The sequence below is a fragment of the Triticum dicoccoides genome, chromosome 7A, assembly GCF_002162155.2.
Source record: "Triticum dicoccoides isolate Atlit2015 ecotype Zavitan chromosome 7A, WEW_v2.0, whole genome shotgun sequence".
Classification (NCBI taxonomy): Eukaryota; Viridiplantae; Streptophyta; class Magnoliopsida; order Poales; family Poaceae; genus Triticum; species Triticum dicoccoides.
Genome location: NC_041392.1, coordinates 682,951,983 through 683,004,388, shown reverse-complemented (window position 1 = coordinate 683,004,388; position 52,406 = coordinate 682,951,983). Strand labels below are relative to the sequence as shown.

Genomic DNA, 52,406 nt, shown 5'->3' with positions numbered 1-52,406 from the left:
GGAGGCCATCATGGCTAGCTTTATTGAACTTAAACAGTAGTTACATCGTTCAATAGTCACAACATCTGCTGCCAGTGATATATATTTACAAAACCCTGCAATGAAATTCCCTCTATCATCTCGTAGCACACCTGCAACAGAGCTTGCTCCCTCATCCGCATGAAATGAAGCATCAACATTAAGTTTTATGAACCTTGGCTCTGGTCTCTTCCACCTATGCTCCATTAAAGTCGCTTTCTGCATCACAGAGTTTGTACAGTTTTTCACTATTGCGAGAATAGACATGTGCCACCTGAAGATAGGAGGAATAGAGTCATGATGAGTGTGTCGTTGACGCAGCCACCAGAGGTACCAGCATCCGGTCGCTATCACCTCCGTTTTCTTCACATTTGACATCATTATCAGAGGTTGGTCTGACTCCAACAGCAGAAACTCCAGGATCGCCGACCCCGATCTGTCTACTTGTAAAGCGAAGTCAATATGCTCTGATAGACCCAGCCCGGCCCATAGGCTCTTTGCTAAATCGCATTGGAACAGCATGTGACGCAGATCTTCCGCCCCCTGATGACACACTGGGCATGCACCATCAACAGGTATGTCTATTAGCGAGAATGGATTTAACTGGAACAATTCCTCTCAATGCCCGCCAACAGAAGATTTGAATTTTCCATGGCACTTGAAGCTCCCATAGCTTCTTCCAGATCGCAGCTTGCATGGTACTACTAGACGATGAGCTTGGGAGATATTGACCTCTATACTTATGCGACCATTGTTCATGGTATGCACTCTTAACCGTAAATCTCCCGTGCTTTGTTAGATGCCATGCAATAAAGTCCTCAAAAGCTTAGAAATTGAGCGGTATTTGCAGAATTCTAGTAGCGTCCACAGGATAAAAAATATCCCGTATCAATTGTTCATCCCACTGCAATGTAACTGGATCAATTAGCTCTACCACTCGTGAGATTAGGATCTGTCCCCGAGGAGTTATAACTCTCCTGTCCGGGCTGGAGGGAATCCATGGATCATTCCATATGCTTACATTCTCACCCGATCCGATTCGCCAAATATACCCTCTTTTAAAAGTAGTTAGACCTGCTACCAGGCTCTGCCATGTGAATGAAGACCCAGGTTTTGGCTCAGCATGCAGCAAATCTGCATCGGGGTAATATTTCGCCTTCAAAATTCAAGCACAAAAAGACTCCGGATTTATAATCAATCTCCAACACTGTTTTGCAAGGAGCGCCAAGTTGAAAGAGTGTAGGTCACAAAAACCCAAACCCCCATCACACTTTGGTATACAAAGTTTCCACCAAGAGAACCAATGCATTTTTTTATTTTCCTCATCATCTCCCCACCAATATTGAGCAATGACATCCATGATATCTTTGCAAACTCCTTTTGGTAGGCAAAAAACTGACATGGCAAACACAGGGATGGATTGAGCTACTGCTTTTAATAAAATTTCCTTACCCCCTGTAGAGAGTTGCTTCTCCATCCACCCTTTCAAGAGTTTCTTAATCTTCTCACAAAAGTGTTCAAAACAATCAATCAGGTCTGCACCTACCATAGCAGGTAGACCAAGATATTTATCTGTGAGAGCCTGGTTTGTAATATTTAGCTCCTGGCATATTTCATCTTTTGTTTGCAACAGAGTATTTGGACTAAAGAAAATACTTGATTTCCCAACACTTACCAACTGTCCCGAATTTGCACAATAAGTCTCCAACACTTGCCGTAAGGAAGTTGCATTTAACATATCTGCCCGCATGAGAATTAGAGAATCGTCAGCAAATAAAAGGTATGAAACTGACGGTGCATTCCTGCACACTCTTATCCCATCAATGCCACCAACTTCTTCTTCATACTGCAAAATGCTAGAAATACCCTCAGCACAAATCAGAAAGAGGTAAGGTGATAAAGGGTCACCTTGCCGAATTCCCCTCCACGGAATAAACATCTATGTTTCTTGTGAATTAAAACGAACCCTGTATCTTACTGAGCTCACACATTCCATTATAAGATCTATCCACCGATCATCAAAACCCAACCTTTTCATCATGTTCCTCAGGAAAACCCACTCAACTCTGTCATAAGCTTTATGCATGTCCAATTTGACTGCACACAGACCAGCCTGAGTATTCCTAGTGTTCTTAATTTTATGAATGCACTCATAAGCCACTAGAATATTGTCAGTTATCATTCTACCAGGAACAAATGCACTTTGGGTTGGAGATATTATATCTGGCAGAATACTTTTCAAACGACTAGAAAGCATCTTAGATATTATCTTGTACAGAACATTGCAAAGGCTGATTGGACGGTATTGAGTGATCACATCTGGGGAATCCACCTTAGGGATTAATACTATAGATGTATCGTTCCACTCTTGTGGAATATGTTTTGAGTTGATAGCATGTAGTACAACAGCAGTAATATCCTCCCCAATAATGTGCCAATACTTTTTAAAAAATATCGCATGTAGTCCGTCAGGACCCGGTGCCTTCAAATCCCCAATACTATACACCGCTTTACGAACATCATCAGAAGTAAACGGGGCCATCAACATGTCATTCATCTGAGTTGTCACCTTAGGCTGTACCTTTTGCAACAACGTCGGGTCCGTGTCAAATACCTCCGAGGTGAACAGCCCCTCAAAGTAGCTCTGGATATGAGAATTCAACTCATCCACATTCTCTATTATATTGCCACTGGCATCTTTCAATTTTTTAATAAAATTCTTTTTACGCCTCGCTGCTGCAAACGCTTGAAAAAAAGTTGTGTTTCTGTCACCAAACTTAAGCCAATCCACTCGTGATCTTTGCATACTCTGAATTTCCTCCAACTCCAGTAAATACTCCACCAATTCTGCAAGCTCCTTCCTCTTCGTCTCATTTTCATCAGTCATAGGCCCTGAAATGATCCTCTCTAACTCACGTTGGGATTTTCTTAACCTTTTCTTTGGTTTTTTCAGAACACGCTGGTCCCAATCATGAAAGACCGAATGCATTTTTGTAAGCTTCTCGAACACCCCCGGTGACGCTGGGTCGTTCTTCAAACTTTCCCATGTTTTTGTTACCAAGTCCGGGAACTGCGCTTCTCTCAACCATCACGCTACAAACCTCTTAGGTCCACCATTTGCAACTCCTTTGTTAACATAAAATTCTGTATTCAGCAACAAGGGTCGATGGTCTGAATGATTGAAGTTACAATGCTCTACACCAGCATTAGGGAACAGGCTAGCCCATTCATTGTTGATTAGGCCTCTATCCAGTCTTTCTCTAATTCTCCCTCTTCTCCATGTAAAAGTATCTCCAATATACCCCATATCATGTAACCTGCAGTCATCGATTGCCTGTTGAAAAGCTACCATATATTGTGGGGGCCGTGGGTTACCCCCCTCCTTCTCATGCAAGAAAAGGATCTCATTGAGGTCTCCCATCATCAACCATGGAAGATTATTATTGCTCTGATATAGATCTCGCATTCGACCCCATATCAAGTGCTTGTTTGCCCAGCGGAATTCTTCATACATACCAATAAATCGCCACGCATTATTATCACACGTGATCTGAACATCTATGAACATTGGGTCTAGTCCAAGTCTTTGGACCGTTATTCCATTACGCCACAACAGAATCAGACCTCCACTTCTCCCATTGCTAGTACACACCATTTTCTGATCCATCTTTAAACGTCTCCTCAAGCATTCAGCTGGAAAACTATCCATGTGAGTCTCCGATAGAAACATCACGTCGGGACATGTGCTTCGCTGGACGTCCAGCAAAGCTCGAACTGCCGGTTCGTCCCCAAGCCCCCGGCAGTTCCAAGATAGTAGTTTCATTGCGCCCGGCGATCATCCTCGCGGGACGTCGCCGATGTATTTTCTTGGTGTTTATTACTGTCCACCGCTAGCCCATCCTTGTCCTTAAACTTTTTCATGTTCGAGTTTTTCTGAGGTGTGTTTGATGGCTCCATCTCCCTCTCTTCGTCTTGTGCATCTCCCCCAAATAGATTTATTTTTTGTGCAATGGTGGCCATCTCCGGGGCCTTCTCTGAACTACTCCCAGCAAAGGGAATTATAGCAGATTTTGGGTCTGAAACCATATTTGTTTTACCTCCAGATAAGGCTACAGAATTGCTATCTGCTGCTAGTCTCTTTCCCAGGACGTTATCAGACTCCACATTAACTCTTGCATCCTGAGTCGATGCTTGAACAATCTCATCACCTATCCTCCCTCCTTCTTCCGCCCCTTCCATGTGATTATAATTATATCTCCATGGCCTGTCATAGTTACCTCCATTACTTGGATCAGGTGGGTTGAATTGGCTGTTTGTGCCCCGGCCTCTTCCAAACCCATGTCCAGATCCTCGGCCCCGCCCACCTTGATTTTCTTCTCCCTCTTTCTGTCTATCCGCAGGGCCTCGACCACCTCGGCCACCACCTCTTCCTCTTCTTCCTGCCAACAGGAAGCTCCCCCATTCAAATTTAGATTGATCATGTTCCCCAGAACCACATTCTTCATGCCAGTGGCCCATAAAACCACAAGCGTGGCAAAACGTTGGAAGTTTCTCAAACTTCACTAGGTACTTCTCTGTCTCACCTCCCTTTGTGATTCCAACTGCCCTAGTCAACTTTTTGTTTACATCCAAACTCACTCTTGCCCTAATGAATTCACCAATGAAACCATTCGGTAATGTAACCTGAACTTCCTCCACCAAGCCAACTCTGCTAGCTAGATTATGTAAAGCACTCTTACTCTTCAGAACTCCATCCGGCAACCTGTGAATCTGGCACCAAGTTTCCAACATGTCTAACTTTATTCTCTCTGGTTTTGTAAATCCATCATACTCGGCCATGAGCAAAGCCATACCGTGAAAATCCCAAGGCCCCTGATGCATGGCCTTATTCCAGTCCGCCAGACAGCTGAATTGAATAGAAAAGAGGTTTGCTTTGATCCTTCTCCAAACCACCGGTTGGGCAGGATTCCACGCCGCCTTCATCTCCGCGATCAGGGCACTCTGGCTAAAACTTTTCATCGTCAGAACCCGCCCTAGGGCAAGCCACTTCGGTTTAATCTCATCCGCATCAATTTCATCTTCCCAGACTAGGTCATCCGCTTCATCTTCCTCTAGGTTCAATCTCTCAAGCAGCCTGCTGGTATCGTCTTCCTGCTCCTGGGTGCCCGATCCGCTCCCTTGCCCCTCCGCCATGATCGCTCAAGGTCTCCCTGGTAGACCAAATTGACTTGGGGGGCGAAAACGATAGAGAGGAGGAGCGGGTAGGTGCTCGAGCAGAAAGGAAGCCAATCGACGGAGTGCCGATCGGGTCTCGAAGGAACTCACGGCGGTCGCGCCGCCGGAGGACTAGAGAACCCTAGGTTCGCGACCTAGGGGAAGGTTCGCAAGCCCCTTGGAAGCTCCTATTCAACGCTGAAACCATGAAATTCCTGTATAACATTCACATGAGCCGCCCCACGAAATTCCCGCTAGCTCAACTCGGCTCCCTGGTCCACTCGCTCGCTTAGTATATTTTTTTCACTTAGCTCCACTGCTATCTTATAAATAGCAAGGAAGTGAAAGAGGGACCACCAAACATAGGTGTGTACCATTGGCCGGCTATCTTTTCTTTTAAAGTTCGTTAAATCAAAAGATGCTCACTGATTTTTAAAATATTACAAACTAAAAACCATGAGTATAAAAATATGTTCAATGCTTTTTTTAAATCTTGGATTTCAAAAATATTCACAAATTCGAAATAAAGTTTGCAAAATTAAGAAATGTTCAAAGGATGTTTTTAAAACTTAAAAAATATTCATGAATTTTTAAAAATGTTCAAGGATTGTAAGAAAATGTTTACAATTATTTTTAATGTTTACATTTATTTTTAATGTTCACAATTTGTAGTGTGAAAATAAAATAAATGTTCGGCGGCTGTCGATCCCGTTTCATAACTTAAATAAAAAAACAGAATCTAGAAATGGTGATTCTGTTTGGTACGCTTCTAGAACAAAACAACATCCTCCAAGATAACAATTGGTGGAGACCATTCGTCTGGTTAGAAACAAGCATAGGGAAGTGTTCAAAAAAAAAGAAACAAGCATAGGGAAACAAGAGGAAAACGAAAGGAAAAAAAAGGCGTGGTCGGCAGGATTCGAACCTGCGCGGGCAAAGCCCACATGATTTCTAGTCATGCCCGATAACCACTCCGGCACGACCACTTGCATGCCTAATGTTTGGCAGTAGGCTTAATGTAGTTTCTTTCCTCATACACTTTGGAGTACATAAACCGTTTGAACCAGAACACTAGCAATTAAGCCATATTTCCATATTCGCTGCGATCAATCAACCACATTATATATACTCTCAGGCACAAATGTACAGTGGCCGAACAACATCAACTCCTAATTTCACCGTTAGACACTCATCACTCACAAGTAAGATCAGCCCCTAGTTCCCTATTTATTCTTGACGACCAGCCTTTCCTGGTACTCGAGGACCGGGCTTGATTATTAACCAAGATAAAAATCCTGATACTGATGCTTAATGGTTGTATGCATCCTTAGTTGTTGCAAAGGTTGGAAGTGAAATCCACCCCGCACGCCACCGGGCACCTCCATCCCCATCCTCCCCTCTGTCGCCGCTGGAGGAAGCCGCCGGGCGGCTGAGGCGACGGCAGAGGACCTCTTCCCTCTATGTAATGACTTTGTCAGGCTTCTCTATGACCCCAATCGGTAATCAAGCACTTCTTCTTCGACCTAGAGCTATAGAGGTGTTAATTTCTTCTGATTCACTTTGTTTATTGGAACCCTGTACTGTACTGTACACTATGTGATGACTTTGTCAAGCTTCAAGATTTCCTGGGAGCAATTCTTGATTTTTGCCAGGCTTCAAGATTCACTTCACAAGCACTCGTGAGATTTGGGGGGCATTCAACTTACTAATAAGGTGTCTTACTTGTGAGAGTTCAATTCACAGTTCAACATGTATCACGACAGCCCCTTGTGTTGATACAGCTACTAGTATGTCTCTGGAATGAATGATCCCTCTTTATTATACACTTATTAGAACTTGGTTTCTTCTTTCCAGATGCAGAGGCCGGGGGTTGTCCGCCTTTTCTAAAAAAATTTAAAAAAAAAACTACAGAGACATGGCCTTGACTGAGTGTGTTTTACTTACTACTCCCTCTGTCCCAAATTTCTTGTGTTTTACTTACTACTCCCTCTGTCCCAAATTTCTTGACAAGAATTTTGGGACGGAGGGAGTACTTACACATGTAGAGGTTTTATTCAGTCAAATCCCACCAATCCAATTAATCATGGCCTTGTCTCTTATCAAAAAGGAAAACACAAGAGACCTTTCCTTAGTTGTGCATTAATAGCACCTCTATACTGCTACATTATACGTATGATGTTGTACATTGTCAGTACATACTAAGTTACTAGATAGGCAAGTTCCTCTTCAGACGTGCTAAAAAACAGAGTTATTCCGCATGATATTATAAAGTTTCTCTTCGCGTCCAATCTTCCCCTTTCCGCTTCCCAGCCCTTCTTCGACCTAGAGCAGTTATAGAGGTGTTAATTTCTTCTGAATCGGTTTGATTTCTTGGCACACTATCCATGTGTGTGGCGTTAACCAACCGTTAATATATATGGGGACGCTGTCCTAGATTAAATTCATGTGTTTACCAGTGTGAGTTTATTCTTTCTGTCAGGCTTCAAGTTCAAGCAAGGGTTTGTTTGGACTTTGCAAGATTCAGTTCACCACTACTCCACTTGTGAGATTTTGCATTCAGCCTACAGGTGTATTACTCGTGAGACTTCAGTTGGCAGTACAATATGTTATGTTAGATGCTACTCCTATGTCTCTCGAATGAATCATCACCCTTTATACACTTAGAACTCGGTTTATTTCATCTGAGTAAGACCTGTCTGTCTTGAGGTTCAGCTGCTTCTTCTGCGGCTGCTGCCCTGCACTGATCCTTGCTTCTCCAACGTTCACACTCTCACACACATCATGCAAATGCATTTTTTTTGTCAGGCTTGACGAAAGAAAAGAGTTTGGTTTTGCAAGCTTCAGTTCAGAGTGTGTGCTAATTACGGCGTGTTTATGCTTAGATATAACAACCCCACATCATGCAGGAGTAGGATGAAATGAATCCATGTGTTTTACCCTAATTGTGAGATTTGATTCTGTCAAATCTCACAAGTAGACCAGTTAATCATTGCCCTGTCTCTGCTCAAAACATAAGAGAACTTTCCGTAGTTGTGTATTAATAGCACGTATATATATTACTAGTACAAATGCCCGTGCGTTGCAACGGGCATGGAATCTTGCAAAATCTACTCAATGTGTCAATAGGTACAACTTTTGGGTTGGAATCATTGTGACTTATTGAAGTTATCACGTTGGTAGGCTCGAAAATAAAATATGGGCAACTTTATTCGCCGAACGTCGCACCCAGCAAACCTTGGACTCCATGAAGTCCTGAAGTTCTTTATCATTACGCACCATTTCTTATAGTTCTAATAAACATGATTATTGTTTCTCGGCTGAATATTGGTCGTTAAGAAGCCACCTCGACATTCTTCGGCTAATTGAAGAATAATTCATGGAATAGTCTCTAAATCTTTTTCTTTTCTTTTCGGCAAACATGAACTTTTTTAATAAAACAAAATGGTTTATAAAAAAAGCATTTTTCTGAACATTTCTAAATGCATTTTTTAAATGTAACAACTCTTGGGAATTTTGACCAGTTTTTAAAAAGTGTGAATATATACATATAACTGTGTGCTTATTATAAAACGATTTTTACTATGTTGGGTATTTTTAGATATATACGTTTGTTGTACTTTTCATTTTTATTTTATGTTAAAATAATTTGTGATTACAAAAAGGTTCTAAAATTGCAAAAAACATTGTTCGTTTTGACTTCTCAAAAACAGTTCTTTAATTCAAAAAACGTCCATGATTTCAAAAAATATGAGCAATTTTTTATTTTTTGGAAAAAATTATAAGCATTCTTTAATAATGATGAACGTTTTTTAAACTTGAATAAAAACTTTTAATTCGGTAAAAAATGAATTTGTTGAACATTTTTCGAAAATGATGAACACAATTTTAATTTAATGAATTTTTTTGAGGTCGGTGAACAAATTTTGATGAACGTTTTTTAAATCCGATGAAAAAATTGAATTCGATTAACCCTTTTTTTACATCGATGAACATTTTTTGAAATTCGATGAACAAAAAAATCTTTGCGAATTTGAAAAGAAATTTCACAAAAAAAGTGAAAAATAAAGATGAGAAAAGAAGAGAGAAAAAGGAAAACAGAAAAGAAAATGAAAGGAAAAAAGAAAGAAAAAGAAATTACGAATATAAAAACAAAAAATGGGCTTGCGCATGAGAACGCCCAGCGCGCGGAAGCGCCGTATAGGCTTCCCCCATAGAGAACACTTTGGTATTAAAAAAAGGAGTGTCTATATTACAATCGACTGAAATTGAATTGGCCTTCAATCAAATATACCAACCAGTAAAAATCTGACACCAACTGAAAAAAAAACTTGACTGAAAATAAAGGGGCATTCAACCAATTTTTTCAGGCATTACAAACATGACACGTGTATGACCTATGCGCTCTATGATCCATGAGCAAGCAATGAAAGGGCCCAAAAAGCAACACTGCCAGGACAGTACTCTCACGAGCTTCTCCAGGTTATTGACAGTTTTGTTTTCTTCATAATACTATTGGAAGAAAACCTGAAATTCTCATGGCATTCTCAAGGATCTGAAGTTGATACTTGTGGAAGAAACTCCTGAACACAAACATAGTATAAATTCATAATTAGGCTGCCGTAAAGTCATCATCAACCTGCTGTACAATGACCAACACAAGATGAACTAATCACATACTAAACATTTCGTCGTCATGAAGCTTTAAATACAGTGACTTCAATTGAAATTTACAGTCATCTCACTACGAATAAAGAGTAACTTTTAAAGTGTATCACATATTCAGCTTTGATGAATTTTACAGTGTTTCATTTTACTAAAATTCCAGTCAGTAACAACCAGATCACAACAAAGATACTGGAACTTCAGTAAAAATAAGGAGAAACAACCAGTAACAATGTGTGCTTTATGATCAGATAAGAACGAGAAAGAGGATGGAGGAAGAAGGGGACAGAATAGCTACACAATCAGGAAACTACAGTCACACCAAGAAGACAAACTGTAGGTCAGTACTCTCACAATATCCTTCAAATAGTTCTTCCAATAAAAAGTGTAGCACTATAAATTCAGGTAACTGTATAGTGTAAAATCTATCACTGTAAAATACAAAAATCACAACCTTTAGGCTACTACTATAGATTACAGAAGTTACAGGGTAGTGTAAATTCAAACATAAGGTCGCTGTAAATTCAAACAATCAAAAAAATTATAGTGCAGTAAATTATAGAAGCTATAGGACAGTAAATCCTTCATCAGGTTAGTCATCAATTAACTATAATTTACTACGAATACAAACAAAAAAGTAGACTTCTATGAATACTACAGTACTGTAAAATCCGAAGGTTGAGGTCGGTCGTGGCGTCCATGCATTGCATCGGAAAAAAAATCACACGCCCTTATGGTTGTCCGGATCTTCTACTTGAAGACGGCTAATCATTACGCCGTCGTCCCGAGCTCTTCCTTGCTTCCCTCATTGTTTGATAATCTATCCAGCCCTTTTCTAATGGACCACTTGGCCTGCTGTTTACAAAGCACATATCAGCACACTGTAACACTGCCAGTAGTATTCATACATGGAAAGCCCACACAACGTTCAATCCTTCTTTACCGGGTCTTTCTCTTATTGCCACGTTGTAACCACACCCCTTAACCCTCTGCACAACTGTCATTCCTTCTTCACCGGGTCTATCATTTGCCATGTTATACGCACACCTCACCCTCCTGCTATTCTATATCTGTAAGCATCTTGTTGATCCGCTAAGCATCTTGTTTCAGTAGATAAGTCGAGTTGTATAGCCGTCTAACTCATATTATCATTGGTGCTTCCTGAACCACATAAGAATTGGACTCTTGTGATCCTGAATAATGAACTGAATCTGTAAAAAAAATGCTCAACATTAAGAATATTTAATTTAAAAAATCAGGACCTGAACGATTATATGCATAAGCCTGATGGTTGCATATAATACAAAGATTGTTGAACCGGTGATTGCTAAGAGGTCAATTTCATGCATCAAATGTAAACTGTAGTAGAATTTGATAATTCTAAGCTTGAAAGGAAACCTGGGTACAAAAATGATCTATTTGGTGTCGCCTTCTAGGAAATCTACCCTGTTCTGAAGGCTTGTGTAGATGAATTATTTTCTATGTGGAAAGATATACTTGTACACGCTGCGCCTTCGCCCGCTAATAGCGGCTAAGAAGCATGATCACCTAGAGCGCCATCACTGGATTTAACCAGAACAAAAGGCAAACAATTTTATACATGAATATCTATATGACTGCAGTCAGAACTAAAAGTACCCGATTTTAAATATGGGTTGGGTGGCCTGCTGGAGTGCAGTACTTGAGAGACTATGCTAGTGTAGTAAACATAAATTTGGCCGGTCAGCTTCTATAGAGAATGCAAAACACTTATGAAATAAGAAACAAAGAACATCTAAGCAGAAATAAGGTACATGTTTGCTTACGAATGGTACTAACATGATATATTTTCTGCCCGCCGGTAAGTTATCAAGCAAGATCATCAAATGTTTCTTTGTAGATCACATTGTGAGTATTGCCAACAGTTTTCAGGAGAGTTATTTTCAGTCAAAGCTGGAAGATGAAGACTGACTAAGAAATACTCACATCAGTCAAAATAAAAATCCTGGGCTAAAAATTTGAGATGTACATAACTACTACAATGTAGCAACGAACCCATACACTTTTTTCATTATCCCTGTTGCCTTTTGACACTCAAGCGGACATTTGTATTGGCGACTATAAGAAAACTGGAAAATATATTAGATAGAGCGGGCGGTGAGGTCCCAGGTGGGGGGAGTGGGGGAGGCGGCGGGGTGGCACTCGGTAGGCAGAGCGACCGACGGCGGTGTGATCGCATGCGAAATCATAGTCAGAACTTTGCATTTGAAGGTACACGCTCAGAGGAATTTTTTTTGCTCAGTGCCAAAAGTATCAAATGCCTAAAACTGAAAATCACATCCTGAACTGAGCATTTTATTGAGAATCGGCAAAATAAGTTAAAGACAACAGTACGAGAACAGGTGAACGGTGATCTGATTTCAACACAAAATACTCATGAAGAAATAAAATGGGTGGACAGTGGTTTGGTTTCTAAGCATAAAACTGATCATGTTTATGCCACACATTAAGCACATAATGTGTGCGTATTTGGAGCCTGAAACATCTGCCGACTAAAACTACTCCCAAAAGCAATCTTCAAGTTCAATCTTAAGACGTAACACATAAAGCTACAGACTACAATTTTGATGCACATATTTAGCTCACTCAATCCAGTTTAGAGAGTACCCACACCCAATTCTGGAAAAAATAATGCGAGGCCCAATCCTCCGCTGCATCAAGCATCAACCATCATGAGATTGATTCCTTAATTGATCTGAAAACAGTTGTTTGGATTAATGTACTGTTACAATTTGATGTCACAGGAAAGGAGGGATAAAACCTTGAGGAGCTGCATGTCCATGGCGTCCTTGACATCTCCTTGAAGAATCCCTTGACAACGGCGACCGTGATGGATGGGGAACTCCCATGGCGTGCCCCAACTGCATCTCCAGCAGAGAATATGAAGAGAAGGTGAGGTATATGGGCAGCGAATCTCGGCCAAGAAGGAAGGAAGGACGAACCTGGGACCACCGGAGGCACGCCGGCGAAGACATGCCCGAAACCCTAGCCATGGGTGTGTGGTTGCGAGCGGGCTGTAGAGGCCGGGAGCAGAGAGTCTGGGTGGAGGGGAGGGAGGCGCGGACCGTCGGCAGCTTGGGGCGTGTCGCGCTTCGCCGGAGGCGCCGGAAGCAGCCGGCATGGGCGGCGGCGGCGGCGATGACTTCATAGGCGAGAGGGAGAGGAGGCGAGCCCGTGTGCTCTGTGTGTGGTTGTGTTTCCTTTTTTCTTTACAGAACTGCTTGGACCGCGCGTTGAATAGTCCAAACGACAGGGGGTTTTACGCAAAAATGAATCGTTTTTTCTGAGTACCACTTAAACAAGGACCGCGGGTTGATTTCAAAGAAACAGCGGGTTTTTTTCGAAAAACCACCAGCGACGTACGACCAGAAGCGATGCGTGGTTTATTAGTAGGTAGAGATAGAGATAGAGATAGAGATAGAGACTAGCACATTATTTTATTTTGCACTTGTCAGTACTTGCTAAGTTACTAGATAGGCAGTTTACTCGTACTCAGAGAGTCAGAGGTACTAAGAAAATCAGAGTTATTCTGCAGGACCCTCCTCTGCGTCTTTCTTGAGGCTTATACAACAGCTGCGGAGATATCACCCACATCTCATCTCACATGGAGTGTGCTTTCTTTCCCCATTGCCATTGCCCACTCCATCCTTTCAAACTGAGTTTCAGAGACAGCCAAGCCAGGTTTGCCCCCCAACCTGCTCAGCTTACTAGATTATACTCCCTCCATTTCTTTTTAGTATGCATATAAAGTTTGGTCAAAGTCAAGCTTTGTAAAATTTGACTAAATTTATATTAAAAAATATCAACACTCACAATATGAAATCAATCAGATGAACCATGAAATGTATATTCATACTATATAGTTTTAGTATTGTAGATGTTCATATTTTTTGATATAAATTTGGTCAAACATTGTGTAGTTTGACTTTGACCAAACTTTATACGCGGAGTAAAAAACGGAGGGAGTATTATTTATTATTATGTGTTGTCAGTTTGATTTTGTTCTTCTTGCGCTGTGAGCATTCTTTTTTTTTGGGTCATGCTTCATGGAAGGGTTTGGACTATCCACATGCTTACTAAGAGTATCTACAGTTGGACTTGACAAATCTGACCCCTCAAACGTTCACGGACGCGTCCGGGCGCATCCACGGACAATGATCGATCACCCCTTGAAAATGCATTTCACATCCGAATACCTCAAATTAGTGATCTTTGACCGGAGCTCGTCTGTTTCCGCTCGCCTGGCTCCGCCCTGGCCATGTCCGGCGGGCAGAGTGTTGGATCGGTCGCCGGCAAGGTAGGGTAGAGCGTAGGACACGAACTGGCTCACGGGACTCAAGGCCCTGCCGTCTCTCATGCCCTACTCTTCCTCGCCGGAGACCGGAATCCGAACGGTGCTGGTGGACGTCAGATCGATGATGGATCCATCCGAGGACGAGCCGCCGATGTCCACCACGATATGGTTGCGGCGCTCGGACGGATGCGTCATACAGGGCGCCGGCGAATGCGACTCCGCCTCGCCGACATCCGCCGGCGCGAGGGCTGCCACCGCCTCCTGCTCCCGGTGCCTTGCACGGCGGGCACGCCCTGCCATGACCTTGTCAGACGAGGCCCATGGTGCGCCCCGATGCTCAGCGCGCCACCGGAGGGGTTCGCGTCTGCCAGCCCGTTCGGACGCCAGATGGACCGCACGGCCTCCAGCGAGGCAGCTATTGCCGGCCTAGCGCCGGATCCATGCCCCATTTGAGCGGAAGCAACGGATTCCCGACGGATGGAGTCCGAGCGCAACCGTCCACGGGCCTCCTCCCGGGCGCGGCGGAGCGCAAGGCGGACGACCATCTCCTCCTCGGGGCCGCGCGGTATGAGCTCGGGGTCGACGGATCTGGAGGTGAAAGACTCAGATCCGCTGCCCGCCATGCCGGAGAGGACCGAAAGGAGCCGAAGACGAGTTTGGGTGGCGGAGGAGAGTGAAGTGGGTAGGGTTTGGTCCGACGAACAGATGAAAAGGATTTTATGTGGGGTCGGTTGGGCCAGCGTGGGCCGGGTCTGACGTGCGTGCCCGGACGCCCCATATCTGCCGCATATTTGAGGGGTCCGTCCGGGTGTAAATTTTGTGATCGGACGGCCTGCCCCGGACATTTGAGACGAGTTTGAGGGGTCCCGTTGTAGATGCTCTAACGCGTCTTACTTTTGAAAGTTAAAATGACAGTACAATATGTTACTCCCTCTGTAACATTTTGAGCAGTGAGCGAGTCCCGGTCGATCTCCTAGGACGGGTACATGTTGAGCATGAAACTCTCCGACTCGTCCCCCCAAGTTGAGCTGTTCCATCGCCGCCAGTGGATAGGAGACGCGGAAGCGGAAGCCGACAACGTGTCAACGTACGTAGCCGAGCCACCAGAGTTCCCGAAGGGCGGGGCAGTTTATTGGCGTGGCCTTGGAGTATGATTCTTGGACGCGGCGATGGTGCGGGAGATGACCTGGAGCTTGGCATCAACGGCAGCGTTGAGGGGGGGCCGCGACGAGGCGGCCTTGTCCGGGAAGTTGAGCCGCGCGGCGTCCCCGTGGAGGCGGCAGGCGGCCTGGTCGTAAGCATGAGCAGCCTCCTCGGCGGTGTCGAAGGTTCCGAGCCAGAGCCTGGTCCGGTTGCGCGGCAGCCGGATCTCCGCCACCCACTTGCACCCGTGCCGCTGCCGCACGCCGCGGTACAGCTTCACCGCCGCAGGCGCGGCTGCTGCGGTCTTCATTGGCTGGGCACGAGGAGGCAGCCCGGCCTGCGGGCGAAGAAGACGCGGGCGCGCCTGGACATGCTGAGTATGGGTCGGCGCCATGCGGGCTCCGGCGGGGAAAGACGGGGGCAAGAAGAAGGGGTGAGAGGCCGGCCTCTGGGGCGGCGGAGCATCTCCGGTAAAAGGCTCGAGCGCTCCCGCCATGAAATCTACGTACTTGGAAATTGCTTTGGGGATTTCTATGGTTGGTGTTCTTGGTGGCGCGGAGTCGTGGCCTAGGGAGCTTCTCGTATTTTATAATCGCCTCTGTTGTCCAAGTGGTCCATTGGCGTGGCGGCACGTAAGCCCATGTGTGGAGCCGCAACCGGCTGCTGTCGGTGGGCTGCGGATGAGCTCAGGCGGTTGGCAGTTAATTGCGTGACGCGCTGGTTGGCTCGGAGGGGCTCCAGGTGGCCTGGGCGGTGCCGTCCCAGAGTTCACTTGGGCGGCGGACGGTGCTGCTCGGCGCCGGGGGACGGGGACGGGCTCCGGAGCGGAGAAGGCTGCAGCCGGTGCGGGTGGTGGCCCAGGCACGCGAGGGAGCCAGGGGAGGCGATGCCGGGGACGTGCGGGTGCGGGCGGTGTCCTGGTCCTGGCGTGCAACACGCGCGCTCTGGGCACGCACACGGGGCGTTCGACGAAATGCTAGGGGATCTAGGAAGCTCTACTGGTTACGAGTTTTGGAAGGATGGCTACTCTTGCTCTGGTAGAGATGATGGACATGTTTGTTTGGCCAAATGACCAGGTGTCGATTGCAAGTTCATGAGCTCGCAGGTTTCTGCCATGCACATGAGGTGCTTGACGAAATGAAACAGTGGCCTAGGGAATTTTTTTGGTCATGAAACCAGGCAGAATGATGTCTCCTTACATGATAGTGATGACAGCAGGGTTGTTTAGGCAGAATAACAAAGTTTCTAGTACAAGTTTTCATCGAATTCAGTTCTGACCCAAAACTCCAGGGAATTATTTGGTGAACTTGCAAGATGCATATGGAGCTGATCTTCAGGACTTCAGGGTTTCTTTGGAAGGACTGCAAGATGGAAAATTTTCAGAATTGTTTGAGCAAAAGAAAATAGGGTTGTAGGTCTTTTAATAAATTCCAGTCATTTTTGTTTCCCATTTTCCAAATTCCTCTCCTCCATACACAAAACTTTTTGAAAAAATTATTGGTATTGATAATATTCCTTCATTACTTGTGAAATTTAGTAGGAAATATTTTCATCATAATATTTCCCCAAAATTATTCTTTAATGGCATTTTGAAAACCCTAAATTGCTCCTGTTGCACTAAAACTATGTCAGAAAAAATCTAGAAATGCAAAAAAATTATGTGAGATCCTGTGATGCCTATAGATCATTTTTGTGCAAAAACCCGTCTTGGCCATTAAATTCTTTTTATCACGACATCCACTTTCCAATTCCGGACCAGTTTGAGCATATTACTATTATACAAGAAAATTTTATTTCTATCAAAATTTTATTATTATTTTGTAAAAACTTGGGTTAAATATTTGGCGTGTTACAGTAGTGCACTTGGATCTGGAGATAGATGTACCATACTACCAAAACTGTAGCTAGAATTGGCAACTGGATCTAGAGCTAATTCTTCAAAAATATGAAACGAAGCTTCTCCACAAAATGTTACTACTGCATGAGGGTTCGTTTTAGAACCAAATAGACATTTGTTTAAGGATAGCCCCCACTTATCACCTATTTAGAACGGATTTTTTCACTTGAGCTGCTTCTGTTACTCAAGATTCTGCTACTAGTTGGAGGAACAGTCAGATGATTTTCTCTCAATTTGAGATCTTGAATTCCATTGTAACTCAGGGTGTGTGCCTAAAAAATGGTTGCATAAATAAGTAGCTCTTAGAAATGAACTGGATTAATAAAAGATAACTAGTAGTGATACCAACTTTTATACATGTAAGCAGGTCACCAATCTTTTTTAAAAAATTGACCCATACACAATTTAACATAAGTAGGTGTCAAATACAATAAGGAGATACAATAGGAGTTTCGAAGTCGAAGTTGTTCTATGAGAATTTCTGTTGTAGTTTTGAGAAGGTGCTTTGTCCTTTTGAGAACAACTGGTCATACAATTCTTTTTGTAACTGATGAACAAAGTTAGTTGAACTAGTAAAAAAGGGAGAGCTAGTAAAATGATGACAAACAGAGTAACTTGTACCTTTTGTGATACCAATGTCTCCAATATACTTGTACTCCTGATCATTGTGATTTGGAGTGATGCTTGCACCTGGTAGTTCTATCCTTTTAGGACCTAGAAGCTGGTACAATGTTTCAGTTGCTCGTTGAAAGAATAAATGTCGTCCTCACTTTCGGTGAATTTGATCACCAGATGCCTTATGAGTTCTTAAAAGAGAGTTTGAAGTATTGGCGGATCGACAATTGCCTGTATTGGTATTTCTAAGAAGAAATTCTTAAATATGGAGGATAATGGAGAAGAAATTAATATCCTTTTGGGATTGCGGCAAAGTACTTGCAAGATGTCATCTACATATGTTCTCATAGTTAGGATTGAATCTTCAATCATTCTTGGAGAAATTTTGAGACAATACTTGAAGGTTTCAGTTTGGCCTATTGTTAAAAGAAGAAGAAAAGGAACATACATTACAAGATGAAGCACTGCTAAATACTGTGTTCCAATACTGTGTATATAGAAAAACATACCTCAATACTATGCTCAGTTTTCATTTTATCATGAATATAATTTTGAATGCTCCTTGGAATTGGTCGGACCCTTCCCTGAACCCTGCGCAAGCGGGAGCTATGTGCACCGCGCTGCCTTTTTTTGGAATTTTGTAAATATCGTCATCCTGCAAGTGAAACCTTCTGAAAGGTGTCGTAGAAATGTGCTTTAACTATTTAAGTTGATTAAAAAGTAAGATAAAGGATGCAGTGGGACCACACGGATATTGAATTACTAAATAGTCATATGAACTTGTTGACTTATAGCTAATCTCCCAAATGAGTCGTTTGAAGAATGTCGGGAGTCAAGGGTTATGTATGATTTGACTATATTTGTAGTCAAAGGACTGGCCTTGGAGATTTTGGTACGAAGGTTGAATTCTATAGTTATAAGAAAAATTCAAAATATGATGTCTACGTGTAGTAGAAAACGTCAATAATTAGCAGTGATGCTTTAATGATGTAGAAAGAACTACATTCACCTGGGAACAATACTAACCACTAGTACAATGTACGCTCCTATAATTAAGTTACAATGAACTCACCCTAATGATGCAATGTCATCATGATTAACATTATTAAATTTAAATGAAGAATTAATTCAACTATCAAATTCAAATTTAGAAATAAGAAAACAAAAATATTTTCCAAATTGTCATTTAAAAATGTTCATATCATCTGATTAAATCCCTAAGCAAATTTCCAAGTGGAACTAAACTCACTGGGAATTGTAATTTGACTCCAGCAACAATTAATGTGGACCAATAGTATTTAAATAGGCAGATTTGGAATAAACAAATATTTATGCATTTCCAAATATTGCAAAAGCTTGTGTATGTCATTGCTACATTAAATAGTATTTATATGTCAAATATCATGATCAACAAAATCTATTTTTCACCTCAAGTAATTATAAAACATGAGCTATATTAATTAGGAGATAAGGAAAAGAATAAAAGGGGAAAACTACACTGTGCATTTCGGCCTGTTGCTACAGTATACGGCTCAGCCCACCCAGCGGGTCGTCCCCTACCTTTGTTCACCAGAGGTGAGGTGGACGCCGCACGCACGGCCGTGGCCACGTGCCGGCCATCCGCTGCCTCCCCGACATCTATAAGTCCCCCTCGACCCCCTGCACCCCCGCACCCCTGCTTTCCCACACTCCCTCACTCGCCATCACCGATTGTGCTCTTGCCCGAGCTCAGTCGTGGCCATGTCCACGTCGATCCCGTGGCCAGAAGCCTCCACACGCCATAAGATGGCCAGAAGATCCGCATTGTCGTGCTAATCATCCCCACTGAAGGGCACTTCGCCAAGCCGCCGCATCGCGCCGCCCTCGTCGGTCTTCCTCGTCTTTGTCCGCTGGCCACCGCCGTTGATAGTGTCGCCGTCAAGCCTTCCCGACCTTCACTGAACCTGCCATGAGCTCCACGGTGAGCTCCTCTCCCCATTACCCCTCCCCTCGCTCAATCTATGTCGTTTGCCTACGCCCCGCACTTCGGCCACCAAGGCCGGAGCTCGCCCGCGCGCCCTGCCTTGCCTTCTCCGCACGATGTTTTACCCAGGTTCGGACCCTCTTGATGAGGTAAACCCCTGTGTCATGCCCTTATATATTGATTGTGATGGGGTGCAAAGTACAGATTGATCTACCTCAAGATCGTATGAGGATGTTGTAAGCTCTAAACGTTGCGAAGGTGTACGCGTGTCTCTACAGACTAAACCCCACGACTTATATAGACACCGGGGGTACCTAGGGTTTACACATGGTCGGTTACAATTTAGGGATAAACACGCTAATCCTTCAAATACGCTTGAAGTGTACGCCAAGCCTCCAGGAGTTCTTCATCTTGATTACGCCGAGGACCAGGGCCATCATGGCCCATTCATTAGTCTTTGATGGGTCCTCGGCCCAGCCCATAACCAATGGACCGATGTGAGAAACACCCCCTAATTCATGACACCACCAGAGACGGCAAGGATTGCCGCTCGAGCCACCCCACGAGAGTGACATGGCGTGCGTACCTCTTTGTGAGAATAAATCATCTTAAGTTTTAGAAAAAGGCCATCCCGGTTGAAACAACCATTTCGATTGCTACCACGGCCAAACCTCAAAAAAATGATTTGACATCACATATAAGTGCTATCTACTCCCTCTGTACCGAAATACATGTCGTTGGAGTAGCTGAACTTCAGCTACTCCAACGACATGTATTTCAGTACAGAGGGAGTAGATACTAATATGGCGAACCATTAGTATATCGGATATTACCAGGAGGCCCTTCCCGCTTGTTTGACTCATCCTAGATGGTTTGGCACCTGTCGACGCGGGTCAAACAAAAAAAAAGCTTTTTTGCATCATCCGTCCCAACACACCAATCTACGCCAAGATAAAGAATTCTGGGTTGCCAGAAACAAACCATGTGATTAAAGGTCTTGCCTAGAATTGCCATCAAAATGCACTCCATTAGTTAATCCCTCCTCCTTAGGGTAGTATAAATAAGTACATCCGCGACTATAACATGAGTAGAGTGGAATTCTCGCACTAACCAAAGAGCAGATATGCTAGCCAAAATACTTTCATATTCAAGCAACTAATTTCTGGGTAAAAGAAGAAGAAAGAACTCCACGGGCCGACCAAATTTCCCCGGTTCTTCACCGAGCACCATTTAGATCGGATAACGTGTCTATCTCGGGGGTTGTCGATTCATGCAATCTTGCGAGTCATACGCAATGCGAAAGACAAAAATGCATTAAAACAGTCTGCCTATTTCATTAGTTCATCGTAGAAGCCGTCTCGATCAGTAATAAAAATAGCTCATCAGAAATCCTCAAAACTATATAAGATACTCCCTCCGTCCCATAATATAAAAGCGTTGTTGACACCAGGGAGTAGAACATAATCTACCTTCAATTTTTTTTAAAGAAATCCCCAAAACAAAACAAACCAGAAACAAAAGTGATGTTTCTAGAAGAAACCAGCCAGTGAAAGCGGAGACGGAGAAGTCAAGCTCTCATTGACCAGCGGGACCCCCAGGGTCGTCTCCCCCGGCTCGACACGGACACACCCCACCGGCCCACCCCGCACCCACCGCAGCCGTGCCGTCGTCCCTCCTCCATCCCCCCTCCCCCGTCCCCGAGGGGTCAGAATCACTCCGCGCTTTCCCTTCCTTCCCACCCAAGCAAGCTCCCTCCCTCCCTCCCCGAGGGCCAGCGGCGAGCCCGGCCCCGAGATCGGCGCGAGCTCCCTCCCTCCCCGGATCCCCAGCGGAGGCCGCCTCTTCCTGCGGCGCCGCCGGGGCGGGCCGGGGTTTATCGGGCTCCGGAGCGGCGTGGCGGCGGCGGGGGGATGATGATGGACGCCGTCGCGGCCGGCACGAGCAACGGCGGATCCGGGGCCGATGGGGACGCCGCCAGGCGGAACAACACCAGGATGCCCAAGTGTGAGTGAGATCTGGCCTGGACTGGCCGCCGCCCCTTTCTTCCCCTGCTTGATATGACTCTCCTTGCCGCCCGGGAATCGGAATGGATGCGGTGTGCTGCTGGTGCTCTTGGCGGCGCCGATTTGGTTTGGTTAGTTAGCGCGGGGGGCTCGGGGATGCTTGCTTGCTAGGTGGTCGTGTTCTCTCTTACTGTTGGCACCACGGTGGTAGTGATTATAGCTCGTTTTATCCAGAAAAGGGCATTCGGTCTAGTGTATGAGCTATGGATATCACTAAACCTTTGGGATCGAAGTGTGGATGGAGTGGTTACTTATGGAAGCTCCTGTTCAAGTGGTGTGGCTTGTGTTTCTGGCATGCAGGACAATTCTTACTCCTGAATCCCTATGCTCAGGTTCCAAGTTCACGAAGTTTGGATAGCAACTAAATTACACTATAAGCTTAGTTCATGCTAAGCAACAGAGCTTAATCTAGCAATTATAGCTCGTTTAATCGAGGAAAAAGAGACAGTCTAGTGTCTAGTTACCTGATCGCATTGTTTGCTTGTGTATGAGCAACAGACATCTTGAACGTTTGGTATAGATATGTGGATGAAGTGGTTGCTTAGCGTAACTCCTAACCTTGCGGTGCTGCTTGTGTTTCTGGCATGCAAGCCAATTCTTACTCCTGGGTTATTATGCGCAGATTCCAAGTTCACGCAGCAAGAGCTGCCGGCCTGCAAGCCGATCCTTACTCCAAAATGGGTAAGCATGGTGCCTCCAGAGATTACGGTGTAGAATACAACAGTGCGCGTGCTGGTGCAGCTCACAGATGTTTCGTCTTGTGTTATGCAGGTTGTCTCGGTGTTTTTCCTTGTCGGCGTCGTCTTTGTCCCAGTTGGTGTCGTTTCGCTACTAGCTGCACAAGATGTATGGCGCTGAGTATCTTTTACACATTGTGTTAACATACACACACACACTGGCAGTTTCTGACTTCACTTATGCTGACTGACTGCAGGTTGTTGAGATCATTGATCGGTATGATCATGCATGTGTCCCACCTAACATGACTGATAACAAGCTTGCGTACATCCAGAATGAGACTATACCCAAAGACTGCACAAGGACTCTCACGGTAATACATAACTGAACGATTATCTTACAGTATAAATATTTCAAGTGAATAGAATTGTGTTGCGTGTCCAGCTAAAAGCAAGCACCTTCTATCAGTCTCTTAGCTAAAATGAGATCTGGTTGCTACCGTGCAGGTTACAAAGGAGATGAAACAGCCAATTTATGTGTACTACCAGCTTGATAACTTCTATCAGAATCATAGGAGGTATAGTCTTATTTGATGTTTTCAGTCCATAACTTCTGGAGCAACTTCACAGCTATCCATTTTCATGTTTCTCTGCAAACTGCAAATCGATTTTGTACAATCAAAATAAAAAAGGCATACTACATAGCAGATTAACTGATAATTTGGTTACCATATTGCTACGAATAGCATGTGTTGGGGGCTTAACATGTACTACAAAATTTCCAATTTCAGGTATGTGAAGAGCCGAAATGATGCACAGCTAAGAGATTACAAGAAGTCAAATACGACAACCTCATGTGACCCTGAGAGGTTCACGGCTGATGGAAAACCAATTGTTCCTTGTGGTCTGATTGCTTGGAGTTTGTTTAATGACACATATAGCTTCACTCGTGGTAAAGACAACTTGACAGTAGACAAGAAGGACATCTCCTGGAAAAGTGATAGGGAGCACAAATTTGCCAACAATGTCTACCCAAGCAACTTCCAGAATGGTGCGCTCATAGGTGGAAAGAAGCTTAACTCAAGTATCCCGGTATGCAAATTCTTAATCTGTACTGTGTTCCATATATATGTAGGCTACAATTGTTCACTTACTATATATAGCCTCAACATTTTAATTTGCAACAATGGTTCGTTTGAGTTCTTTGACTTGGATAAAAGAAGTTTCTCTGGGTATTGAATACCTGTAAAAGTTATTCATGTCTGTTCTCTTTCTATGTGGCAGCTGAGCGAACAGGAGGATCTTATTGTTTGGATGCGGACTGCAGCGCTTCCTACATTCAGAAAGTTATATGGGAGGATATACGTTGATCTCAAGGCGAATGATACCATAATAGTGAGGCTGAGTAACAACTACAATACATATAGCTTCGGTGGCAAGAAGAAGTTGGTCCTTTCCACTGCAACCTGGCTGGGAGGAAAGAATGATTTTCTTGGATTTGCGTACCTTATAGTTGGTGGACTCTGTATTTTCTTGGCATTTGCATTCACCTTGCTATACTTGATAAAGCCAAGGTTAGTAGCTTTTGAACTCAGGTCCATTACAGTTAAATGAAAATGTGCCACTGCTGATGTGTACCTTTTGTGTTTGTAAGCCATGCGTGAGACATGCATTTAGCTTTGTTGAGATGCTTGTCCACCTAATGCTACATTTGGAGCAGTAATGCTATGCCTGCAGCTAATCTGCTGGATTTTGGGAGTGTTTGGTTCGATATGTAACATAACAACCCCTAGAATTGTCAGTTTTACCTCTCTTTTTTTGTGAAGTGTTTGATTCCTTTTTGCACTTGTGACTTGCCACACTTTCTTAGCCTCCTTTTTGCCTAAATTAGCCACACTTGTGGGCTGTGGCCCGTGGCAACTATTTTGGTCGCCATGGCATAGATAGTATGGCAGTTACTTAAGGTTAGTTGGGGCAGAGTGATCCGTCCATGTATACTGACATCCTCCTGACTATGGATGATGTACTCTATTTCATCTTGACTCTCCTAGTCTTGGTAAGATTAGGATGGCATTGGGTTGTATCCTTGTATGAGCATAGTTCATGATTTGTTCTTTTTGTTGAAAGAGATTTTGGGTAGAAGCATATATATTTTTGCCAATGTCAGTAGGGCCAGCCGACCAGGCAAAGGACAACCAGCTGCTCCCATTTACTTTGGCCTTTTATGCTACTACTAGTATGCATACACGTGCATTGCACGTCTTAAATTACAGAGTGGTTTTGGTTAAAAAAATCACAAATGTCATTATACAAATGCAGAAATTAAGTGGTTCTAGAATAGGATGGAGACATCCACGTTTTACTGCTCACCGCAAATCGAACTGCTCGCATCCGTTAGATTTAGCAGACCAATGGTTAGCATTGATCTATAGGTCCAATTCAAAACTGGTACACTATATAGTATATAAGTATAGGTATATAGAATTAGTTGGTTTACCCTGGTAGTCTACCATGAGTGCTGCATCCATACCAGCTCATACTTTGTCATACATGTGCGGACATGATCAAGCTATCACAAGCACTACAGGACAATCTTGACACAAAACCACCAGAGTCAGTGTAAATTGTTGTAATGTAACTAACCAGTATTTCTTCTGTTGTCCTATCTGAATGAGAGCCTTCTTAACGATCTAAATTATGGCCTTTTTGCAGGAAACTGGGAGATCACAACTACCTGTCCTGGAACAGGCACCCCGCAGGCCGCTAAGGGTGTTTCCGAACTTGATATGGCGTGCAATTGATGCCCGCCTCGACTACGTGAAATGTATCATCATGCCCTAAATGATACCTGAGATTCCCAGTAGCTCTAGACTACCTGTGTGTACATTTTAACAAACGGATCTATCTATGTTCTTCTATTTCTTTTGTTTGTTGTGCTAGGGGGCATGCATACAGCAGCCGATCTTTGTTGTTGAGTACCACTACGGATTGTATTGCTACCTCTGATCCATAATAAGTGTTGCAGTTTTGAACTAGTCCCAGTTCGAAACTGCGACACTTATTTTGGATCGGAGGGAGTATCAAGTTTCTTGTTTCGTGGTATGGATTTATTAACCATCCTGTAATGTACTGTAATAGTTTATTGACCCTATGAGTTTCCATACAGTGCTGTGCATCCCTTGGGACACCAAAGTTGCATTTTCCGATAACCTGGTGAAGTCTGAAAACAGATTTGCTGTAACTTCTTTCGGGGTAACAATGAAGTACTGGTATTCTTTAATCGGGGTAACAATGAAGTAGGAGTAGTCTATATCCAAAGAGAAGCTCTTCACGAGCTGCATCGATTCAATTTTCAGCAGACTTCGAGATGCCGCTCAAGAGATGAACATATTATTTTTGAAAAGGAGGATTACCTCCGCCCTTTGCATCGATAGCCATCTTCATTAATTATTCAATGGAGTATCAACCAAAAGCCACCTTTCTGTCGACCTCAATTGCTCCACCTACAAGTCTCATAAAGTTTATTCAACTGAGTCCGTCAAATTAGATACATGGATTAACCAGAAGCCACCTTTCTTGCGACCCCAATCGCTACACCTACAAGTCTCATGGAGTGTCGTATCCACGCACACCATCTAATTCGGTGGCCATCCCAGGCTGCCAGGAGCCGAGAGCATCAACCGGTGTAGCAGACTCTCAGCACACATCGCATACCAACCGGTGTAGCAAACCCTCAGCACACATTGCATGCGCACGCTGAAGAATCCGCCGCTGCCATCTTATGCCATCCAATCTTCAAGAGAGATCAATGCACATGCCTTGCCAGGCCCAACTACCGTTGACGCCATCACGACGCCAGACAGTGCCACCATTTTGCGTGCGTCCATTAACATGCGACCATCACCCAGACCCCGCTACCCCATGCCGTCGATACCCGCCGTTGTCGACGCGTCAGATGCCACGCCACTCCGCCGCTGTAGTAGTTCACTGGTCCCTCTAGCCGATGAACCTCTTCAAGAATGATGCCCCCAATGGGAAACGACACATGAGCGCCGCCATCATCCGACCGATTGATAAGGGTTTTCTCCGGAGGTAGCGGAAGGAGGTGGGAGCTTCACCTCGATGATGCCTTCAAGAAGGAAACAACGCATGGGGCGTCACCATCACCGGCTCCGGCCGTCGGCAGAAGACAAGGTTTTCACCTGGATCTTGTCCCACGAGAACCCCTGCGACATCTTGTGCATCAGCCAGACCACCTTCAAAGCCTCAGATCTGACCACCCACGGTAGCCTGCCACCGCGGGAGCCCCGGCGCACCGCGGACACTACCGAGTGCACCACGACTGGAGCCTGGGAGGAGGAACCGGTCTGGTGATGAATCGGCAGAAGAATTTGTTCGACGTCTCGACAAACGGGCGTGCAGGCACGCGCGCGCAACGGGTAGGTACTCTCTCGAGCGCGCGCGCGGGTAGCTGCCACCTACCTACCGGCGGCCGCCCTCCGCTCCCTCCCCGGAGCGTGGAGTATAGATACCTGGATTGATAGCCGAGGGCGGAGGCAGACCGGTGACAGCTGCTGCATCAGCAAGCCGGCCGATCGAGGATGGGGACCGGCGGCGGCGACGGCGACGCGGCGGCGGTGCGCACCGCGGGGGAGGCGGCGCGGATGGTCTGGGAGGAGTCCCGGCGCCTCTGGGGCATCGGCACGCCCATCGCCATCGCCACGCTCAGCCTCTTCGCCGTCAGCTCAGTCACCACCGTCTTCGTCGGCCACCTCGGCAACCTGCCCCTCGCCGCCGCCTCCATCGGCCTCTCCGTCTTCTCCACCTTCTCCTTCGGGTTCCTCGTACGCACCCATCTCCTCTCCTCCCTCCCCGGCACTCACTCACTCTCTCACACCCGCCATTACTAACGAACACGTCGCGTGCATGGCATGCAGCTGGGCATGGGGAGCGCGCTGGAGACGCTGTGCGGGCAGGCGTTCGGCGCCGGCCAGGTGGCGATGCTGGGCGTCTATCTGCAGCGCTCCTGGATCGTGCTCATCGCCGCCTCCCTCCTCATGGTGCCCTTCTACGCCCTCGCCGAGCCTCTCCTCCTCGCCATCGGCCAGGACGCCGCCGTGGCGCGCGAGGCGGCCCGGTTCGCGCTCCGCATCCTGCCCGGCGCGCTCTCCTTCGCCGTAAACTTCCCCACCGCCAAGTTCCTGCAGGCGCAGAGCAAGGTGCTGGTGCTGGCCTGGGTCGGCGTGGCCGGGCTCGGCTTCCACGCCGCGCTCACCTACCTCCTCGTCGCCGTCCTCGGCTGGGGCCTCCCCGGCGCCGCCGCCGCCTACGACGTCTCGCTCTGGGCCATCGCGCTCGCCCAGGCCGCCTACATCGTCGGCTGGTGCCGGGACGGCTGGCGGGTCTGGTCCGTGGCCGCGTTCAGCGACATGTGGGCCTTCGTCAGGCTCTCGCTCGAGTCCGCCGTCATGCTCTGCCTCGAGATCTGGTACATCGGCATGATCACCGTCCTCACTGGCCACCTCCAGGACGCCCAGATCGCCGTCGACTCCCTCGGCATCTGGTACTACTACTACTTGTTACCAAAACTCATTACAACCTGACAACATTCTGAACTAACTGACAGAACAACATTTGTGGCTTTGCAGCATGAATGTGAACGGATGGGAGGGCATGATCTTCATCGGCCTCAACGCGGCCATCAGCGTTCGAGTCTCCAACGAGCTGGGCTCCGGCCGGCCAAGGGCGGCGAAGCACGCGGTCATGGTCGTCGTCGGCGAGTCGCTGCTAATCGGGCTGCTCTGCATGGCCCTCGTGCTCATCTTCAGAGACAGCTTCTCCATCATCTATACCACCGACTCGGAGCTCCAGCACGCCGTCTCCAGGATCGCGGGGCTGCTTGGCCTCACCATGGTCCTCAACAGCGTGCAGCCCGTGCTTTCAGGCATGCTTCCTCCCTCCCTCTCACACCATTGCTAGTTTCATTTTGTTCATGTCGCCTCAATATTCCTCTCATTCAGGGGTCGCCATTGGAGGAGGGTGGCAGGGCCTTGTCGCATACATCAACCTCGGCTGCTACTACATCTTCGGGTTGCCCCTGGGATATCTCCTCGGCTACAAGTTCAACTATGGAGTTGGGGTAATTGGCTATGCTATTTAAACAGTACCGCAAAATTGCAAAAATTAAAATGAAGGAGGGTATTTGTGGTATGATTCTTCGATATTTTCGGTTATGAATTTTGTGGCGTTGGTTGTGATTTCAGGGGATTTGGGCCGGCATGCTTTGCGGGATTGCACTTCAGACACTGATCTTAATCTTCATAGTGTGGAGAACGGATTGGAACGCAGAGGTATAAAATTCCTTCTCACCTTTGTTTGATTTCGGATATGTTGTAAGTATGTAAATGTTGTTTATATGGAAAATGCTCATCTCTCATGCCCTAAAACTGCAGGCTGCGCTGGCTTCAAGCCGTGTGCGAAAGTGGGGCGGCGCAGATGTAACCAAGCCTCTCCTGGAGTAGAACTAGATCACCATGATTAATAAATCTCTGTTTTCCTGAAGAAAGAGAGAAGCGTACCCCTATTACCTTGTGGCGCTGATGTAAAATTTAGAAGTTGTGTAGAACTAGAAGGATATGCACGCCTTGCTGCGCCGTTGTCTCTTACCATTGGGGCAGCAAGTTTTTTGCTTTCATATTTGTCGTAGTGGTTTTCATTTCATGGAATTCTCTCTACCCAGCAACCCGGGACAATTAGCAGCACTGGAAATTTCAAAAAGGAATGCACACTACACATCCATCCAGCCAATCTTGCCACAATAGATTTTCTGAAATGTAACGAAAGGCGGAGAATACTTGGACAAACTACTATTATCCACATACCAAATACTCAGACATTTTGCCCCTTTTTGAGGGAATACTCGACAGAATTACCCCATCTGTTGGTGGTCTCACCTGGCGAGAATGGAAATTTTCTCCCAGATGATCTCTTCACTTGCCAAGGCGCCTTTCCAGTTGATGGCGAGGTGATTGACACTGGCAAAAACACTGAAGGTGCCTTTAGCCAATCTTTACTCACCAAATTATTGCCGGATGGCGCCCTGGTGGCTGACAGTGGGACCCAAACAACAGAACCAAGGAGAGCAACCAGAGGGCTTTCTACCCACTGTGCCCACACAGTAGGCTTCTGCTGAGATATCACATTCATCTTGGGAGTTTCAAAATGCCCCCAACATTGCAATCCTATCAACCTCATACGCGATGCAGAACCATGTTAAATATCTCCATTATGCAAAACATGATTAGAATTATTCGTCGTTGCAAGATGTTCGTCGCACGACTGAATCACTTGCCACATTCAGCAGTCAGCAACAGTACCCGAAGCTACTACCAGAGTTCAAGTAGCTCCAGCTAGCTAAACAGGCCAGTGAACCATCACTACAACACATCCCTTCTCCTTGGCTCCCTCACTGCGCAGCAAGAGCACAACAGGAACTATCCCAGGGGCGAGATTCAGAGCTTCTCGGCCATCCTGCGCAGCAGTGCGGCCCCTAGTGGCTCCTCAGCGGGTTCCTCAGTCGGGTTCTTGGTGAGCCATGCCTGCGCGGCCTCGAGGTCAGGGAGGACCGGTGCGCCAGACTTCCTCCAGCTCTCGGCTTCGGCGGTCTTGAACCGGTCCAGGAGCAGCGCGTGCATCCCGATGCTTCGTGCGGGGACATAGTCCTTGCGGTAGCTGTCGCCAATGTGGAGCGCCTCTTCTGGTGCGACGTTCCCCGCCATCTCTAGCGCGATCTTGTAGATCGTTGGGTCGGGCTTCTCGACGCCGACGATGCCTGAGAACACCCCGAAGTCCCACTCCGAGCCCTAGATGCACAGCTAAGACATGCATCAGGTGACTGCTTTTATAAGACAACAAATGGCTGAAAAGGTTGTGACTGTCGTCTCTAATGTTATCAAACCTGATTCAGCCCTAACGCAGGCAAGATGACCTCTTTGTAACGGTACTCTGCATTGCTGACGATGCCAACTGTGATACCCTTCTCCCTCAGCCCTCTCATGAAGGGCTGTGCATCAGGAAACACTGAGTATGGCGCAGAGGAGCCGAAGGCAGAATAAATACGCTTGAACACTTTCTCAAATGTCTCATCATCGTAATCATAGCCAGCCTGTAGTATAAATTGAGCAATCAGATAACTAGGAAAATGAAAAGGTCAACACTAATTCCTGAAAAAAATTCCATATCTGCAAAACGGCTTTACCTTAACAAATGAATCCTTAACGCAAATCCTCCACCATTCGATCGTTGGCATCTTTGCCGCAAATCCAAAGCATGGGTATTTCCTTGCCATCTCAGTGTATGCAAGCTTGAAGCCTTCATGCATTCGATCATAATCAGGGCATGGCTTTCCGGCAGCCTTAGCAGCCATGCAGTAGTAATCACCAAGCCGTCCTTTGTAAGCAAGCAGAGTACCAGTCACATCCACAGTGACCAACCGTAACTTCGATAGCAGCGACATGTTTGATGATGATCTGAATAACAGTTATATTCTTCTGTCAGCAAATCCAAATAACAAGAATTAGGGCAGTATGCATATATAACCAACGATTCACACATATGGCATGTACTTGAGTATCTAATTAACCACTCCTGCATATAACTGAGATTTTTTTTGTAGATAACATGCATGAAAGGAAATAACAGTTTAAATTAAGCATTTTACAGCAGAAATCAAACTTGCACAAACAAGCAACAACCTCTCCCTCCCAATAGATATCCAGTATGTTTTCAATGTAAATTGAGAAATTTTAAAGGAAGAAGCAAGCTACAAATTCACAGTGCAAAGTTAAATGGCTTGCATGGAATCAATCAGTTGAAATGGTGAGAAATCAAATCACATTATAACAGGAAAACAAAGTAAAAAAGGAGGCCATCAACTGCTAAACAATCACATTATTCACTGAATACAGTAATGGGGGCAACAGCCCACAAAACAAAGAGTTTCGACCTAAATAGAACACTTAGCAGTTCGCACTCCATTAAACTTTGCTGTACTGAAACAAAATATGCTACTAGTAGTAGTTAATGCAGAGCATGGTAACATTGATTTAGATCCCCTTTACTTTCTCAGTTAAAATAAGCTAGACAAGATAACACAAAGCCAGAGCGCTGTGCCTTTATACTGTATTTATAGTCTAAAATAACACCCCCCCGCATCCAAAGCAAATCTTATCCGCTGCCATTACCTCGAGCAGAGGACCAAAGACTGCTTCTCCGGCCACCAAGAATGCCTGCAAAAACAGGAACCACCGAGGAATCAGGGACGGCCCAGCGGCGGCAAGATCCTATCTTTCCGAGCAAGAACACGACAAGAACCAAGAAATAAATGAAAGAATCCAATCCAGATATACCACCTTCTGAATCAATCCGGCGACGCTGCGGCTAGGAGGGGAGGACTTCGGTGGAAGTTGCGGCGTGCAGGCTCGGGCTGAGATCTCAGACAAGGGAAAGGGGAAGCAGATTCACTGGGTTGAGAGATGGGATTTTGCTGGGTTTGTTGTCGCCGGCTATAAAGTATCGGGACTTTGGGAGTGGGGAGTGGAAATCTGTGGAATTCGGGAGCAGAATACCGGCGGTGCTCGTCCACGGTTTTGCTGGTTCATCGGATGGCAGCTCAAGGCAGGGGGGCGATAGGGTGTTTTGGAAGAGATGGGTGTGCCATGTCAGCAATGGACCAGCTGCACTCTTTGGAGGGGTATTATTATTATTATTATTATTAAAACGCTGTAAAAAAGCTAATACTAGTAATTAATACGTGTCATAGAAAAGGATAGTGCTTTGTGGTAAAGTTTGTAATAGCTGCAAAAACGAAATGTGGTCAATCTAAAATCTATAACGGGGAAAGATAAATGTCGTTGGAGGGGGAGCAAGGGCGATGACTCGGGTGACATCGCTAGCTAGCAACATCGATAGGATGGTCACCTCTAAGGGGTTTAGTGGTGCCTTCGGTTATTTCTTTCGGAGGCGAGGCCATGAGGTAGGGACACCGGCGACGGCGACCCAAGATCAGAGTGGTCGGGCAACAATTCAATGATTGTTGGTGGTCGAAGAGCGCGAGAGGGGAAGTGGTGGGTTTGTGGCGGGAAAGTAGGAGGTGGGACCTGAGTTAGGAGAAATAACCATATTCGTAAGGCCTCGTTTGTTTCGCGTGGGTCGCAGGTGTTTTTATTAGAGGATTAACCTCCCGAGGCCCAGAATCCTCGCAAAGCCTCGACAATCCGTTACATGGGCCAAACCCATTCCCCTTCTATCCACTTCTTCCCACGCGCTTCAGAACCCTCGAGGGGGCCTCGAGGGTTTGGCCGCCCGACTCCTCGCCAAGACGCCGCCGCCGACTCCTCCCTAAGACGTCGCGCCGCCCGACGCCAGCGATCTCCTCCGGCACACCGGACTTCTCCCCAGTGGTAAGTCATCGCTGCCCCTCCCTCCCCCTCCTCTCCCAGGAGGCAAGTCTTCGACATGGCGGCCACCTCCCGCACGCCCTCTGTCCGCCTTGTCCTCACCGGCGAGCACGCCAAGAACGACGTATCCTAGCCCCAGCTCCACATGGACCCTAACCCTACCTGGCTAGCTCGCCAAGGACGTCGTCCTCTTCTAGCCCCTCTTATACCCTAACACTAGCCCACGAGATTGCCATAAATTTGTGTTGGTGATGGTCTGATGCATCTAGGAGGATAAATTGGCAGATTCTAAACCAAGTTCGCCCCCTCCTGGTGACTGATGTTGATCTCGCGGTCGATCTGCCTGCCTAACTAGAGATATATAGTAGTATTAGTAGTGCTTGTTTGTGATGGTCTGATGCTGATGGTGATGGCAGTGCGGTGCAGATTATATATTAGTGATGGATATGGCCATACAAATTTCACAAAACAATAAATCAAGAGAAGCAGAAAGAGTTAAAGGGTCAATGCAGACTTCTCAAGGATGCCCGGAAACAAAGCTCAGCTAGAATTATCATACACACATGATAGATGCCAACCCACACCTTTGGCAGAACTTGATGACCGTAAGTTCTAGTTTAGTGCATGTCTTTGTAACTTCTTGTATTCCATACTTCTTTTGTAATCAATTTTGTTTTCGAGTAATCTAAGTTTGATAAATCATTTGTTTTATATGCAGTCGTGGCCAGAAATAAGTAAGTTCCAGACTAAGCCTTTTCCACTCTATGATAATTAAGCTAGGTGATCTCTATGATGATGAGTTACTGGGTTTAATGGATTTTCATTTCCTCTCTTTTTGTTGACATTTATAATGAATTTTCATTGCAATGTGGCCTTTAATGATAACTTGGGTGTTTGTGTAGGACACATAGCAGAAGGTAACTACAATTTTACATCAGTTGAGGTTACACAAGTCAGTGATGGTGACCCCGAAGTTGAAAGAGAGGAGACTGCCTTCTCTTTTGACCTGAATCAATACGATGATGATTCACACATGTACGACAATCCAAGAGATGCTACTCAAAGTGATGAGCCAAGAGATGCTAAAGAAAGCGATGGTACAAGGGATGTTGTGTTCAAAGTGATGAGCCAAGAGATGCTACACAAAGAGGTGGTGCTGCTGCTTCAAGTAAAGAAGGCTATGAAGGAATCAAAGAAGGGTAAGAAGCGTGATGATCTAATGGTGAAACTGATGGCATAGTATGTGGATATTAAGAGGAAGCAAGCGGAGGAGGAATCTGCTCTGTTGGTCGGGCAAAAAATGCACATGAGTTCTCCATCAGCAAGTGCATTCTTGTTCAGCATAAGATGGAAAGCATACAACGCCATGAAAGAGCCGCTTCCTACGAAGTATTCAAAAGTGTTGAGAACCATGAGATTTTCCTCAATTCTGCCACCGAAGATGAAGAGAGTGTTGCCGTGTTTCTTCGGAGCGAAATGGCAGAGTTGCCTCAACGTATCTAAGGTAAGCTACTTTGTTCCTATTAACATGAAGTACTTATGATGTAGCTAACTAGTTGGACTGAAGATTTCTGGTACCTGGCATTACATTACTAAGCAATGACTAAACAATGACTTCATGTGCAGGTTCATTGTTCTTATCTGAATGAACTAGTTGTAAGCATGTATTAGATTAACTTGTTTGCTGTCGATGTCCTCTCTATATGCTCAGGATTTTAATTCTCTACTTCTTTTGTCAAAACTAAATCTTAAGATTTGAGGGCCTCATGGTTTGCAACGGAGAAAATACTTGACTTAAATATTTACTTGTAGTAATTGTGCACTTCTTTCTTTGTATCCAGAGGTATGTTTTCTTGGACTGAACAATATTAAGCAAATTACTTGTTGTTTCTTTCCTCCAATTTCTCGTCACTTAAGATATGTGGCTAGTCAAGTTGTTGGTTTGGTTCTTGTATTCCTTGTTGTCTCTGATAGAGAGGTACTTTGTTATTTTTGCTTTTCTATAGTCTGAAACTTGCTATCTTTATTATGATGGATTCTTTGTACCTGTTTGAGATATGAACCAATTGCAGTTTAGCTTTGTTGTACTAGTCATCAGTCTGACTTGTTGTGAGTATAGAGTACTACTCCCTCTGTTCCCTAATATAAGACCTTTTAGCTTTTTCTTGATTTGTATGTATCTAGAGTTCTAGACACACTTTAGTATGTATGTTCACTCATTTTAGTATGTATGTAGTCAATATTTTGAAATAGCTAAAAGGTCTTATATTAGGGAACAAAGGGAGTAGAACATAGGTTGGCCAATTTAGCTTTCTTGTACTAGTCATCTGTCTGACTTGTTGTCCTATTTAAAAAGCGCATCTCCTTTTGTTTTATTAGGTTCTCAGGCAACTAGAGAAGCAAGCTGGACAAACTTTTGCCCATTCAAAAACTCAATGATCATGACATTGTAAGAGCATTTCATATGTATGACAACATCTTCTCATCCTTGCTTGGTTTGTAAAAATACAATTGATTGTGAGCTATAGCACAAGTCCCCTATATTGCATCATGTTTGGTGTTATGAAAGATCATATTGCTATGAAGATATTATTGGTTCCAAGGCATGCTGCTATGAGAGATTATGTTGCTGTGATGTGACTGATATTGCTGTGATGAGATATTGATTCCAAGTCAAGCAAAATTATTTTGGTGATGTGAAGAACCGTTGTCACATTTTTATTAGATGTCATTTACAATTTTATAGCAAGTGTGTCTAGCTATGTATGTAAAGATTGAATTTTTAACTATTTTACACCATTTTAACTCAATATGGCAATCCCTCCCTACCAAATAGTGTTTTATATGGACGGGACTGTGGCTGGAAGGGGATTTCAGTTTTCAAGGGGATCTGAGGGATTGGGTGGAAGAGGGGGATTCACCAAATCTCCTGAAATCCCCTCCTCCCCAAACCTTCCAAATCCACTCCTACCAAACAAAGGCTAAAGGGAGATACCAGGGAAAGAGTTGGCAAAGGGGGAGGGCAAGAAGAGTGTGCACTAGTTGAGGCTAGCCATCACACAGTCGTTACCTACTGGGTTTTTATGTCACTATATATTTACTCTTCGCTCTCTTTCTAGTTCGACTCCTTCATCTACTTTGTGGCATCTTCATCCACCATCATCTTACTTTTTAATTATTATGACAAAGACAAACAATAGAGAAAAGTAAATAATATATATACTTCTAATCCATTCTCGTTAAGTTGGAGGAGGCGAGGGGGGAGGGGGGAGGTGATGACCCTAGTGACAATAGCAATGCTGATAATGGCAATAACCTATAAGGGTCTAGTTTAGCGATATATTCAGTTAGTCCCTCTGAGAGGGAGGCCAGAAGGAAGGGTTGTCGCCATCCAAGATTATATCAGTGACCTTTAAAACGATGGCAAAGGCAAATCAATGACTTGTGGTAGAAGATTTTGGGTGGTCTATGTGGTGTAGGAAGAGGAAGGGGTGAATTTAGGCCACGAATCAGAAGGTGGGACTTGGGTAAGGGAAAGAGCTAGATTCGTGAACGGGCATACCAGAGAGAGGGCTTGAGGGAGGGAGGGGTGAGGAGAGTCTGCAGTACATAAGGAGTGTGCATCAGTTAAGGCTGGCCATCACATATTCATCATTTGCTAGTTTTTTATGCCACACTATGTTTACTCTCTCGCTATGTTTCCCGTTCTCCTTCATCTATCGTGGAATTTGTTCCATGATTACTGTGAATTTCTTTGTTCTACTTCCTTAATGTATTGTTTTAGCAAACTTTTGATTGAGTTGATGGGGACACTATTCAAATAAGATTGACGTGCCTACTTTCTTTCTTCATTGCGGTAATTTTGTGAATCTTCTATATGAAACCCGTTTCAAGAAGAAGAAAGTAGGCACTTGTACATTGGCACACCATATTTAAATAAAACAAAAACATGTTTATCATTTTAAAAATAATTTGTTTCCAAGTTGGTGCTGCTTGAGATGGATCAAACGCTAAATGTTAGACACATCATAACCTATTATATACAAGACATGGTATGTTGTAATACGTCCATATTGCATCATGTTTTCCTACTGCTATTTATAGTGCTTACATGCATTATAACATTTTGTGGAGTAATTCTAATGCCTTTTCTCTCATAATATGCAAGGTTTACACAAAAAGGGAGAATACCGGCAACTTGAATTCTGGACCTGAAAAAGCTACGTCAGAGATACCTATTATGCACATCTCCAAATGAGTTGGAATTTTGTGGAGATTTATTTTGGAATATATAAAAAATACTAGAGAAAACAGACGTTGGGGGAGGCCACCTAGGTGCCCACTAGGCACCAGGGCGCCCCCCAGGCGCGCCCTGGTGGGTAGTGGGCCCCTGGCCCACTTCTGGCGACCATCTTTTGCTATATATTGTCATTTACCCTAAAAAATAAAGGAAGGACTTTCGGGACGGAGCTCCGCCGTCTCGAGGCAGAACTTGGGCATGAGCACTTTTGCCCTCTGGCGGAGCGATTCCGTCCGGGGAAATCCCCCCCGGGAGGAGGAAATCGATGCCATGGTCATCACCAACAACCCTGTCATCTTTGGGAGGACAATCTTCATCAACATCTTCAACAACAACCAAGCACGGGTCCACCCCACTGGCAGAGGGCTCCGGTGGGCAGGGTATGGCAGCCGCCATACCTTGATTTTGGGCAAAAAAGTTATACATATGCACCAGCACTCTGGACTCATTCGACCGCAACCATCGTCACTTCTGGCTGACCTGATGGGCCGACGCATCCAGGCTGTTGGGCCACTAGCTGGTGCCCGATGGAGATCGACCATGCAGGCAGCATCGATTCGATCGAGCGCCCATGCACAGAAGGCAAAAAAACGGCACACACGCATGCTCCCCAGGCGTGACGCAACCCTAAGCTAGCACGGCGGCTAGCCAGGTCGCAAGGACCAGGCAGGCGACCGACGACGGTGGCGGCAGGCTGGGGGCTTAGAGGGCTGCGATAGCAAGCTCCAGCGGGTGACAGCGGTTGGGGATTTTCCTGGTAATTCCCGAACCAGAGGACTAATTGCAGCCGCCACTAGCGTACTGTGTATTGTACTGTACACACAAGTTTTTGTTTTTAGATGATTATACGTACAAGCAAATAAGATGCCCAACCGGTGATGTTCTGTTCAGATTACTAGAAGATGGATAGAAAGAAGAATGGACTAGCAAATCCAAAGAAAAGGGGAAGAGGTAATTTCTCTTTTGTCTGAAATTTTGTAGCAATTTTGAACAGCAGCTTGAAGCCTTAAATCCAAGAAGATTGTAGTAATATATTAATGTTGTGATTGCCCCCAACATTAGAGATGATTTAGATTTGCTTATATACGAATGGGTGCAACTCAACCAACTAGTTGCACTTTCCCCCCAAATAGAGATGGAAGATGCTTCCGGCCACAATGGTATAAGGACTTTGATTGGTTGAAATATAGTGTAACAAAGCATAAGGATTATTGCTTCTATTGTTATCTTTTAAAGCATGATGTCTTCTCCATATTGGGTTTTGACTGTTGAAAAAATGCGGTCGCAGCATTTCGTAAACATGTTGGTGGACCATGTAGCATCCATAATATTTCAAAAACAACATGTGATGATTTTAAAAATCAAGGGGCAAGTGTGAAAAGTAAAGTTACAACATACAACTAACATTCACTAGTCAAGTATGAAACTCGTGCGGATACATCTTCGGGCATTGTGATTTTTCTAGCATTGCAAGGTGAACCATTTCGTGGACACGATGAATCTAGTTCTTCTTTGAACAAGGGGAATTTTTTAGAGTTGCTTGATTGGGTCAAAGAAAGAATTCTAGAAGTGAAGGTTGCATTTGATGAGCTATGTCCTAAAAATGCGAGAATGACTTCCGGGACTCTTTAGATTTGCATCAAAAGAATTCTTTCCTCAAGACTTAGCCACGCCTTAAATTTATTTCGTCCTCCACCTCTGGTCCATCCACATATCAAATTATCAAAGTAGCGAACGCGAATCAAACCAACATGATGAAAGTGACTAGATGAAATTCCCGTGTGTCCTCAAGAACACTTTGCTTACTGTAAGAGATTGTTTTGGCCTGTCCTTTGCTACAAAAAGGATTGGGCTACCTTGCTACAGTTTTGTTACCATTACTGTTACTTGCTCGTTACAAATTATCTTGCTATCAAACTACTTGTTACCGACAATTTTAGTGCTTGCAGAAATTACCTTGCTGAAAACCGTTTGTCATTTCCTTCTGCTCCTCGTCGGGTTTGACAGTCTTAGTTATCGAAAGGACTACAATTGATCCCCTATACTTGTGGATCATTAAGACTCTTTTCTAGCGCAGTTGCTAGGGAGTGAAGCACTCTTGGTAAGTTGAAATTCGTAAGGAAAAATTTATATAGCATGCTGAAATTTACTATTACTTGCTACTATGGAAAACAATCCTTTGAGGGGTTTGTTCAGGGTATCTTCAGTTCTTCACCTCAACCAGAAGCACAAAGAGTTGCCCGTCAACCTACTGCACCTACTAAAAATATTGGTTATGAAATTCCTTTGGGTATGATAGAGAAATTGCTAGCTAATCCTTATGCAGGAGATGGAACGAAACATCTTGATATGCATTTGATATATGTGGATGAAATTTGTGGATTGTTTAAGCTTGCAGGTTTACCCGGAGATGAAGTTAAGAAGAAGGTTTTCCCTTTATCTCTGGGGGGGGGGAGTATTGACATGGTATAGGCTATGTGATGATATTGGAGCTTGGGATTGGAATCGATTGAAATTGGAATTTCACAAAAAGTTTTATCCTATGCATCTAGTTCATCGTGATCGGAATTATGTATATAATTTTTGGCCTTGTGAAGGAGAAAGTATTGCTCTAGCTTGGGGAGGCTTAAGTCAATGTTATATTCATGGCCCAATCATGAGCTCTTGAGAGAAATTATTATTCAGAATTTTTATGCTCGGCTTTCTCGTAATGATCAATCCATGCTCGATACTTCTTGTGCTGGTTCTTTTATGAAGTAGACTATTGAATTCATGTGGGATATTTTGGAAAGAATTAAACACTACTCTAAAGATTGGGAACTCAAAGGAGGTAAAATGTCAGGTATTAAGCTTGAGTTTGATTGTGTTAAAACTTTTATTAATACCGATGCCTTTCACAAGTTCAGCACTAAATATGGACTTGACTCTGAGATAGTAGCCTATTTTTGTGAATCATTTGCTACTCATGTTGATCTCCCTAAGGAGAAATGATTTAAATATCATCCCCCTATTAAAGAAAAGATTGAGGAACCAGTTATAGTTAAAGATGAAACTATCATTTACAATGTTGATCCAGTTGTGCCAACTACTTATATTGAAAAACCACCATTCCCTGTTAGGATAAAGGAACATGCTAAGGTTTCAACCGTGGTTAACAAGAGTAACATTAAAGAACCTAGACCCTCTAAATAAATTATAATAGAACCTAGTATTGCTATTGTTAAAGATCTCTTGGTCGATAGTATTGATGGGCATGTTATTTATTTCTATGATGAATCAATTAGAATTGCGGAACCCGATACTAAAGATAAGAATAGACCTGTTGTTGGCATGCATGTTGTCTTAGTTAAAATAGGAGATCATTGCTATCATGGTTTATGTGACTTGGGTGCTAGTGTGAGTGCTATTCCTTTTATCTTATATCAAGAAATTATGAATGATATAGCACCTGCTAAAATAGAAGATATTGATGTTACTATTAAACTTGCAAACATGGACACCATCACACCACATGGGATTGTTAGAGATGTTGAAGTCTTGTGTGGGAAAATAAAATACCCTACTAATTTTCTAGTTCTTGGTTCTCCACAAGATGATTTTTGTCCCATAATATTTGGTAGACCTTTGTTGAATACTATGAATGCTAAGATAGATTGCCATAAAGAAACGACCAGTGTCAACTTTGGTGATGTGTCTCACGAGTTTAACTTTTCTAAGTTTCGTAGACATCCTCGTGATAAAGAATTGCCTAGTAAGGATGAAATAATTTGTCTTGCTTCTATTGCCGTACCCCCTACTGATCCACTAGAACAATATTTGCTAGACCATGAAAATTATATGTACTTGCATGAAAGAAATGAAATAGATAAGATATTCTTTGAACAACAACCTATCCTTAAACACAATTTGCCTGTTGAAACTCTAGGAGGTCCTCCTCCACCTAAAGGTAATGTTGTGTTTGAATTAAAGCAATTGTCTGATACTTCGAAATATGCTCATCCTGATGAGAAAAAACTTATATCCTGTTATTATTAGTGCTAACCTTACAGAACATGAAGAAAATAGATTATTAAAAATTCTGAGGAAGCACCGCACTACTATTGGATATACTCTTGATGATCTTAAGGGCATTAGTCCCACTCTCTGTCAGCACAAGATTAATATGGAACCTGATGCTAAACCCAGTGTTGATCACCAACAACGATTGAATCCTAAGATGAAAGAAGTGGTAAGAACTGAAATACTAAAGCTTTTGGAAGCAGGTATAATCTATCCCATAACTGATAGTAGATGGGTAAGTCATGTTTATTGTGTCCCTAAGAAAGAAGGTATTACTTTTGTTCCTAATGATAAAAATGAACTCATTCCACAAAGAATAGTGACTAGCTATAGAATGGTAATTGATTTTAGAAAATGAAACAAAGCTACTAGAAAAAATCATTACCCTTTGCCTTTCATTGATCAAATGTTGGAAAGATTGTCAAAAGCACACACACTTTTGCTTTCTTGATGAATATTCTGGTTTCTCTCAAATACATGTATCACAACCTGATCAAGAGAAAACCACCTTTACTTGCCCTTTTGGAACTTATGCTTATAGACGTATGCCTTTTGGTTTATGTAATGCACCTGATACTTTTCAATGATGTATGACTGCTATATTCTCTGACTTTTGTGAAAAGATTGTTGAGGTTTTCATGGATGATTTTTCCGTTTACGAAACTTCTTTTGATGATTGCTTAAGTAACCTTGATCGAGTTTTGCAAAGATGTGAACAAACTAATCTTGTCTTGAATTGGGAGAAGTGGAACTTTATGGTGAATGAAGGCATTGTCTTGGGGCATAAAATTTCTGAGCGAGGTATTGAGGTGGATAAAGCTAAAGTTGATGCAATTGAGAAAATGCCATGTCCTAAATACATTAAAGGCATTCGTAGTTTCCTTGGTCATGCTGGTTTCTATAAGAGGTTTATTAAAGACTTCTCTAAAATTTCTAAGCCTCTTACTAATCTCTTGCAAAAGGATGATCCATTTGTTTTTGATGATAATTGTGTAGAAGCCTTTGAAACACTTAAGAAAGCCTTAACTTCTGCACCTATTGTTCAACCACCTGATTGGAACTTGCCTTTTGAAATTATGTGTGATGCTAGTGATTATGTTGTTGGTGCTGTTCTAGGACAAAGAGTTGATAAGAAATTAAATGTTATCCATTATGCTAGTAAAATTCTAGATAGTGCCCAAAGAAATTATGCTACTACTGAAAACGAATTTTTAGCAGTTGTGTTTTGCTTGTGATAAATTCAGATCCTACATTGTTGATTCTAAAGTAATTGTTCACACCAATCATGTTGCTATTAAATACCTTATGGAAAAGAAAGATGCTAAACCTAGACTCATTAGGTGGGTTATTTTGCTACAAGAATTTGACTTGCACATTACTGGTAGGTAGAGATACTACTTGTGCATCCAAAACCCTTAAACCCAAACTCATGTTTTGAGAGTCCACCATACCTACCTATGGATTGAGTAAGATCCTTCAAGTAAGTTGTCATCGGTGCATAAGGCAATAAAAATTGCTTCTAAATATATTTGATCTTTTAGTGTAAGGGAAAATAAGCGTTATACAAACTTGTGATGGCAAAGTAATAAAAGCGACGAACTAAATAATAAAGGTTGCTATCATAAGGGGCAATATAATGTGGCGTTCTTTTGCATTAAGAGATTGTGCATAAAAAACCTAAAAGCGCATGACAACCTCTGCTTCCCTATGCGAAGGGCCTATCTTTTACTTTTATGTATTTACCTTTTATGCAAGAGTCAAAGTATTTTCCTCTATTCCTTTTTATTTTCTCTTTGGCAAGCATCATGTGGTGGGGAAAGATCTAGGAACATATATCCAGTTGGATATGGGTGATCATGAGTTATTATTGTTGACATCACCCTTGAGGTGAATAAGTTGGGAGGTGAAACTATTAGCCCCTATCTTTCTAGGTGTCCGGTTGAAACTTTTTGCTCCATATATATGTTGTGAGTGTTAGCAATCATAGAAGACTAAATGATAGTTGAGTATGTGGACTTGCCAAAAGGTTCCGACACGAGACCCTTCCTGAAAATATGATGAATTGTAATTGCAAAGTTGATTGACGACATAGTTTGTTAGTTTTCAAGAAAGTTTATGCTTTATACCTTGATGTTGTGTGATACGTCTCCAACGTATCTGTAATTTTTGATTGTTCCATGCTGTTATATTATCATTCTTGGATGTTTTACAATCATCTTATAGCAACTTTATATCATTTTTTGGGACTAACCTATTGACATAGTGCCTAGTGCCAGTTGCTGTTTTTTGCTTTTTTTTACTTCGCAGAAAATCTATACCAAACGGAGTCCAAATGCAGTGAAACTTTTTGGAGAATTTTTTGGGCCAAAGAAGTACCAGAGGGGTGCCCTGAGGGGGGCACAACCCACCTGGGGGACCCAGGCGCGCCTTGGTGGGTTGTGCCCACCTCGACCGTCTCCAACGTATCTATAATTTTTGATTGCTCCATGCTATATTATCTACTGTTTTGGACTATATTGGGCTTTATTTTCCATTTTTATATTATTTTTTGGACTAACCTATTAACCGGAGGCTCAGCCCAGAATTGCTGTTTTTTGCCTATTTCAGTGTTTCGGAGAAACAAAATATCAAACGGAGTCCAAACGGAATAAAACCTTCGGGAATGTGATTTTCTCACCGAACGTGATCCAGGAGACTTAGACCCTACTCCAAGGAGTCAAAGAGGCGGTCACGAGGGTGGGGGGCGCGCCCCTGCCTCGTGGGCACCTCGGTGCTCCACCGACGTACTTCTTACTCCTATATATATCTACGTACCCCCAAACGATCATAAGAGGAGCCAAAAACCTAATTCCACCGCCGCAACTTTCTCTATCCACGAGATCCCATCTTGGGGCCTGTTACGGAGCTCCGCCGGAGAGGGCCGTCATCACGGAGGACTTCTACATCATCATAGCCCCTCCGATGAAGTGTGAGTAGTTTACCTCAGACCTTCGGGTCCATAGTTAGTAGCTAGATGGCTTCTTCTCTCTTTTTGGATCTCAATACAAAGTTCTCCCCCTCTCTCATGGAGATCTATTCGATGTAATCTTCTTTTTGCGGTGTGTTTGTTGAGACCGATGAATTGTGGGTTTATCATCAAGTCTATCTATGAATAATATTTGAATCTTCTTTGAATTCTTTTATGTATGATTGGTTATCTTTGCAAGTCTCTTTGAATTATCCGTTTGGTTTGGCTAACTATATTGGTAGTTCTTGCCATGGGAGAAGTGCTTAGCTTTGGGTTCGATCTTGCGGTGTCCTTTCCCAGTGATAGAAGGGGCAAGAAGGCACGTATTGTATCATTGCCATCGAGGATAACAAGATGGGGTTTATTTCATATTGCATGAATTTATCTCTCTACATCATGTCATCTTGCTTAAAGCGTTACTCTGTTTTTAACTTAATACTCTAGATGCATGCTGGATAGCGGTCGATGAGTGGAGTAATAGTAGTAGATGCAGAATCGTTTTGGTCTACTTGTCACAGACGTGATGCCTATATACATGATCATGCCTAGATATTCTCATAACTATGCTCAATTCTGTCAATTGCTCAATGATAACCCACAAGTATAGGGGATCGCAACAGCTTTAGAGGGTAGAGTATTCAACCCAAATTTATTGATTCGACACAAGGGGAGCCAAAGAATATTCTCAAGTATTAGCAGCTGAGTTGTCAATTCAACCACACCTGGAAACTTAGTATCTGCAGCAAAGTGTTTAGTAGCAACGTAATATGATAGTGGTAGTAGCGGCAACAAAAGTAAAGACAGCAAAAGTAATATTTTTGGTATTTTTAGTGATTGTAACAGTAGCAGCGGGAAAGTAAATAAGCGTAAACCAGTATATGGAAAACTCGTAGGCACCGGATCAGTGATGGATAATTATGCCGGATGCGGTTCATCATGCAACAGTCATAACATAGGGTGACACAGAACTAGCTCCAATTCATCAATGTCATGTAGGCATGTATTCCGTATATATTCATACGTGCTTATGGAAAAGAACTTGCATGATATCTTTTGTCCTACCCTCCCGTGGTAGCGGGGTCCTATTGGAAACTAAGGGATATTAAGGCCTCCTTTTAATAGAGAACCGAAACAAAGCATTAGCACATAGTGAATACATGAACTCCTCAAACTATGGTCATCACCGAGAGTGGTCCCGATTATTGTCACTTCGGGGTTGCCGGATCATAACATATAGTAGGTGACTATAGAGACTTGCAAGATAGGATCAAGAACTCACATATATTCATGAAAACATAATAGGTTCAGATATGAAATCATGGCACTCGGGCCCTAGTGACAAGCATTAAGCATAGCAAAGTCATAGCAACATCAATCTCAGAACATAATGGATACTAGGGATCAAACCCTAACAAAACTAACTCGATTACATGATAAATCTCATCCAATCCATCACCGTCCAGCAAGCCTACGATGCAATTACTCACGCACGGCGGTGAGCATCATGAAATTGGTGATGGAGGATGGTTGATGATGACGACGGCGACGAATCCCCCTCTCCGGAGCCCCGAACGGACTCCAGATCAGCCCTCCCGAGAGGTTTTAGGGCTTGGCGGCGGCTCCATATCGTAAAACGCGATGATTTCTTCTCTCTTATTTTTTTCTCATCGAAACTCAATATATGGAGGTAGAGTTGGAGTCGGAGACGCAACAGGGGGCCCACGAGGTAGGGGGCGCGCCCTGGGGGGGCCCACCCTCGTGAGAAGGGTGTGGGCCCCCTGGTCTTCATCTTTGGCGAGGATTTTTTTTATTTTTTCTAAGATGTTCTGTGGAGTTTTAGGTCATTCCGAGAATATTTGTTTTCTGCACATAAAACAACACCATGGTAATTCTGCTGAAAACAGCGTCAATCCGGGTTAGTTCCATTCAAATCATACAAGTTAGAGTCCAAAAAAAGGGCAAAAGTGTTTGGAAAAGTAGATACGACGGAGACGTATCAACTCCCCCAAGCTTAAACCGTTGCTTGTCCTCAAGCAATTCAGTTCACAAACTGAAAGAAATAAAAACTTTTACAAACTCTGTTTGCTCCTGTTGTCGTAACTATGTCAAGCCAGCATTCAAGTTTTCAGCATAGATCATAACTAACCACATTTGCAATAATTCTCAGGTCTCGTCATTACTCATATCAATAGCATAATCAAGTAGCAAGTCATAATAATAAATCTCGGAAGACAACTCTTTCTCAAAACAATCATAATATGATTAACAAGATGGTATCTCGCTAGCCCTTTCTGAGACTGCAAAACATAAATGCAAAGCACCTTTAAAGATCAAGGACTGACTAGACATTGTAATTCATGGTAAAAGAGATCCAATCATAGTCATACCCAATATAAATTAACAGTGATGAATGCGAATGACAGCTGCGCTCTCCAGCTAGTGCTTTTTAATAAGAGGGTGATGTCGTGGTTCTAAGTCTGACAGTAATGTAGGGGGGTAGGTATGGAGAGGCAAGATCTTAGCTATGGAGTAGTTGTAAGCACACGAGGTTTACGAGTTCAGGCCCTTCTCGGAAGAAGTAATAGCCTTACGTCTCGGAGCCCGGAGGCGGTCAACTGGATTATGTGTGTATGAATTACAGGGATCCGAACCCTTTACACTGAGGAGGGGGGTGGCTTATATAGAGTTCGTCAGACCCCTCCGGCCCTCAGTTATGCAGGGTTTTAAGTACATTAAGGTCGGGCGTTACTGGTAACGCCCCTAATAAAGTGCTATGATGACCATAAAAGCTACTTAATTACCGACCGTTAGCGTGTGGAGTGACTTTAGGTCTCCTGGCCGTTGAGTGGTTGGATCTTGGTCGAGTGATTGCTTCTTGGTCGAGTGTCTTCGAGTCTGTCGAGTGGAACACCTCCAAGTCGATTGAAAGGTGATTTCTTCCAGAGATGTCCTTGGGTAGGGCAATTAGGACAGGTCCATGACCCTACCCTAGGTACATAGCTACATCATTAGCCCCCGAATGGATCGAGGTTTGAGTGGGGAAGGAGTTGAGAACTTCTCCTACTCATTTTTCATGCCATGAGCATATCTTGTTTCGGATCAATGAACCTAAGTGACGACAGCAACTTCCTTTTCAGTCGCCTTGATCCATTCTTAGTTTTTTTGTCGAGTGAGTTTCTTTACTTGAAAAGCTCCGAGTGACGGTGTGGAGGAGATCTTCCGTCTGACAAGTTGTTCTGCTGCCTGCGGATTTCGTGGGATTCGAATTTTGGGAAGCGCGCGGGACGGGGGAGGCCGCAGTAATCGGATGGCATAGGGTGGATCTGCCTCGATCTCCGCGCCACCTTGTTTGCCACGTATCGTGCGCGCGACTGTTGCGGGATTTGACAGGATCGTTCGGGCCTACCAGTCAGCCACTCGGAAGTAACCTCATATAAGGCGTCGGACCGGGGTTTCTTGAACAATGCGTTCTCATTTCCTCTCCTCATCCTCAGGCTTCTTCGTCGCGCTCGTTCTCGCCCCAGCGCCGCCGCTCCGTACGTGTCTCGCCGGTGATGATGGGGAAGGAGAAGACGGCGGCTCTGGAGCGGGCGAAGAAGGCGACGGCAAAGGTGAAGGGGAAGGCGACCAGTCGGGGTGGATCTTCCTCACGAGCCGGCCTACCGAAGGGCTGGATCCAGGGCAACTGGATCCACTCGACGATCCGCCAAGAAGACCTCGACGACCTAGCCGACGGAGGACTGATCCCCCATGGATCGGCGCGGCTTCCGGGGAAGGAATCCGAGCTGCAACCTCGGGAGGGTGAGTGCGTTCTCCTTGCCACCCACGTCGACCGTGGGTTTTCCTTGCCTCCTCACCTTTTCTTTCGGGGATTTCTGAATTTCTTTGGGGCACAACTCCACCACTTCACTCCCAACACAATCGTGTATCTCGCTGCTTTCGTGTCTTTGTGCGAGAATTTCTTGGGTTGTCGGCCTCACTGGGGTCTTTTCAAGCACATTTTCACCTGTCATTCTCAGACGGTGAAAAAGGCCAATCCGAGTGATGAGAGAACACAAGTGATTCAGATGTGTGGGGGTCTTGGTGTTCAGATGAGAGGGAAAAGTTCCTTTCCGGCCATGATTCTTCCCGACTCGGTCCGCGGATGGCAGTCGACCTGGTTTTACTGCAAAGACCAGCCGACGCCAGGGCAGTCGACTGGCCTTCCTCCTTTTACCATGGACCGAGTGAGGAAACCCTCCTCTTTGAAGGTGATCCCGGAGGAGAAGGCGCAAGTTAGGGTGCTGGTCGAACGAGTGGTCCAGCTTATCCGTGACGGGGTCACTGGTATGGATCTCTTGGAGGTTTTCCTTCGGCGGCGCATCCAGCCTCTTCAAGCTCGAGACCATCAGATGTGGATGTATTCGGGTCTTGATGACACCACTCGGATTCACCCGGAGGAGGTCGATGACGACATACTGGAGGGGTGGCTGTCGGGCATCACCGGAAACAAGGACAACCCCAGGGGAGCCAGGAGAGTTCCTCCATTCGACCAGTCCCATGAACCAAAAAAGGTCTGATTCTGAGCTTTTGATTATAACCTGAATTCACTCGCGCAGCTGTCTATACTGCGTCGACTGACTTTATTCTCCCTGCTTTCTTTCAGGCCCTTATCGAAATGTACTCAGTGCCCAACAGAGAGCAAGAGCAAGACTCGGAAGGAGAGGCGAGTGGCGGCGACAGTGCCAAATGGCATTCTGACGGAGAAGGGGACGAAGAAAGCGATGACTCAAGTGACGAAGAAGAAGTCGAGTCGCCTCCTCGTAGGGAGAGGCGATCCAAGCTTGACCAAGAACGACCGAGCGCCCGTGAAAAGGCGATTGCTCAGACTGGTCAGTCTTCAAAGCGTCCTCGGACATCTTCACCAACCCCAACTGAAAAAGCGTCAAAGCATCCCAAAGTTGCAGAGCAGAAGCCTCGGAAGGTGTTGCCGAAGATTAAGATTGACATCCCCGTCGCTTCTGCATGAGTGTCTCCCTTTGTATTCACTCGACGCTCCGTGCTGTTTATTTTTTCTTGATTTAACCAGACGAACTTTGGAACTGGCAGCGCTGCTACTTCCGGGACCTCAGCTTACAGGGATGAGGATGAGGTAATGGAGGATGCAGTCACTTCCAATCTGGGTATGATTTATGTCATTTTGTCTTTATTTGGTCGACTCAACTGCAATGTGTACCATTGGGTGATGTGATTTTGGCGATTGATCTTTGAACAACTCCTAACATTATTGACCTCCCCGATGATGATGATGAAGAGCCTGAGAGGCCTTTGACAAGGAAAAATAGGAAAGCTCCTGCAAGCAAGGTGCCACAGTCGACGCCGATGGCGGAACCAGTCGTTCAGGACGCTAGTGATGCCAATCGGGGTTCTGTTACCTTCACCGTACCATTGTCGAGTGCCCTGCCTTCTTCGTCGACTGCTCAAGCTCCTGCCGACCCACCTTCAGTTTTTGCGATCCATCATGTCCCAGAGGACGAAGTGAATGCTGCCAAGGAAGCCATACGCCAGGCGGGTGTTATGATGGAGAAGATGAAGGCGGTGCGGGACGCCAGTCAGGCCGCCTATGACGCCAGCTCGACTCTCCAAAGCAATGTTCAGGTCAGTTGGTCACCGCTTGTTCTATTAGGATATGCTATCTGAAGACTCTCTTTACGAAAATCTTTCCATCTGTACACCCACTGGGTGCGTCGATTGAATTTTTGGACTAGTGGGGGCACGCTGAGTGCACCCACTGGGTGTAGTCCCCGAGACTACGATGGACTACTGGCAGTCGACTGTAGTCTTTGTATTTTTATTCTTTCTCTCGATCTGGTCTGGCCATGTCGAGTGTAAACCGAACCGGTGGGGGCACGCAAAGTGCACCCACTGGGTGTAGTCCCCGAGACTATGGTGGACTGCGGGCAGTCGATCGTAGTCTTAGTATTTATTGTCTTTGTCGTTTTTCGCTGTAAAATAACTTCCCCTCCCTGATTGCAGAAATCTTGTGATCTTGGAGCTCGCTTTGCTGACTTGGAGAAACAGCAGATCCAGCTAAGCCTTGACCTGGAATTGGCTCAGCAAAATCTGAAAAAAGCTCAAGACGAGGCCGCTGGTATGGAAGGTAGCTGATTGCCGACTGAACTTCAATATATCTCTTTGGTCTCTTTTTTGATTCGATTATTTCTTTTGCAGAGAAAATGAAGTTGGCTCTGGAGAAGAAGGATTCGGACCTCGCCGCCGCTCAAAAAGCAGCCCAAGACAAAACCGTTCTCGCGGACGAGAAGCTTGCTTCAGTCGAAACGCTTGAAGGAGAGGTGACTAGACTGACATCTTGTCTTAATGAAGCTAACCGCGAAGTGACCAGCTGGAAGAAGGATAAGGTCGCCCTGAACGAAAAGTTGGAGTCTGCGATCCGCAAGAGGAACGACACAGAAGCTTATCTGAGGGCTCTTGCCAAGAAGCTTTATCTCGTGCTGGGAGGTATTTCTTTTAATCCGACTGTGTTGATGCTTGCCATTGGATTTTGCTCGGTTGATTGAACTGACTTTTGGCTGAAGAACTTTGTCAAGACTTTGATGAAGAAACTAGAAGGGTCGAGACGGGTTTGGACCCTATCGCTTCCCCGGTCTGCGACGAAACTGCGATGAACGTGCTCCGAATGGAGTCCCGTATCGCCAGTGCCACAAGCTACCTCGCACGCCTGATGGAGGTTGTCTCTCGAATCGACTCGACGCTTTGGCCGGGGGCGACGCTTCAGAATGATCTGGAATCTCCGATGACTCGACTGAACGAGATCCCTGGCCGAGTGCAAGAATGGAAGAAATCCTCCGCCCGGTGTGGTGCTAATGTGGCGCTGTCCCTGGTGCAAGTCCATTGCAAGGAGGCTCGTGAAGACAGGCTGGCTGCGATCAAAGTCGCTAACACCAAAAATCACGACTTCCAGTCCTTCATGGAGACTTTCATTGCTGCCGCTACTCGGATCGCTGATGGGATCGATCTGGACTTGTTCGTGGAGCCTGCCAGCCCTCCTCCAGCCGAGTGAACAATCTTATGAAACTTGGATACGCTTTAAATTTGCCTCGGAATGCCGAGTGGTTTTTGTAACCTTCGGGCATGGTGCCCGAGTACCTTTGATTCGCTGCTTGGAACCTTTAGGATTTATCTGAACTTGGTTTATCATTGAACATCTTCATGAATTCTCCGTCGAGTGGAACTCATTCTTCACTCGAGACAACTTTTGTATTTGTGGCGCAGCTCCGAAGGAGAAGGTAGCAGTCGACCTGCACCTCGTCGTCCTTGCGGGTCGGGATGGAGCGCACGTTGTATTTGTGGCGAAGCTCCGAAGGAGATGGTGGCAGTCGACCTGCACCTCGTCGTCCTTGCGGATTGGGATGGAGCGCATGTTGTATTTGTGGTGAAGCTCCCAAGGAGAAGGTGGCAGTCGACATGCACCTCGTCGTCCTTGCGGATTGGGATGGAGCGCACATTGTATTTGTGGCGAAGCTCCCAAGGAGAAGGTGGCAGTCGACCTGCACCTCGTCGTCCTTGTGGATTGGGATGGAACGCATGTTGTATTTGTGGCGAAGCTCCCAAGGAGAAGGTGGCAGTCGACCTGCACCTCGTCGTCCTTGCGGATTGGGATGTGTTTCGTACTTTGGCGAGTACAGGACTACAGCTAAGCCTCCGAGTGGGAGGGTCGCTCTCCACACGGTAGGATTTTTCAAACTTAGGCGAGTACTGGACTGCAGCTAAGCCCCCGAGTGGGAGGGTCGCTCTCCACTCGGTAGGATTTTCAAACTTAGGCGAGTACTGGACTGCAGCTAAGCCCCCGAGTGGGAGGGTCGCTCTCCACTCGGTAGGATTTTTCAAACTTAGGCGAGTACTGGACTGCAGCTAAGCCCCCGAGTGGGAGGGTCGCTCCCCACTCGGTAGGATTTTTCAAACTTAGGCGAGTAGTTGACTGCAGCTAAGCCCTCGAGT

At 44.8% G+C, this 52,406-nt stretch overlaps 4 protein-coding genes, 1 long non-coding RNA gene, 1 other non-coding gene and 1 pseudogene across 8 annotated transcripts; 3 read left to right on the top strand and 4 right to left on the bottom strand.

The window, feature by feature from the left end:
• Positions 1-6,136: 6,136 nt before the first annotated feature.
• Positions 6,137-6,218, bottom strand: TRNAS-AGA. The gene has a single exon. It is a non-coding gene; the product is annotated as a tRNA-Ser (tRNA).
• A 6,296-nt stretch (positions 6,219-12,514) lies between these two features.
• Positions 12,515-12,890, bottom strand: LOC119328357. Its single transcript, XR_005158934.1, has 3 exons — positions 12,876-12,890; positions 12,695-12,794; positions 12,515-12,628 (listed from the first exon to the last, which is right to left on the bottom strand). It is a non-coding gene; the product is annotated as an uncharacterized LOC119328357 (long non-coding RNA).
• A 2,209-nt stretch (positions 12,891-15,099) lies between these two features.
• LOC119327642 (ethylene-responsive transcription factor RAP2-13-like) lies at positions 15,100-15,921 on the bottom strand. Its single transcript, XM_037600734.1, has one exon. The coding sequence runs from the start codon at positions 15,864-15,866 to the stop codon at positions 15,357-15,359; it is 510 nt and encodes a 169-aa protein (XP_037456631.1). The 5' UTR covers positions 15,867-15,921; the 3' UTR covers positions 15,100-15,356.
• A 5,594-nt stretch (positions 15,922-21,515) lies between these two features.
• On the top strand, positions 21,516-25,777 carry LOC119327591 (ALA-interacting subunit 3-like). The gene is made up of 8 exons (XM_037600688.1): positions 21,516-21,849; positions 22,531-22,589; positions 22,680-22,754; positions 22,843-22,959; positions 23,093-23,163; positions 23,377-23,677; positions 23,870-24,159; positions 25,298-25,777. Exons 1-8 carry the CDS (start codon positions 21,756-21,758, stop codon positions 25,350-25,352), a joined length of 1,062 nt encoding a protein of 353 aa, XP_037456585.1. The 5' UTR covers positions 21,516-21,755; the 3' UTR covers positions 25,353-25,777.
• Positions 25,778-27,128: 1,351 nt separating this feature from the next.
• On the top strand, positions 27,129-29,392 carry LOC119328792 (protein DETOXIFICATION 34-like). The gene is made up of 6 exons (XM_037601774.1): positions 27,129-27,429; positions 27,523-28,148; positions 28,234-28,529; positions 28,606-28,724; positions 28,849-28,935; positions 29,038-29,392. Exons 1-6 carry the CDS (start codon positions 27,187-27,189, stop codon positions 29,104-29,106), a joined length of 1,440 nt encoding a protein of 479 aa, XP_037457671.1. The 5' UTR covers positions 27,129-27,186; the 3' UTR covers positions 29,107-29,392.
• A 453-nt stretch (positions 29,393-29,845) lies between these two features.
• Positions 29,846-32,286, bottom strand: LOC119328793 (haloacid dehalogenase-like hydrolase domain-containing protein 3). Of its 3 annotated transcripts, none has more exons than XM_037601776.1 (5): positions 31,996-32,286; positions 31,828-31,872; positions 30,843-31,134; positions 30,543-30,749; positions 29,846-30,447 (listed from the first exon to the last, which is right to left on the bottom strand). In XM_037601776.1, the coding sequence occupies exons 3-5, from the start codon at positions 31,098-31,100 to the stop codon at positions 30,097-30,099; spliced, it is 816 nt and encodes a 271-aa protein (XP_037457673.1). In that variant the 5' UTR covers positions 31,101-31,134; positions 31,828-31,872; positions 31,996-32,286; the 3' UTR covers positions 29,846-30,096. The 3 variants fall into 3 exon arrangements, with proteins under 3 accessions (XP_037457673.1, XP_037457674.1, XP_037457672.1); XM_037601777.1 differs by having other exon boundaries at positions 30,843-31,131; XM_037601775.1 differs by having other exon boundaries at positions 30,843-31,113; positions 31,996-32,285.
• An 814-nt stretch (positions 32,287-33,100) lies between these two features.
• Positions 33,101-34,545, top strand: LOC119333890 (annotated as a pseudogene).
• The last annotated feature ends 17,861 nt before the right edge of the window (positions 34,546-52,406 follow it).

Coding starts and splice junctions, on each gene's coding strand:
- LOC119327642 (XM_037600734.1), bottom strand. CDS start 15,866: ATGGCGGGAGCGCTCGAGCCTTTTACCGGAGATGCTCCGCCGCCCCAG.
- LOC119327591 (XM_037600688.1), top strand. CDS start 21,756: ATGATGATGGACGCCGTCGCGGCCGGCACGAGCAACGGCGGATCCGGG. Junction 22,755..22,842: donor CGCTACTAGCTGCACAAGAT/GTATGGCGCTGA, acceptor GACTGACTGCAG/GTTGTTGAGATCATTGATCG. Junction 23,678..23,869: donor AGCTTAACTCAAGTATCCCG/GTATGCAAATTC, acceptor TCTATGTGGCAG/CTGAGCGAACAGGAGGATCT.
- LOC119328792 (XM_037601774.1), top strand. CDS start 27,187: ATGGGGACCGGCGGCGGCGACGGCGACGCGGCGGCGGTGCGCACCGCG. Junction 27,430..27,522: donor CCTTCTCCTTCGGGTTCCTC/GTACGCACCCAT, acceptor CATGGCATGCAG/CTGGGCATGGGGAGCGCGCT. Junction 28,725..28,848: donor AGTTCAACTATGGAGTTGGG/GTAATTGGCTAT, acceptor TTGTGATTTCAG/GGGATTTGGGCCGGCATGCT.
- LOC119328793 (XM_037601776.1), bottom strand. CDS start 31,100: ATGTCGCTGCTATCGAAGTTACGGTTGGTCACTGTGGATGTGACTGGT. Junction 30,750..30,842: donor TTAAGGATTCATTTGTTAAG/GTAAAGCCGTTT, acceptor TTTATACTACAG/GCTGGCTATGATTACGATGA. Junction 30,448..30,542: donor CTGCGTTAGGGCTGAATCAG/GTTTGATAACAT, acceptor CTGTGCATCTAG/GGCTCGGAGTGGGACTTCGG.